Source organism: Caretta caretta, chromosome 1, assembly GCF_965140235.1.
Source record: "Caretta caretta isolate rCarCar2 chromosome 1, rCarCar1.hap1, whole genome shotgun sequence".
Taxonomy (NCBI): domain Eukaryota; kingdom Metazoa; phylum Chordata; order Testudines; family Cheloniidae; genus Caretta; species Caretta caretta.
The window spans coordinates 284244801-284316889 of record NC_134206.1 but is presented as its reverse complement, the minus strand read 5'-3'; the positions used below and the strand labels follow the sequence as shown (position 1 = coordinate 284316889).

The 72089-nt window shown below is 44.0% G+C and overlaps 2 protein-coding genes across 3 annotated transcripts; both read right to left on the bottom strand.

Moving 5' to 3' along the window:
• Positions 1-641: 641 nt before the first annotated feature.
• Positions 642-6195, bottom strand: PHLDA1 (pleckstrin homology like domain family A member 1). Its single transcript, XM_048835729.2, has one exon. The coding sequence runs from the start codon at positions 5645-5647 to the stop codon at positions 5201-5203; it is 447 nt and encodes a 148-aa protein (XP_048691686.1). The 5' UTR covers positions 5648-6195; the 3' UTR covers positions 642-5200.
• Positions 6196-14923: 8728 nt separating this feature from the next.
• On the bottom strand, positions 14924-64694 carry NAP1L1 (nucleosome assembly protein 1 like 1). Of its 2 annotated transcripts, none has more exons than XM_048835723.2 (15): positions 64574-64694; positions 45469-45505; positions 44415-44503; positions 41942-42044; positions 30989-31130; positions 30450-30530; positions 30048-30176; positions 29421-29492; positions 28571-28710; positions 26753-26898; positions 26644-26663; positions 25095-25217; positions 20862-20894; positions 20308-20358; positions 14924-15643 (listed from the first exon to the last, which is right to left on the bottom strand). In XM_048835723.2, the coding sequence occupies exons 2-15, from the start codon at positions 45483-45485 to the stop codon at positions 15608-15610; spliced, it is 1182 nt and encodes a 393-aa protein (XP_048691680.1). In that variant the 5' UTR covers positions 45486-45505; positions 64574-64694; the 3' UTR covers positions 14924-15607. The 2 variants fall into 2 exon arrangements, with proteins under 2 accessions (XP_048691680.1, XP_074980452.1); XM_075124351.1 differs by having other exon boundaries at positions 30048-30173.
• Positions 64695-72089: the final 7395 nt, after the last annotated feature.

Below are 72089 nucleotides of genomic sequence, written 5' to 3'. Positions count from 1 at the left end.
CTTTTCACACATCATTCCTTGCCACATATAAGGAACCAGTGCTGTTGTCGGAGGATACGCCGACTGTTTGAAGTGTCCTTTCTGGGCTACTTAAAGGTTGCTTGAAATTCCATCAGATGCTTTTAGATGCTGATGGAAGAGCAACAAGGCAAATCTCATTCTGTTCTTTAGACTCTTACCCAGCTTCTCTACCTCATACATAGAGATTACCACACTCACTGATAAAGATTACAGTCTGGGGAGGTGTGACAACACAAATCTCAGCCCTCCCCTTTTGCAGCTAGGTACAGTTGCATGTGAGTGGACTCCTGTGCCAGGTGGAGCCCCACTGAATCAAAGAGCAGCCTATCCACACACAAGCTACAAGATGCACAAGCTAACACCTTACAACTGCGCTGTATGTAGAAAAGTAACTGGATGACAATGTTAATTCAATTGGCCATTCTTTTAGGAAAGCTCTATGTAAACAGTTGTTTTGAAGTCATGTTGTCTTTCAAAAAACCCCACAAACCTCTTCTAGAGCCTATTGAAGTCAATGGAAAGACCTTCATTAACTTTAGTGGGCTCTAGATCAGCCCCTTAAACATTTGTAAGCTAAGAAGCTACAGCCCCAAAGGATAGTTCCTTCAACATGGCACCAGTTCATTTCAATAGATACCTCTTTATTTGAAATGGAATGCATTTTGAAAAATATGAAAAATAAATCACATCTCTCAGAAATCATTTATGAGTCGTATTTACACACAAATTTGACAACACCGATATTTCAGCTCACGACAGGATATGCTAGAAAACATTTGGTACATCACTGCAGCTAATGGTCAGAATCCGGCAGTTACAGAACATGAATTTTAAGGAAGAGGAGCTACTTCAGGATGTAACAGAGATCACATTTGGTTGAACTTCTTGCTTCTAAATACTAAGCTATTAAGCTACAGAATGGTCACCACAGCTTGAATTTCCCTGCCGAATTCTGCCCCTCCTTACATGCAGGCATATTCAGTTTGCACCAATGTCTTCTACTAAGACATAAAAAAGGTTGACCTCTTTATTAACCGGCTTTCCACACTGCCGCTAGCTACACTGAGCACCTCTTTTTGTTTTACTGGCACTGTAATTTATTTTCTATTAAATTCATTGGAGTCGTATACCCATTCTATCCTTCTTCCATTAAAGGGAGGGGACTATCATGATTACTTCCCTTGTGAACCTCGTGTAGGATTATACATGTTGTTCTGCCATGGATGGTGCAGGACACACTGGACCTATTTGAGTAGTTACCACTGACAAAGAACATGTGGGTGACAATCAATATTTAACCAAGTAGAGTCAATGAAGACTGTTCAGTAGGAAAAGAACAAAATAAACATGTATCTTTACAAGTCCAGCTGAATTTTTGGTCTGTATTGCTACTATTCTCAAGAAGAGCATAGTAAATTTAATACTTCAGAAAGTTGCCAGATTGAATGCCCCAGAGATTGAAGTCTCATTGACACTAGAATGGCATGAGCAGCATGTGCCAGGCTGCCCTCACACTGCCTCCATCCTGAGCTGAGGGAGCAAACGCCCTCATCCCAGCCAACGACTGGAGCTTCTACTCAGACCACAAGGACAGATGCTAACTCAGAAGTGGATTTTGTGACGTGCTCACCTGTCACAGCAGCACCTGGGCTGACAGCAATGTTTTAAACAACATAACGGGAAATAAGTAACACATCTGGCAATATAAGCAAGCAACAGTTTGTTCATGATAAAGATTATTACATTTAAGATAGATGTTCAAATAATACAGAAAGAGTCTGTCTCAAACCAACATAAACCAAGACTGCAACGTGAAAGAGGACACTTTGATTTCAACCTGGAGGGCAGATGTATCAAAGTGTGAGCTAATGATGCCATCAAACTTGATTTTGAAAATCTTGCCTTTCAGCAGTTTGAGACAGAATCTTAATGTTATTTAAACCTTTAAAAAAAGGTCCTTTTTTTGTTTTTAAAAGCACAAGCACTTTGAGGGAAAATGATAAAATTAAATGATTTAATTAAATGATCTAGCATCAGAAGGAGTCTTGACTTCAGTGGGCTTTGGATCAGGTTTGTGTAGGATAGGAATGACTGCATCTCCCAGGGAAATACCTATCTTGCATCACAGAGACACATTTTGAATAATTCCATTTATTCTTTACCTGGTTAAATGCATGTTTTGATAGGTGAATTTTCTGTGCTATAGGTGTATATCTGAAAGGGTGGGTTAGCTACCTGATAAACTGTAATTAATGGCTCTGAAAAAGAGATCACATTTTTCCACAAATCAATATTTCGGCACTTTTTAAAAGGTAGATGTTTTACACAGTCAAGGGCAATGGTTTTGAAGGAGCCACTACAGTCTATAACAGTCTATTTTGTAAGTCTCCCTTCCAGCACAGTCATCTAGATTTAGCAGAATGAGAATGGCAAATGAACTGAGATGTGAAAACTTGCAGCTGCACTTGCAGGGCATCTTTTCACCTCCTTCCTCCCTGTGTCCCAGACTGAGGGGTCCAGTCCTGCAAGGTGCTGAACATTCTCTGTTTCAATTAGCCTCAAAGGAATGACTTTCTTAGGGCCATTGTAACCTGCCATTCCAATCCAGTCAATATATGTCCCTACAAAGGACCTGAACTCCAATAGCCCCATGGGACTGTTCACATGAGGGTTTGCAGGACTGGGCCTTAATTTTGCTAACACTTGCTTAACTTTATTCACATGCATAGTCCCAATGACATTAATGGGGCTACTTACATGTTTGCAGGATCAGGGCTAAATTATGTTCCATCACCCCGGAAGGGGCTCAGTACCCTAAATGACCTGTAAGATAAAGGGGAGCAGAATGAATTCAGCACCTTGCAGGACTGGACCTCAGTTTGAGATGGGAAGTAATTTAAAAGGTACCCTTCAAATGCAGTGCTTGGTTTAAGATCTCACTGTGTCATTTTCATGTTTTGTTTTATCCAGTTACTAAAAACAATATGAACGGTGTCATTTTTTTAAGGTGAAGCTACAAATCAAAAGCTCTAAACATATTACTTTAAGTCTGTTTACGTTTGTATAGCTTAAAAACGGGCAGAGCAGTTTCCCTACTGAGTTGGTAAAAAGAAATAGTTCCATGGCTGAGGCTCTGTACCTTGACTTAGCGATAACAGGCCGTACCGTACTATCAGATTTTTAAGGACAACTTACTATTTATTTCAAAACAGAGAACTTTAACTACAGCAGTGCAAAATGGGGAATGACCCACCACATTAAGGGCCCAATCCAGCAAAGCACATAAACACGGGCATAACTTGCTTTTCTGGATCAGGGCCTAGTCACCCCATATGCTGAAATCAACAGCAAAACTCTCATTGATTTCAACAGGAGAAGGAAGACACATGTGCCTAGTGCTTTGTTTTCTAACTTCATGGGGTTCATTAACATAATGCAGACAAGGTCCCAACACATCTCTCGACATCCGGTAATATTACACACTAAAATAAACTTGTTTATCTCAGCAATATAACATTTTTCAGTTTAGGAAAATTATGACTGAAATGACTCATTTAAAAACTTGAAGACATGTACAAGATGGGCTTTAAACTGTGGAGTTTTTCAATGCAAGACATTTAAAACCTGTCAGAAAAAGGTCAGGAACATGGCCCTTTCATAAACCTTCTGTACCAAGAGAGCCCTGAACTCAAATGTACAGAAGTTTTAATAAATAGTTCTCAGCTCTCACAACCATTTTCATAACACAAAATAAGCAAGCACATAAAATTGATATAATTTTAATGTGACATGTTCTCATATCACAAATCAAATTGGTCAGAGTTCCCTCTTCAACTGCTATAGGTGATAAATGAAACAAAGGTATTTTATCTAATAATAATGAATCAGATTAGTTTTTCTGTATAACTGAGTTGCATATAAAATGTAATACTCTTCCCCCATATTTATGTTTAAAAAAGAATAATAACCTTAACATCAGGTTCCAACCTTTGGAGAGAAGCATTAAGATCTTTATCCTAATTCTAAACCATGCATTATACTTTTCACCTTAATATAACAACAGTTTCTAAAATAATATTTTGAAATGAAATGAAATGAAAACTATTGTATTCCATGTGAAAAACCCCCTAAAATTCATGGTTATATAAATCATTCTCTTCTCCCACAACCTCCCCCTCTCTCCAAAGGTTGCAAAATATATCCAGGAGCTGAGGTGTGCTTTGAATTTTTATTTGGAATTTGATTTCTGGATAATGGCCTACATTCAGAAACGTCTTGCAAACAAGCCTTTTACAAAATCCCTAATAAATAACCATAAAATACAATACTTTAAAATAAATGTACAGTACATCATGTGTCCAAGAAGCCCCACCATGCCAGATGATCCTTTCCAAGGTTCATAAACAGTAGTCAGAGTCCATATGACTTGAAATGTTTTCCCTGCACCAAGGGAGGGATTGTGCAGAAAACTCGCTGGGTGTTCAGGTTGTTGATCTGACGCTCTCCAGTCTCCCTGCTCCGCGGCTCTCCTTGGTTTGCCAAGCGTTTTGAGCCCCCGAAATGTGTTCACAACAGAAGGGTGCTGCTCGGTCTCACGTCCTGAAGTGGCGCTTGGATTCAACCTGCGATACAACAGCACAGAAGGAAGGGCATCGGAATGAGCTGGCCAAGGGCGTGTGCACAGATAGCCAACCTGCCTGCGCCTGGAACGAGCTCTCCGAATGCCAAACGGTGGGTGCGCGGCCCTGCCACGGCCAACCAGGCACAAACGGAGGGGCAGGAGATGGAAGATCATCGGGGCTCCTGGGGCCTACGAGGGCAGCCCAGGGCTCGGAAACCGTTCACCCGCGGCACAAAAGGCAGCGCTCCCCGGCTGCCTCTGAAACTCCTGGAAGGTGCTGGGAGCAGAGAAACCTCTTCCCCCGCCCCCAGGCAGCCGGAGTCCCCGGCCGGTACGCTGGCGCTGGTTTGATCTGTAAAGGCTCCCCGTGCCCCGAGAGCGCTCGGGAGCCCACCTGCTCCGGCCAAGGGAGGGACCGGGGGGTTCCCGGCTTGGCAGGCAGCCGGCTGTGGCGGCCCGCAGATCCCACGCTCCCCAGCGCTCTGGGGCTGCGGGGGCAGGATCCCTAGGCGCCCGGGGCGGTACCGGGGCTGTGGCGCGGCCGGTCCCTCGGGCGCCCTACGCGGAGTTGGAGGCGCTGCGGAGGCGGTGGCCCGGGTGCTGCTGGGCCAGGTGCTGCTGCTTCTGGCGGGTGGACTTGACGGCCAGGATGGCCTGGCGGTTCTTGTACTGCACCAGCCGCAGCGTGATCTCGGCGTTCCAGCCCTGCTCCTGCGGGCCCCGAAAGTCGATCTCCTTCCCCTCGGCCATGACCACGGTGAAATACACGTACTTGCCCTTCCGCTCCACGCAGTCCACCGTCTTCATGTGGGAGAAGTGCAGCTCCTTGATCTTGGCGGCCGGCGGCTCGGCGGCCGGGGGGCCCGGCTGCGGCTGCTTGGGGGGCACGAGGAGCAGCCCTTCCTCGGTCAGGATGCAGCGCTTCTTCTTCCACAGCTGCAGCAGCCCGTCGCTCCGCTTCTCCAGCACGCCCTCCTTCAGCGCCTTGCAGCCGCTCTCCAGCATCCTCCCGGCATGGGGCGCCGCGCGCCTGCTGGCCGCCGAGCCTCCTCCCGGCGGGGCAGGCAGCAGCCGGTCCCTTTCCTCCCCGCGCCCGAAGCGGATGGCGGCGAGCGGCCAGGCTCCGGCGAAGCCGGGACGATCCTGACCCTCCCGCGGCGTCTAGGGCGGCGAGCGGAGCCGGAGCCGGAGCCGGGGCGGCGCTCGCTCTGGCTGCTCCGCGCGCCTTGCCCAGCCCCGAGTGACACCCGGCGGAGGGGAAGCCCAGCTCCGGCAAACGCCGCGTTCCTTTCTCACGCCCCCGCTGCCCTGGCTTCCCTTCCAAATATGGGGCTGCCTCGCGGCGCGCTTCCTGGCGGGCGCCTCCCTTCGGTGTCACCCTGCTCGCGTTGGCGCTTGCTCGGCCTGGGGTGGGTCGAGCGCCCCGGGAAATCGGCTCACACTTCGCCTTCATCAGCCCCCTGCAGTCGGGGTGATGGGTTTCTCTTCTGCTTACAGTTTGCTACCTACTAAACGGTTTCAGTTATCAGAGCTGCAGCGTCATCAGAGCCACAAACTACCGAGATCTAAGGCTGAAAAGCTCTCTAGAAAAGCTAGGTGGCTTTAGTAATTATTTATTATTATTAAGAGGCAGGTCTCAAACCATTTACAGTCATAAATACTGGAACTAGGGCTGCGGCTTGAAGTGGTTTCCATCATACACAAGGTTTACAGTTGGGTTCAATGGCTCTCAGCGTCCCCACTATATAAATTGGTCCAGCGCCCCCGTTTACAGTGTGAGGGCCCCTGCAAAGCCCCACTACTCACTAATGCCAATGGACATCATTAAAGTAGGTTCCAGTACACAAACCTTTTGGGGCTGGGTCTAATTCACCTTAGAAACCTGATAAGAAAAAAATGTGAAATATGGCCGGCAGCATTTCAAGAGTGTTAATGAACACATTAATTGGCAATCTAACATACACTACAAGAAGACCAAAAACTCCAGTCTGGACACAGACTAAGTGGAAAAGGAGAGAAAGAAACAAACTAGATAAAAAATTGGCTAAGGGCTGGTCTACTCTTAAAAATTAGATTGACCTTGCTGGCTTGTCCCGGGCTGTGAAAAATGCCATGCCCTGAGCACTGCAGTTAGGTCGACCTAATCCTTGGTGTAGATATACATGGCTAGGTCAATGGAAGAATTCTTCTGTTGACCTAGCTACCACTTCTCAGGCAGGTGGACTAACTACGGCACCAGCAAAACCACATCCCATCAGCAGGGGAAGCATCAAGGGACATGACAACGCTGGATGCTTCAAAGCCCGCAGCCCCGGGAGCGCTCCCAGCGTTCCTGGTACTCCGCCTCCAGGAGGGGATTAGCTTAGAGCGCTGCGCTGGGGCACTGTTTACACTGGCGCTTTACAGCGCTGTAACTTGCTGCACTCGGGGGGGGGGGGGTGTTTTTTCACACCCCTGAGCACAGCGAAAGTTGCAGCGCTGTAAAGTGCCAGGATAGCCATAGCCTACACCACAGTACCCTGGAGCAGTGTTGGTGTAGCAGTTCTAGTGTAGACAGCCGCTGTACATTACTTGGACCTACAGTAAAATCGCAAAATTCTGAACAGCTGACGATCCAAATATTTACTTTCAAAGTGGAACAATATGCATGTGCCTAGACTGAGCAATTGGAATTAGACACTACTTTATGAAACAAAACTCCTTTACAGCTGTTTGAATGAATGTTCAAGAAGAACAAGGTGGAGTATGTTGAACTACACTGGATGCCGCAACAGTTCTGCCCTATTGTCTGTCATTCCTGCATAAGTACCCTCCAGCATGAAGGAGTCTGACTTGCTTATCCCTGGCTGCATAACAGCTTCCAGACACTCAAGCACTCTCATCTTGGCAACTTCCAGCCCTAACTTCACCTTGCAGGTTAACAAGAGGTACACACCGGTCCCTTTGAATTGTATCCCTATGATCTACAGCCCCTGATACTGGCTATTCACACAAAATCCAGATCCTTCACACCCCAAGGTGCAGGGTACCCCAGTTGACAAGTTTTACCTTAAACCATCACTCTTGGAAACCACACAGCACTTGTGAGCCCTTATAATAAAACAAAAGTTGGTTCAAGTGAGAATAAAAATTTAACTAGAAAAACAAAAGTGATAGAAACAAGAGGTTACAGCACAACAAAAACCATAAACTGCAAACCTGGAAGACTTATCAATATATGAAGTAAGTTTTCCCTGCAAAGTTCAGTCTGTTGTAGAGCTGGCTGGTTTCACAAGACTCAGGATCCAGTTCATGAAAGCCTCCATGTCCCTTGGGGGATGTCCTCAGTGAATGGATCCAAAATGCTTCTCCCCCTGTGCGTTATACTGAAAACAGCCTCTTGTTTCTATTCAGACAGGGCAAACCTCTTTCTGTTGTAATGTTCCTTTTCCACTTCCAAGTGGTTTCAATTGTTTGTAGTTATATCTGATGGTTTCCCAGTGGTAGGCTTGGGAGGGAGCAAGGCCAAACAACTGAGTTTTGCATTACCTCCCCAGCTAAACAGAGTGGGGTGACAACTCCCCCTGAATGAATGGGTCATCCCCGAGACACAGAACTCTAGTGGCTAATTTTTATTTCAGTCCATAAAGCATGTTTTCAATATAAATACATTATTCCTTAAATATTGCCCATACATACATCTCACAATGATTCGGAGTCTTGACAAGTTACAAGCTTTCTGTAGATAGGTGTTACTCTTTAGGGACAAATATCCTGTAAGATGTGTTTGGTGTAGTACGTCTGTAGGGTCTGAAGTGAGAGCTGTTTGCAAGGAATAGGGGCCAAGGGGCCTCTGTCTCACAAATGTATCCAAAGCTCTACCTGTTCTACTGTAGTTCTAATAAATCCTATGCAAGGTTTGCTAAGTTTCCTAGTAGCAGCCCTGTTAGCTAAATTCTTTGGCTATAGCTGATGTTCAGATGCCTCCTAGCGCCAAACTTTAATATTGCGAGATGGAAGGATTCTGAACCTGATCCTTGAAAATATAAATGATAGCCCTCTCATTCTTCTGGTATTTTCCCCTATTCTTCCCTTGCCCAGAGAGGTTTCTGATAGAAGAGTGCAGTTGTACAGACATTGCACCTGTGTATACAATATTATAAGGCTCCTAACTTTGAAAGCCAAAGACTGATGTGCCTGAAAACCTGTAGAATGTACTTATTGTGTGAAGCTTGAGGGAAATCTGGCAATGTTTTGGGAACTACAGAGAATGGGCTCAAAAAGAGGACAGAAAAAGCAAAGGTACTGTCTGCAATGCTCCCCGTTCCCCTACTGGTTTCCTCCCAAGATTTGTTCTGATGAAGCTTGATGATCTTAACTACAGTACTTTCTGTGGTAGAAAGGGGATGGTGGTAGAATTTATTAATTGATAGCAAGTTTTGAGTTTCATGATAGGCTCTTACTGGAGGGACTTTATTTCTTCAAATGTTCATAAATATCTGTCTGGGGGTATCATAGATTTAGCTTGCATGACACCGTCAGAATCTGAGATTCCATAGAAGGAAAGAAAAAAAAGTAAGTTTCTAGGGCCTGGTCTATGGGGCGGGGCAGGAGGGGGAGCGAGCTAAGTCCGTCTAAGCTACACAACTTCAGCTACGAAAAAAGCGTCGCTGAAGTCAACGTACTTAGAGCTACTTACCGTGGTGTTTTCACTGCGGTAGGTCGACTGCTGACACTCCCCCGTCGACTCCGCCTATGCCTCTTACTCGGGTGGAGTGCCGGAGTCGACGGGAGAGCGCTCAGCGGTCAATTTATTGCGTCTTCACTAGACACAATAAATCAAACTGTGCTGGATCGATTGCTCCGGAGATAAGTGCAGACATGCCCTAGCTCTTTTGGCTGCAGACATAACCCTCCAATTGTACAGTGAGTACAAACTGATGTCATGTTTGCCTGAATCTGCAGACAGCCTGAAACACAAGAGTCAGATGTGAGAACTCCCATGTCCACCATAAACTGCACTGGGGCGTGAACCATAACAGTCAGTAATAACCTTTTCAATATCAACTTTAACTATTCCACTACTGATCAATTAAGCAGATGTAATGGAAAAGACATTGAGAGTGAAGTCTTCAAGAGGGGGGCACAGGGAGTTGTTGGGAGAGGGGAAAAAAGAGAAGAGGGAGAGAAACAGTCAAAGAAAGATGGGAAAGGAAGAGAAACAAGGGCAGAAGTAGCAGTGGCATAACAGGGCTCAGCTTTTCTCACACAGCATGACAAGGTACTAAATAAATAATAAATAAAAGTTACTACTTGAATTCTGGTTTCTTGATCTTCGTACAAAACTCCCATTGATATCAGTCAGGGATCCACTGTGGACTGAGGAGAAGTAAGATTTCCTGTATTTATTGTCCAGGCCACAAACCATAATCAAAGACACCAGAATAAGAGCTGCATTGACAGCAGAGAAGCAAGTGGCATTCACACTCTGGAAGCTTGGAACATTGGACTGTCACTGCTAAGTAGGAAATCACTTTTGAGTTAGAAAATCCACAGTAGGGGACAATGTCTGGGCCAATTGGGTACAATGGAATGATCATGCTTGGTCATAACAAATCTTCCATAAAAACTGGGGTAGAAGTGGGATGGGAGGGAAGGTGTACTTCAGGTGGCCCATCCAGGACAACAGGAGGGCATCACCCTTGGCATCTTGATATTGTGCTGCTCTGGAACACCATATGTTGAACTTCTTGTTCAGTTGAGGGGCAAACTGGTTCTGAGATGGTGTTTCCCTCTAAGACGTTGTTCAGCACTGAATTGTGTAATTTCCACTCATGATTGGTGGCAAAATGTCTGCCAAGGCTGTCTGCCAGCGCATTCTGAGCCCCTGGAAGGTATACTGCAGAAATTGTGATGCGGATATACTAATTACATAATTTGATTGCCTCTATGCACAATGGGAGGGATTTTGCCCCTGTTAGTTTATATAGAAGATGGTCATCATGTTGTCTAACATTATCCAGACATGTCGGGATCATAGGGGTTGGAGGAATACATTGCATGCATGTCTGACTGCTCTTAGTTTTAAGAGAATAATATGCATCTGCGTACCTTGTGTTGTGTGACCACCTTCGGGGGTTCCCCAACTATAAGGAATGTGTCCATGATTATTGTCATGTGATGTCAGGTCTGGGAGGTAAGAAAAATACTCCACTACACATGTTTTGGGTTTGTCCACCAGATGAATGATGCCCTGACATTGACGGCAATTGTCACTACACTGTTCATGCTTTGTCTGTCTGGCATCTATATTGACCAGAGCCAGGCCTCCAGACCACGATGATGGAGCCTAGTGGGCACACTACATAAGTACAGGAGGCAATGTGACCTGGCAAAAAGAGACCTGGATTGTTGTTCAGGGTGTGAAAGTGACTTAGTTTATCAAACTGCTCATGGCATTCAATCTGTGTGCAGGAAGGTAGGCGCTGGCTGTGGCCAAGTCCAGGGTTGCCCCTAAAAAGTCTATAAGTTGCAGAAGAGTCAGAGTAGACTTTCTATGTTTATGCAGCTTCCCAAGGATACCATGAGGTAGAGTAAAGACAAGGTTTCCGACTGAACTTCCAGATGGGATCTGCTCGTTAGAAGCCAGTCCTCTAAAGACAATGTAGCTGTTTCATCTCATCTGTGCCACCACCCCTGAAAAATCTTTGTGAAGACCCGGGAAGCTGTTGCCAGACCGAAGAGGAGTACCCTGAACTGGTTGTATTTCGGTCTTACCAGAAACCTGAGGAACCTCTCATGTGGATATTCACATGAAAGTAAGCATCTTTCATGTTGAGAGCTGTGAACCATGGGTCCTTTTCCAAGGAGGGAATTATTGATGCCAATGTAACCATGTGCAATTTTAATTTGCAATTAAAAATATTTAGTTGACATAGGTTGAGGACAGGCTTCTGTCCTCTCCTTTCCTTGGGAACTATAAAAATTGGGAGTAGAACCCTTTCCCTTGATACTGAGGTACCACTTGCTCTATAGCTTCTCGTTCAAAGACTGGGAGGAGTGGTAGATACGCTGGAGGGGAGGGATAGGATACAGAGGGACCTAGACAAATTGGAGGATTGGGCCAAAAGAAATCTGATGAGGTTCAATAAGGATAAGTGCAGGGTCCTTTTGCTTGCTAGGTCATGATCAGCACTGATGTCTATACTGGGGATGGCATGGTTCTTGGGACCTGCATGAGAAGACTCACCTGACTTGGAAGGAATCCATTCTCCTAGAAGCAGCCTTAGGTCATAGCTATACTACAGTGCTTACAAAGGCGCAGCTGTAGCGCTGCCAGTGAGGTGCTCTAAGCCAACAGGAGAGAGCTCTCCCGTAAACTAAAATTACTCTAGCCTCCGCGAGCAGCAGTACCTATGTCAGTGGGAGAAGCTCTCCCGCCAACACAACGCCGTCCACACTGGCACTTAGGCAGCTCAGGGAGGTGGCTTATTATTCACATTCTTGAGGAATAGAATTTCTACCACTTAAGCTGTAATGTGTACATAGTCGAATGCCATGTCTACGCTACACAATTTTGTTGACAAAAGGCAACTTTTGTTGACAGAACAGTGGAGGTGTGCACACTGCAATACTCCTCTGGCCGATTTAACTCTCCTGCTATGCCAATAGAATAAAACCACCTCAACGAGAGGCACACAGCTTTTGGAGATGAAGTTCGAGAGACACAGTGTCAGCATACACACTGTGCTCGCTTATGTTGCCCTAAGTGGCCTCAAGGAAGGGTCTCAGAAGGCTCATTGTGACCACTCTGGTCACCCGTTGAACTCTGCTGCCCTGCAGCCAGGTACACAGGCATGCACTCCTCCCCCTTTAAAGCCCTGAGAATTTTTGAAATTCCTCTGCCTGTTTGCTTGGCATGGAGAGTTCACATAGCATATTCCCAACTGATAATGCCAGCTCCCCGCAGCAAACGTGCTCCTAGCTGGAGTACATCAGAGTTGTTGGATCTGCTGAGTCTGTGGGGAGAGGAGGCCGTGCAATCATAGCTCAGCTCCAGCCATAAGGACTTTGATATGTACGTGGGCAGATTGCTGAGGAGGGGCACAAAGGGACACACAGCAGTGTTATGCTAAGATCAAAGAGCTGAAGCAGGCATAACAGAAAGCAAGGGAAGCTAATTGTCACTCTGGGGCATTGCCAAAGTTGTGCTGTTCCTATAAAGAGCTGCACACTATTCTCGGCAGCGACTCCAGCAGGCGGGGGGGCGCTAGAGGCTCCAGCCAGCAGCGTGAACCCTGCAGACGAAGTGATGGACGAGGAGGCGGAGTTCGAGGAGCATTTGGGATATACAACAGGATCATCCAGTAGTGTGACAAGCTAGGACCTCTTTTTGACTCCGGAGGGGTCTAGCCAGTCCCAGCATCCAGCTCTGGCATGCCTGATGCAGGAGAGGGGAGTTCTGGTAAGCACTCATTTTGCTTTGATACTGCACAACATCACATGAGGTAGAGCTCTTTTTTAAAAAGAGGGTAGAAGAGGGATAAGGGATAAAAATTAACACTAGCCCTATTCACATTTGCTTTTCATTCCCCTATGTAACTACAGTGGGAACCCTGGCAGAAAATGTTAGGCACACTGGGATGTCCCAGGAATCCTCCATAGAGATCTCTACATAACTTTCCTGGAAGTACTTTGCAATCCTCTGCTGAAGGTCCCTTGGTAAAGCTGCCTTATTCCCCACCCCCCGCTGTGGAAACTTTGCCACACCAATTGGCATTTACATCTACAGGCACCAGAGCAGCACACAGACCCAGTCTGAAGCTGTATACGTGCAGGAGACGCACTCTTGCATCCTTGGTTACCCTCAGGAGTGAGATATCAGCTTTGATCACCCTCACTTGTGGAAAACTGTGCCAGTATTCAGAATAGCGTCCCTAGGTGCTTGTAGTTATCCCCTTCGGAAGCCACTGAACTCTTCGTACCATCTTCCCCCTACCCTCTGGGCCAAACACACCATGCTCAGGGCTCTCGCTATTTGTTTCTTTAGCTTCTGCAGATGTCCCCTGAGGGTCACCTCCTACACAACAGCAGAGCAGCTCTGTCAGATAAGGAGATGAACCAGGAGGCATAAGGAGGAAACGTTTAGGGAAGAGCTGCAATCTGCTGCTCCTGCTAACAAGCAGAGAGACAGAGACAACAACAACAACAAAAAAAACAACTCAGAATGGATAACCAGGAGAGGAGACAGGAGTGGGAGCAGACAATATAGGGGCAGGAGCAGATGATAAAGCTAATGGAGGACCAGAGATGCTGAGGTCCCGGACTGCACTGCAGGTGGAACAAATCGGTGCTTACCTTCCCCTGCAGCCCATACAGAACTGCCTTTCATGCCATCACCAAACTCTTCCCACACATTCCTTGCACGTTCCTGGCCTGTCACACTAACCCTTGCACTCCATCCCTAGGGACATGTTTCATAATGACAGCTGGACATACACGCACTTGTGAGTGCCAAACTGATTTGTGACTGATCGATAGTCTGGAGTTGCCAACTTCCACACAGTGATCATCACTTTTCCAGTGTGAAGGGAGCTCTCATTTTGGTGTCCTTGCACTGCAGGGTAGGGGCAAGGTCTGCACACTGTTCCAGGAAGGTGGCTTTGCACATCCAAAAGTTCCATAGCCACTGCTTGTCATCCCATATCTGAATCATGATGTAATCCCACCACTCAGTGCTTGTTTCCCTGAGCCCAGTAGTGATGGTTTCCCACTTTGGAGAACTGTCTATACTGACTCATTAAAAGGGTTACTATTTCCTCTATCCAGGTGGTATTTAGGGGAATCTATATATTTTTAAGTCTATACAGCAATTTAAAATATAAGCCAGAGTTCATTTGATCAAGTGGTGACCTCTGAAATTCACTAAGGCATTATGAAAAGAGTTTTGTACATCTTTATTCCATGGTTCCAGACTTGCCTATAAATACAGAACTGCAGCAGAAATTGAGTTTGACTAGTCAACATGTCATTTGGGAAAAGTAATATGTAGCTCAAATTCACAAGTGGCAACATGACCTTATTATCCCCATTATATTGACTATGAAAAGCCTAGATAAAACTGTCCAGGAAGGAGAATAGTGCAGTTGAGTTGATGTTTTATGTTGCTGAGTGTTAAACAGTTTGCTTATAAAAAGTTCTCAAAAATGACTGTCTAGTAAAAAAAATAAATAAAAAAATAAAAAATCAACTGCAGCATGTAATATGTCAACAGTTTACATAGCATAATAAAACAAGACTAACTTCTGAAAATACTAGGTTTTATTCACACCCCAGTGGTAAACAATAACCTTAATATGATTACTAGGTTTCTTTTGTAGATCGCTGTCACATAAAATACAAAACCCATAGCAGAAACAAGCAGACAGTTATGAACATTTAATGTGGTCTTGTTGGAAGTTAAATGAATTATACTAATCTTCTGAAGTAGTCAAATCCAAAAATGCATCATCTCCTAGTTAGTACAAGTCACTGCCATTTCTCTAACAAGGTAATGGAAGGCACAGCTAGTGCAAGCAGACAAACCCATTCAAACTACTGGGCTGAAAAGACTTTGGTTGGTTCTTCAGGAGAGGATTTTCTCTAAACAAATATTGGTCTCAGTTAACAGTTCTGATAATCTTCACAGCTGCAGTCTAATAGCTACATGACGAAAGACTTCACAAGAACCAAACTATGTAGCAATGAATTAACATTCATGCTTTAGGGGATTTACTGCATTCTACATATTGGCAGAAAGTTATACTATTAAAATGCTAGGTAGAATGAACCTACATTTTAAACTGGTACTTAGGTGTTTGATTTCATTTTAACAAATTGTTTACTTAATTCTACCAAGAAGATACAAAACATAAGGCTGTAAGTAACTAATAGTTGTGTTTAGGCTATTACAGTGCAGGTAATCCTCAAGGCCACATACACACTGCTTCACTGCTGCTTGCATTCTGCTGGGTTTTGATCCTTCTGTTGAGGAATAAAAGAAAGGTCAGTGTACAGATGTCACATCAAGTTATTTTTCTAAGCCACTTATCAAAGCTGTCAAGCAAGTGTTTTCTAGTTTCAATTACAGCTCTTAAGAATCAAGTTTAGCTATTAAGAATCTTGCATCTTCTCTCCCTTATCCACCCTGTGAATACTATACCACATTGTATTCAAATCTCTGTGCACTAGGCAAGTTAAGGATATCTTTGAATAGCCAAATTCAAGAGGATGCCTCAGTTTTTCCTTTGGGTGGGGGCTGCACTAGCCATTGGCAGCAACACAGAACTTCTGACTACAGTAGGGTCGTATATCCTGAAAAAAAATTGAGGGAAAGAAAATGGGAACAAAACTGGCCTGGCACCGAAATGGAAGAGATGCCCATATACTCCAAGAGTCTTAGCCAAGGAGGACTTTCCTTGACCCCATGAGCACAGACAGCTCAAACATACAGGCTCACTGCACAGGTCATCATGTATCTGTATAATGACATGATGTGAGCAGTAAACTGGTGAGGGTAACACTTAAGTCCCCATCAAGGCTCCCAAGGTATAAAGCCTACAGAAATAACATCTATTCCATGGCGTTTATGGCTTCTATAGCTATATTTCTCAGCACCTGTCATGACATTAGTATATGCAAACTAATTTCTGTCTGCACTGTTGAACAGTAGACCCATTATTTGTGTCATCTGGGCTAACAGGGAAGCCAAATCTTCCTCATAAAAAGGGCAAAAATTCACATTAATACCAGTAGTGGAGAGCTTACTTGCTCTAATGTCATCCCTCAGGAGACAAGTCACACTTTGAAAGCTGGCTCCTGACCTGCATAATTAACAAAAGCATAAAATCCTGAAAATGGATAGTGGTCGCTGAGATGACATGTTGAATACCCTTCGTATGTAAGTGATTTAATGAGCCACCTGAGGGGTGATGGAACTAGATTGTGATGGCATACCTGAATGAGCCAGCAGAACCTGGCCCCTACACATCAAACACAGGCTGATAGCTAATTTGCGAGTGGGAAGTGAGAATTACTAAAGAAAATTACAAACAATATGGTAGGGCGAGTAGCAAAATGTATATTGGATTATATGGCACACTGAGAATCAGCCTTCCTAACACTGACTGTACTTTCATTATAGTAACAGTCTCAACCAAGGACCAGTCTCAGTCAACTGTGGTGATGGAAGAACTAACAGAGGGTGGTTTCATACCCATCCCAGTAAATTTACATGGATATACTAAGTACAGTATCTAGGGCATAAGTTTGCAACCTTTTTTCATTTGTGAACGCTTTTGGAAATTCACCCTGTGGTCCGCAGACCCTGAAGTCTTAGACTGAAAACTGAACAGAATTCAACTATAAATGCTGCACATTTCTGGCATTGCACTGGACGCAGCGTGAGAAAGGGCCCTGAACTGTGGGCTTTTATGGTAATGACAACACTTCTGGGTTTTGACCTGTAAAGTGGGGTATTCACATTCTGTTTTTCTGGTCAATCAAAAGTATACCTTTTCTGGCATCTGAAATTTTATTTTCGCAGTCCCCTTAGACAGTCTGTGGATCCCCAGAGGTCCACAGACTGAAAACCACTGAACTAGTGGAGATTGTAAGTTGCTGCATTGTCTGTCTACCAGCTACTTGACAACGTTTAGAACAGATGCTGGAGACTCCATCTACTTAAACATAAAACGGAAGTAAATGCTTAGAGCATCTTCTTGCAAGTTTATATTAGCCCCACGCTGCTCAGACAGCCAAACATGAGTACACAGATGGATCTGTGAAACCATGACAGAAGCAAATCTGAGATGAACATTTAGTCAACTCAGCAATTGGCTTTGACGACAACATTTAGTGCTACATCGACATGCAGAAGAGTTGGTGAATGATGACATGCAGGATTGTAAGATTGCTCAGTGGGAAGTGGTAAAGCATACATAGTGACTGTTGTGCATTTTGAAGTGAAGCAGAAGCAAAAAACCCTTAGTGACACTCCAGGTGCATGGGAGTAAATAATTGTTTCCTGGCTTCTCACTGTGTGCAGCTGAACAATTCCCATGGTAGTGCACATGGGAATGGCCTGTAGGTGTGTTTTAACATGTACTTGCTCTTCATCTTATCGACTTGATTCCCACTGCCAGGCCATGTACAACCTTCTGTTTTGCTTAGTACAGGTCTCGCTCCCCGCTCCCATTTTTAAGGGCCTACTAGCTTCCCACCTTATCGTCCCACAGCACCTTTTTTTTTAAAAGAATCTGGCTCTAAAGCAGCTATTTCTGGGGAACAGAGGTGCTCAGTCCCACTGCCTAAGAGTGTTACTGCTTTGATGACATCTTTCTCCCCTCATTCCCCCACCACTTGTTAGTCATCCCTGTGGTCCTAAATCATAAGTCCAGACCCTTGCCCTGTTTCTGTTCCATTTCTTGGTGCTGCAGCAATAGCAACTGCCATCTTGCCATGCTCAGTAGGTAGCATAAGAGGGAGAAGATTCAGTCAAGTGTGGTCTGCACAAACATGTGATAACAGATCACTTACATATACAGATAAGGATACTGAGGCTGGACCTGCACAGGACTGTATGCAAGGGGACTTGCGTATCCATTTGAACACTACTCCCTCCATTGTGCCCTGTGCTGGGCTAAGCAACAAAACGGCTGCATCCCTCAGTTGCCTCAAACAGAATTTGAAATATTGCAACCTAGTAACAGCCAATATCTGACCAGCCTACAAGGCCAAAGAGTTAGACAATTAGCATATCCCACAGCAGGTGCATAAGCCCTACGTGTCTCAGCTTGCAAATAATCAATTTGTTGATATTTCTGTCAGGGTAGGTTAAAGCAGTTCAGCAGGAAGGGCACTACGTGCATTACTTTGCTCTCCATAACAACTAATTTTTTGGGTCATGGGCAGTGAAGGGTACAGTGGAATACAGCTGGTTGGATACAACACGGCAAATGCTAAACAGTTTTGTTTGACCTTGCTTGATGTACCATTATTGGTTTGGTCTAAGTCCTGCCAACACTGCTGAGAAGCAATTTTGATGTATCCATATAGCCTGCTGATCTTTCAGTGTGTTCTGGAAAGCCCTCCTTCACGTACGCCCACCGCAGCCAGCACGCTCTGTAAATTCCTCTACAATGTGGGCTGACACTTTAACAACTCAACTTGCCAAGTTGGCTGATAACTCTCTGCACATTGTTAAGAGATTTCTAGCAGACAGGGAGGGAAAGGCAGAGAAAAATTATCTATAGAATTTTTCTGCTTCTGTGTATCTGCAACAAGAGCATCCCTAGTACCTGCCCATCTCCATCACATAGCTTTTGCAGATCAGATTAGATCTTACCATATTGTGGGTGCCTACAATTTTTGGACCAGTGCTATTATAATGGACATTTCCCATTATAATCTAGCATTTTTTATAACAAATTATAATACATTCTCCCCAAAATGATAGTTGCCTTTTATCTGATGAGTAGTCCCCTTTCCTGCAAGATTTCTTCTACAACTAGCCCCAGCAGGCATCATGTAACTGATATAACCAACTACCTAGTGTCACCTGAGTAACAGTGGTGTTTCCAATGTCATGTATATTTCAGTTTGGTTTGGTTCCCACTCACAATTCCTAATGACCTGGCTTGGCTTCCCGATCAGTGCTTGTGGCCCCAGAAGTAGCTGGATAAATGCTACCTACTATGACAACTAGGTTTCAAAAATCCCAATGGCTCATCTAGAATAAAGAGACTAATGTAGAGGATGAATTTTCAGATGTCTGGTAATCCCAAACTAAGCTATGAGAATTTGCATAAATTTGGGAGTATGCAAAACAGAGGATTAACAATCTCTGCTGCACATCCATATTGCCCTCCTTTTAAGTCATCCTGAAGTCTCTGCTCTCTACGTAGTAAACATCTGTATTTTCCCCTGTACATCCTCTTCCCAAAAATGGGGAACGACTGGAATGAGATGGGCTCTTAGCCCAGCAATATATTCCCGACCACAAAGGGGTGCACATCAGCTACACCTACGTTTTCTTTAGAGCATTGTTGTAGGTTCTGCTCAGTACAGGAGGATGATTATCTCCAGGGAAGACAGCCCAAATCCTCTCCTTACTCTTAAGTCTTAAAATACAGCTTCAGCCCCACTCAAGAAATTTCACCCAAGTGAAAGGATATGTTTCTCCTTGATAGTGCAGCAAAATGCAGGCTACACTTTATGTCACAGTTAATAGCAAAAATACATACATCAGTGACAAACTTGCCCAACTACATCAAAGATTTTAACAGCCCTCATTTAAGATCATTTAACTTGTATTTTCTTTATGAAAAACAAAGCTTTTACTTGCTGATAAAAGGTTGCTTAGGTATATTTTTTAACAAACAACTCATTTTGTAATAATACTTCTAATTTCTTTAAAAAAAGATCCCTGGCCACATATTTAAAAGTGTTACTAAAAAACAAAATTAGAGTGACTATGTTGCTCAGCAAATCTTAGAAGGTAAAAAGTGGGGTATTAAAACCATCTCAGAGAGCAGTTGAGTCAAAGCATGTTTGTTACAGGAATTATTAATTGTATATTGCCCATTAAAAAGTGTTGCCTTAAATTAATTGCGTAATTTTAATGAAATACATTCATTGGTACTAGTCACCTTCGGGTCATAATCTGGATCATTTTCTTCATCTGCTTCTTCCTCCCCTTCCTGAAAGATAGAAAGTGTCAAGTAGAAAGTACTCTTGGTTCAGATTAAATACACAGAATGCAGTCAACAGGTTAAATGTTCCTCTGATGTTTGTAATTTTTTTTTTCCATAAGTTTTCATCAGTGCAGAAAAGAAAAGAACTTGAATGAGATCTTGGTGTTTAGCCATACTCCGCTTTTAAGAGTAAATTTCTACATTGCATTTAGGATAAAGCTCTGCTCTTAAATATACTTGTGCTACTAGTACAAATCTAAGGCAGACTAATATCTGGAATATTTACTTTTATCACCATTTCAGGCTTACATTTATAGAACATCTCAACCAATAATGTTTTATACAGATTGGAGAAATACTAAAGAATGTTTGTCATTTATAGTTAACTAAACAAGAAACTTAAGTAACTTGCCAACTGCTCAGCTACCATTCCATCAAAGATGAAAAACTTGCTCCAAAATGAAGTATGTGTGTGTCATTTTACTCATCTAACCCATCTTGTAACTCACCTCATCATCTGCCTCCTCACCTTCTTCATCATACTAAGAGAAAAAAAAAATTATACAATGTTGTAAACGCCATCACCCTAGATGTTAAGCAGTTTTGTGTAAGTTACATGGAAGCCAAAGAATTCTCATGTTAAAATTAAGTGTATATATATTATATATACACTTTTTTTTTCAGAGGGGTAAATTTACATTAATTCAGCTTTGTCAAAAAAAATTCTAGATCTGGGTGACAGTGATCAATATCATTAATACTGAAGACGTTTCATTGAGCAGAAAATTTAAAATAAGCTTTGACAAAGAAAGGTGTTTTCTAGTTTAAGGATAAAACCTACTCATAGTTAAGTGTTAACATTCATTTTGCACGCATATATTTTAAAGGCAGGGTTGAAAGCCATACCTACTACAAATGTCTGACACTTCCCCTAACAAAACCGCATTTTCAGCTGCTTATAACTTTGCAAAAAACAACCGTCTGGGTTGAAATTTTCCATGCAAAGTGTCAGCCTCAGGATAAATTTTTTTACTGAATACAGCTAGATGGAGATACAGTTTTGTCCATGTTAATAAATTAGTGACCTTTTCTTTGAATAGCTCTCAAAGCTTTGGAGCAGGGATTTGAAATTTGGTAGGGGTGTTCCAGGGATGCACCTTTTGGTGTCTCCATGAAAATACATCCAAATTTGACCAAGTAGCAAGTGTGAAAAATTGAAGCTTGCAAACACTCAGTAGAGACTTGCTAGAGTTTAACAAGTAGAATTTCCAAAGATTGTCTTCACTGATCATAGCTCAATCTTCATAGTTTCTAGTGCTGACCAGACGGCACATGTGCCATTCCGAAGAGCAAGTCCCAGATCAGGGCTACAGGACCGAGGCCAAACTTTCCCTGGAAGTGCTGCTCCACACTTGGATTTTTGTGTGTGTAGGAGAGGAGGGTGAGGCCACCTGGAAGTGCTGGAGTGGGTGGGTGTGTGTCTCCCCCTCTCAGGAAATAGTCTAATTTGACTGCAGAGGGCAACAGAAGTTGGACCGAAGGTAGGAGAGAAAAGATAGAGACAATCTGGTGAGATAGGGATTGCAAGCCAGAGTATGGGGAATACAGTTTGGACAAGGGACTAGGGTTTGTGGAGGGAGAACTGGAACACCAAGGAGGCAGGCAGGGATAGGGTCGGGGGAAAGGGGAGAGTCAGCTTACAGGGTGGACTGGGCAAAAGAGATGAAGCAGTGGGTGGATAGGGTACAGGTAGAAGAATTTGAGCCCAGTAGAGCACAATCCCCTTCCAGAGTCAGGAAAGAAACCCAAGGTTGAAGGTCACCATTCTTCCAGTGTCACCAAATATCTGTGAACCCCAATGTCAAAGTGCGTCTCATCCTTATCCAAGTGATGTTCTATACCAGGGGTCGACAAACTATGGCATGTGTGCCAAAGACGGCATGCGAGCTGATTTTTAAATGGCACGCTGCTGCCTGCCGGGTCCTAGCCACTGGCCTCACTCAGCCCGCTGCCGAACCCAGGCCAGCAGTGGGCTGAGCGGGGCCACCAGCCGGGACTGCAGCAGGAAGCAGCGTCGGGGGAGGGTGAAGAAGCTTGGTCCTGGCGGCTGCTGCTGCAGGGCAGGCAAGCTCCCCCCTCCCTCACCTCTTCCCCCAGCATGCTAGGTTCCTGCCCCTCCTCTTCTCCCTCCCTGCTGTCAGCTGATGGCCCTTGCAAGGAGGGGGAGAAGCGGAGCCTCGGGAGGAGGGGGAGAAGAGGTGGGGGCGGGACCTTGGGGAAGAGGTCTGGAATCAGGGCATATCCCCTCCAGCCCCCTGCCGTAAGCTGCTCTGGGCAGGGGCTGGGAGCACCCCCACAACCCTAGCCCACACCCTCAGCCCTCTGCCCTGACCCCTGCACACCCCTCAAACACACCCAGCCCCCTGTCCTGACTCCTCCACCCCCCACACAGCCCTAGCTCTGACTCCAGCACCCCCATACATACCCAGCCCCCCCACGCTCCATGCCCTGAGTCTTGCACCCCCCACATTCCCACCCTGAGCGCAAAATGGGAGCTCCTGCACCACCACCCCCCCCAAACATTCCCACCTGCATCCCTCACACAAAATGGGAGCTGCCCAGGTAAGCACTCCACCCTGAAACCTCCAGCCCCAACCCTGACCATGCCTCCCCCGCCCCATTCTCGCTCCTGGCCAGACCCTACATCCCATCCCCCAGCCTGCGCCTTCACCCCCAGCCCTGTGCTCAATGCACTCCCACCCTCAGCTCAGTGGAGAGAGAGAGAGAGAGAGTGCACGCACTAGAACTAGGGAGAAGGTAGGTACCCACTCTATGTGGGCAGGCCGGGATCCCAGACCGGCAGCGGGCTGAGTGGGGCCGGCAGCTGGAACCCAAAGCAGCAGCGGGCAGAGCTGCTCAGCCCACTGATGGTCTGGGGTCCTGGCCGCCGGCCCCGCTCAGCCCGCTGCCGGCCTAGATGAACGAAACCCCAGGTTGGCAGCGGGCTGAGCGGGGCCGCGGCGTAAGATCAGCATTTTAATTTAATTTTAAATGAAGCTTCTTAAACATTTTGAAAACCTTGTTTATTTTACATATGGCAATAGTTTAGTTATATAAAAGATATAGACTTCTAGAGAAAGACCCTCTAAAGAACTTTAAAATGTATTTCTGGCACGCAAAACCTTAAATTAGAGTGAATAAATGAAGACTCGGCACACCACTTCTGAAAGGCTGCCGACCCCTGGTCTATACAGAGGATGACAACCTACTGCTGCTATCAATTCACTTCCTTAGCACACGTAGCAGTGGATCTAAAGGTTCCAACACTACTGATGATCCATGTCTTAGTATGATGGAATTTACTTTTTTCCAGTTTGCTTTAAAAAGGTTAGGAAGCTCTGCACTAAAAAAACTTGTTAAGAGAACATTAAGATTGCAAAACCAAGAATTTAGGTTAGGAAATGAAAGAATTAAGGTTCCTTGTGCAACCTTAATCTGACACTCTTATATGCAATCATACACTTTTAGGACCTTTGCCTCACTCTGTGAATACAATGAATGATGCTCACTTAATGGGCAGCATTTCAAAATTTGGTTCTCTTCATTGTTCAGTGTGGGCCCCTCATTTACACTATTTAAACCCTGCTTTGAAGACAAAAAATAAATAGTTTCCTCATGGGCTTTTCTACAGTGCTTATCACTATAGTATTCAAGTGCTTCACAAATGTGAATTTATTTTCATAACACCTCTGAGATGTAGTATTATTTATCCCCCCCCCCCATTTTATGGATTGGAAGCCAAGGCACAGAGATTAAGGTTACAAATTCATCCTAATTTTGGGTGCCCAATTTGAGTGATCTAGGACCTGATTTTTCAGAGTACTTAGAATTATACAGCATTTTATATGTACAAAACAGTTCCCACTGACTTCAGCTTCAGCTGGAAGCGCTCAACTCTTCTTCAGATCAGACCCTACAATACCATATTGGGCACCCAGAAAGGGAAGTACACACAATTAGTGACCACACATGAAGCATTTGGTTTAAATAATTTGTTTTGCATCATATAGAAGCTCTACAGCAAGGACAGAATCCAAAAATATCCAGTTCACTCTCACACACACACACACACACACACTACATGGCCCTGTGCTGGAACAGAATACATAAAAACAAAATGGGCCATATTCCAGCACACCAGGGCCATATGCTGTAGTCGATATTTTCTGATCCTACATCCAGCTTAGGTGAGCTCATGCCATTGTGTAAAGGGTCATGCCCTGATGGCACAGAGTCAAGGTCATATCCCTCTATACCTTTAAGGCCTTACACACCCTGTGCAAAACAGTTCAGTCAAAACTTACCCCTAGTGTAGATGCAATTAGGCTGACAGACGAATTCTGTTAACCTAGCCACTGCTTCTCAGAAAGATTATTTACTTCAGTGACTGAGAAACCCCTTCTGTTGCTGTAGCAAGTGTCTACACCGCAAATGCTACAGGAGAGCAACTACAGTTATGCTGGTATAGTACTTGTAGTGTAGACAGAGTGGCCCTCCAAGGCTTTTGTAACATGATGTGTGTGTGGGGGCCCTACTCTGAACAGAGCTGGAAGTACCTAGACAGAGTAGATTCATGCACAAAATCCCACAAACACGACTAAAACTACAGAAATTATACATTAGGAATCTTAAATATTAACAGTATTGTTTGAGCATACTGAACCAGTTTAAAACAGACTTACATCATCATCATCATCTTCAATAGCTTCCCCTGTAAAGTACAATACTGATCGTGGGACTATACGCTCACGTAAAAAGTGGCCAATTTCAAAATCTGCAGCAAGGATTGCTTCAGCGTCATCATCCTGTGTAAGACATTAAAAGAAACAGTCAAGTGGTAAATTAATAACTCATTTGTTTTAGGAGTCTGAACACAAACTAATGTCAGATTGAGGTGACCAGATATTCAAGAGAATTCAGCACAGTGGGATTATGTTCAGGGATTCTGACATTTATTGGATCGTACCTAAGGGACAACTTGCAAACGAGGGCAAATACACAATGTATGCATCTGCCCACATTTTAAAAAAGCAACCCGTGAAAAGTCTGAAATTTTGTGCAAATTAACACAGAAACCTCAATACAGTTCCTTCATTTTTAAGTCAACATTTTTACCCAGACTTGTATTAAAAAGAAAGTTTCCCCATTTCCCCAAAGTTTAGCTTCTCCAGATCATTTTAGTGTTCTTCACGACCTTGCTAAAATTCTGTTAAGCACTAAAACCCCTTGAATATCTTACAAATACATTAATATCCAAATGCTTTAAAGACTCTTTGCTTACTCCGAAGGTATGTCTCTGCCACTTAACTCAACCACAGTGATAGTAATAAATTCACCCATAATTCAGTTAACATGATATTTAAGTTAGATTTACACTGACAACCCAATGAGATGGGTACAACACTTAAGTTTTCACTCCTGTTGTCCATAGATTCAGGTAAACAGAACTCTACTGGTTTACATCTGAAAAACTATCTTCAAACCAAAGGGGCTAGATTTAAAAAAAAAAAAAAAAAAAGTGTTTAAATGAAAAAAGTTAAAAATTTGTATAAGATGCCAAAACACCTAGGGACTGAGTTTATGCTAACCGTGGCATTTCTGGCAGCATATTCAGTGATAAAAAGCAGACCCATTACATAAAAAGCATAATCTACATTCAGTGTTTATGAGAATAGGTTTTCAAGACATTGTCACACAGATAAGGCTTTTTCTGTAAAGCTTCCCACCACTGGTAGGCAAGATGAATAGTAGAGCTGAGAAAGCATTTGTGGGCACCTGAGCTTCACCAGTTTTAGCAGTGGTGGAAAGGGTAAGTGGATAGAGTAGGCACATCTTTTCTGAGGTAACTAGGTAAGTAGGTTAATTAAATCTTTCTCCTTTAGAGACTGTAGTTCAAGTTAGTTTGACACTCACCTTAGGCTGGTATTATTGGTTCCTCACTTTCATGAGTCCCAACTTTATTCAAATTTTAACCTTTACAAGACAACTCCAGTTTATCCTTCACAAGCATCAACAAGCCCAAAATATACTAATTACAACTAAGAATGCTCTTATACAGCCTGAATAGATCTTCCCATAAAGCAAGCCAGAATACGTGCTAAACAGTATTTACTAGAGAAGTGTTCCTTATTACATGAAGAAATAGCTAGAATAGTTTAATATCTTCCCAAGTTATAGCTTAAGTAGCACACATTCTTTCCAAATTTGGTGTATTGAATTTCTTCAACTTACCAGGTCTCCACTTTCAGGAACTGTAAGAAAGAGGGGGGGGGAAAAAAATAAGTAATTTAAAAAAAATACTACATATAATTCATCGCAAATTAATCCAGACAATACTTACCTTCAGGGGGACTAAAGAAATTGAAGAAAGAATCATTAGAGACAGTTTTTGTCACTGTTCTAACTGTCCCACGTCCCTTGTGTTTCTGCTTCTTTTTGATGGTTTTCAAAGTAACATTTTTTCCTTTTTTCCAGTCTATTTGGCACCTGCAAGAAATAAGGAAAATAACTATCAAACTGGGACATACTTACAATTTCACATTGTTTTTACACACTAAAGTTACCCCTAGTCTAAGGATATGGTTAAATATTTAAGTACAGCCAGTTGTCTATTTTAAGGTGATCTTGAAAATTATTATGTATTTGGAGAAAACACTGTGGGCTAGCCATAACGCTCATGGGTACTTCATTTTCAGGTGAATTACTCATTCTACTCCCAAAATTCCTTCCAATCAGGAGCCTTTCTCCCCCCCACCACTTTTCTGGTTGAAAATATTTACATCAGAAATAAAAAAAATAAACTGAGGTTACAGAAAGTTATCCTACAGCACTTATTTCCTGCATGAATAATATTTTGGGCCCCTCACATATTACGTTTCACTTTTAAGCCCTGGCAGGTGGAAGGATAAGAGCATAACTCAGTTTTACTCTACAACAAGACTATCACACACTTTTAATTTGCTCAACAGTGTTCAAGACTATGGAAGACAATGCCTATCCCATGAACTTTGTCAACACTGACCAGGTGCCACTTTCCTTCCATGAATCATTGACATGTTGCATGGACAAAGTACTTTTTCAGGAACGATTTGAATAGGGGGTAGTAATTTAGTTGGCACCAACGATGGTGTGAGGGCTTTTCAATTATAAAGGCCACAAAAAAGGTTGAGACATGAGAAAGACAACCAAATATGTTAATACCACCAGGTTGGGGTGGAGGAGAAACAGGAGGAAAATTAGAAGAAGGAAATATAGCTGTGACAGAAGCGTGCCAAGTCTGAAATGGATAAGAATTGTTACTTGCTAATAAAATGACTGCCGGCAAAGCTGCACACTCACTTAGATGTGGGCTCATGGTACTTTGTAGACAGTTCCAATGATTACTATGTACACAACCTGCCAAGGACAGACAAGGGACGAACCCCACGCAAGTTCATTTACTTAGTTTCTTTCACTAAGACCCAAAAACTCAGGCAAACAACAAAAATTAAGTCAGTAAATGTTCATTCTTGAAGCACTGATTGCATGGATCTCCATATTTGATGAACATTGCAAGTGATCCTAAACCCAGAAGTTATACGTTTGAGGTGTCTCAATTTAACACTTATTATAGGACTGTCCTCCTGAACTGTGTATTTGCTCTAGAAGATCAATTCAAGGAACGATGCTATATAAAATTTAGAAAGAATAATGGTTCAATCCATTTGAGAGATAAGACATTCAGAGTGTCAACATATTAACTCTATTCATGGGTATAGGGACCAGCTTTTTGCTATTTACACAATTGCAGAGATGTTTGAGGCTGTGATTGTACTAAAGAACTGTCTGGGGCTTCATGTACCCCTCATTTATGCCCCTATTGTTCCCCCCACAAAAGTCAACAAGGTTCTGACCATTGTTGCCTAGTACATGGTCTGAAATTTTAGAGCTGATTGGATGCAGCGTTCAAAAGTTATCCCATTTCATGCATAGCCAAACAGAAATCCCAGCAAGCTGAATGTAAGGCCATTGCTTGAAAGTAAGACTAATACTTAATCCTGCCTTGAATGCAGGGGACTGGACTAGATGACCTCTCGAGGTCCCTTCCAGTTCTATGATTTTATGATTGCAAGCTCAGCCAAATATTAAGAGGAGCCATGAAAAGGTGGTTAACACTTACCCTGTACAACCCATAATTTCTGGTCCATCAAAGGAGAAGGGATCAGAATCATCTGGCTCTGATCTCATTCTGTATGACTTTGTCAACACTTCATTTGTGAAGAAGTCATTTGATTCAAAGTGAAATTCTAACGTGAAACTCTAAAAACAATTACCAAAAGACAGTGTTATTAGCAACTGAGCAACATTTCCTCATCTTTAATTTCAAAAATCATAATGATTAACTCCTAATATCCAAGAATCAGATATCCCAAATCAGTGTACACCCCTTTTCCAGTAATAAAGTGGCTTACTTAATGTCAATTTTGCCCAATATACGAGACTGAAAATTCTAAAACAATTTCTATCCCCAAATTACAATAATTTAAAAAGTTTTCTTAATTTCATACTGGCATCTAGGATTATGATTTTCATCTTCTGCCTCATACCTTTTGAAGTGAGATAAACAGTGATTTGTGTGTTATAATGTAGAACTAAACCTCTGGACTACTGCTACTACATAATTTCTTGCAAGCAACATAGGTAATCAGTTCAAGGACAATTATCAGCAACTACATTTTTGAAATTGTGTCCAAATCTGAAAAACTCCTAGCTGCAAATACTGATTATAGCTAGATTTTGTATCTAATTGATTAAACTGTCATAATACAAGAGATGTGTGGTCATTTTATATATGACTGTATTAACAGTACGCTAGTGCCATTTCTCACGAAGAACAGACTAAAAATTCTTCAGAATCCAAAAGGCACCATCAAATATTTGACAGGCACAGACCACCACTATGTCCCCAGTGTCAATTTTAATCTTATCATGCACAAATAAATACAGTTTGTCTATGATGTTAAGCTTACCATAGGCTGACCAGCTTCTGAGAACTTCACTTTAATATCTTTTAAGTGTTTCAGGATAGGTTCATCATGTTCCTTTAAATAAAAATGATTTTAAATCAATGCATAGCATTTTTCATACAAACAGCATTTGAGTTAAGCTAGTTACAAAATAAAAAAAGCATTGGGGTGAAAGGGGCACAGGTATATTTAATATTTGTTTTACAGTAGATAAGAACCTGCGATAGGCATTTGAAAATATTGTATACAATTATTTGACCAGCAGAGGGCAATAGTAAAGTAATAAATAGGCACAGTAAATCATTTAAATTATATAAGCATCCTCAATCTTATTCAATCATGAAAGGCAGTTTCTCATCATTTGATATGCAATTCATCACTGAATATGTGAAGACTTGTGTAAGGAATGTAACTGGCAACTAAACAATAAGATGTGTCAGGCTGAACAGGCATGGGAGCATGATACATCATTCCATTGACAAAGCACTTTGAAATGGGATACAAGCCATTTGATCCTACCAGAAGAATACCAAAACACCCAAATCATATCACTATTTCCACAATTTCTAGGAGCAGACCAGTACAAATTTTAAGACTTATGATTACATTTAACTTTAGGTCACCACCTACCTGAACCATATCACTAAGCAAGTCCACGTTCTTAAATACTGTCAGCCAAAACTCAGGAATTCCTTTAGGGTCTTCTTTTTCTTCATCTTTTTTCTCCTCTTCAAGCTTGGCCTTCTCTTTCATTTCCTCCTTGATAAAATAAAAATGTTAAACTTTCTAAAATTTAATAAGAGTTATCACCAGTACCAGATACTCCGGTAAAGCACATGATTTTATGATAAAGTCAGTGCGCCCGTAACTAGAAGTCAAGCTTTGCAGCTACTTTACAGAGCCACAAAAAGCTATTATGGGAATTTCACTGCTGGCATTTTAAATTTTGCTACAGTATTGGGTCTTGCTTAGTGTGTTAAAGCTTGAAATATGCCATCAATTGTTCTCTTCAGATACAGTGGAGATACTCACTGAAATTTCTTCTTCAGCATCTGCTTTCCATTCACATTCTTCTTCTGTAGGTTCATAAATCGCATTGATGATTTCACTTCGCTGGAAAATAAAATCATGAAGTCTTTCAGATTTACTGTATAATTTTATAATAATGAATCTGAACTAAGTAATGCCCATAATAAACCACTGCTCCCAGTAAATTGTATGTTTTTGCAATTAGTACTGTAATCCAAGCTCTCCCTTTGGGGAATGCATTCCATTTGCTTCTTGACCTCATCTGACACTCAACAGTAACATTACACTTTACTCCTATCCCCATCCAAAATAACCACCCAGGCCTTGAGACCCTTAATCACACTAGTTACTCTCATGGGTGGTCCTATTGGAATCAATTCACTCAAGAGACTGAGGGGTTCACATCTGGCCCCACATGGAACTGTAACACCATATAGCTACAGATATGCACCACTGATGTTTATTCCCATTGTAATCCTTTCTTTTGGGATTTTAGTTAACTAGAGCTTACAAATAAAGTCATATTAGCACAGAGTTGTTACCTTATCAAACAAAGGTTGATAGAGAGCAGCATACTTTCTTTCCAGCTCATGAACTTCCTCGTAGAACTTTGCTTCTATCTGTGCACACTTAACTTGAAGGTTCTTGAGAGCATTCACCCGTCTCTTAACTACCTTAGGCAAGCTGAAAGTTTCAGTTATACAGTATTATGATTACTATTAACAGAAGTGTTCCATAAAACACACTGACCCCCTTCTCAATCTTCTCAACCCCCTTCACTCCCTGCCCATCCCATAGCCACCTTCCATAGTACAGATTGGTTTTGTTTTATGCTATGTTACAATACTTTTCATACTTAAGCTTTGGACAGAAGAACAGCTGAACACATGACTCACTAAATCATGCTGATTCAGGGTTAATGCAACTCTTAAACTAACCTGAGGCTTCATTAAGGCTGAGGTATCATTAAAGTATTCCAAAGAACTGAGACAAACATTAAGTTTAATTACATAAGGTTTTGCCTAAAGATTCAAAGCAATAATGCAGGGGTCGGCAACCAATGGCATGCCAGCTCATACCCCGGGCCGCTCTTATCCGCCTCCCCACCCCGGGAGCAGGATGAAGAAGCTTGGTTCTGCCGGCTGCTGCTGCAGGGCAGGCAAGCTCCCCCCTCCCCCTGCTGTGCTGCATGCCTGCCCCTCCTCCTCTCCCTCCCTGCCACCTATCGATCAGCTGATGGCCCTTGCGAGGGAGGGGCAGAAGAGGTGGGGATGGGGTCTTGGGGAAGGGGGTGGAATCAGGGCATATCCCCTCCAACCCCCTGCTATGAGCCGCTCTGGGCAGGGGGCTGAGAGCACCATCATGATCCCAGCCCACACCCCCAGCCCTCTGCCCTGACCCCTGCACTCCCCTCACATACACCCAGCCCTCTGCCCTGACCCCTGCACCCCCCCATGACCCCAGCCCTGACCCCAGCACCCCCACACACATACCCCCCATACCTCGTCCCCTGACTCTTGCACCCCTTCCACTGTGAGCACCAAATAGGAGCTCCTGCACCCTCCCCCCCCACATTCCTACCTGCACCCCTCGCACCAAATGGGAGCTGCCCAGGTAAGCACTCCACACCCAAAGCTCCTGCCACAAAGTTGAGCCCCTCCCTCATTTAGCTCTTGGCCAGACCCTACACCCCAAGCCCCAGCCTGCTCCTTCACCCCCAGCCCTGTGTTCAGTGCACTCCCACCCTCAGTTCAGTGCAGACAGAGAGGAAGAGAACGGGCTAGAGCCAGGGAGAAGGTAGGTACCCACTCTATGTGGGCAGGGCCGGGATCCCAGACTGAGTGGGGCCGGCAGGAGCCGGCGGATGGAACCCCAGACCAGCAGCGGGCTGAGTGGCAGTGGGCTGAGCTGCTCAGCCCCTTGCCGGTCTGGAGTACCGGCTGCCGGCCCCGCTCAGCCTGCTGCCAGCCTAGGTGAACGGAACCCCAGGCTGGCAGCAGGCTGAGCGGGCCGGCGATGTAAGATCAGCATTTTAATTTAATTTTAAATGAAACTTCTTACACATTTTGAAAACCTTGTTTACTTTACATACGACAATAGTTTAGTTATATAATATATAGACTTATAGAGAAAGACCTAAAAAATGTTAACATGTATTATTGGCATGCGAAACCTCAAACTGAAGTGAATAAATGAAGACTCGGCACACCACTTCTGAAAGGTTGCCAACCCCTACAATAATGTTAGGCTGCTCTCTAAATAGTAGAGTATTCACTGAATTTAAAGTGATTTATCAAATGATTTTCAGGATAGTGTTTTTTCCCCCCTGCAAAGATGGGCCAACGCATCAAGATGACAAGCTTTTTTTCTTATTTCACTGGAGAAAATCAAGTAACATCAGGATTTACATCTGTATATGAGCCAGTTGAGAGTCAAGAGGCTGGTGCAACATTTCAGAACATATTATATAATATTCCCATGAATTAAAAAGATTTTTCCTAGACAGACCAATGTATTAAGTAAACATGTTGGAAAAGTGTTGAAGTGACCCTGATTATAAAATATACTAATCAGTTGCATCTCCTTAAGCTATTAGCTTTACTTGTAATCAACTGGATGCTCTCCTTACATCTGGGCTCCAATGATGATGCAACATTAAAAGATTAAGGCCCAGAGGCTCAGCTATAGCTGAGGTGGATAAAGTGCAGCTTGTGGGGGAGGTGGGTTGCAAAGCTGGCCTCCGAGTTTCTCCCATCCTGGACTGGCTGTGCACTGGCCCAGTCACCCAGCATTAGGCTACAGCAAGCTCTCTAAATTACACTGGCTAACCGCAATTGGCGGCCTAGGGGCTGGCCAGCAGAATGTACGGTAGGCCTAGCTTTGCCCTCTAAACCGACATAAGAGTGCAGGGTGTCAGAGCCTATATACCACAGGATCCTATTATGGTGCAGTGATCTTCCTGGGGCCACTTGGCTTCATGCCTATGAACCAATGGCAGTGGAGCACAAATTGGCCATGCCACAACCGAGGATCTGAACTCAAGTATTTTATGTAAACTTTATGAAAAAAATGTACATTACTTGAATCGGAGAATGATGGGGTATATTCTTAAGGAAGGTGCTCAATTTGTAAGAATTATACACAGTGATATTTACATGTCTAAGAGTACAAAATTAAATTTTGCCATGTACTCTGTATGGCTATCCAAACTGGGTTAAGGTCTGAGCTAATTAATCTGTGGGAAAGAGCAGTGGTTCTCACCAGCGGGGCCACAGAGCCCCGTGGCTGAAACCCGCTGCCCTGAGGCCCAGCACTGAAGCTGGAAGCGGCGCAGTGCTAAAGGCAGTAGCCACCCCATCCCCTCAAAGTGGCAAGGGCCTGAAGGCGGCAAACCTCCCTCCACAAACTGGGAGCAGTGGCAGGCTAAAACCGGGATCCCCAGTGCCCACCCCCAAAGCTAGGAGCTGCACTAGGAGTCCCCCCTGCCTATACACAGCCCCATGTTATCCCCTCCCTGCACCCTGAGCGGTTTTCAAACTTTTTGAACTGAGTTTCCCCTTTGAGTTATATTTTTGCGTGCTCCCACAGCCCAGACAGGCTGGGTGGCCTCTTGAGTGAGTGAGAGGGTGGAGGTGGCACTCCGTCCCTGAACCCTGCTGTGTGGAGCTGGCTCAAGCCTTGGCAGCTCTTGCTCCCCCAAAATAGAAGTAAAACTATGCCTATGCCCAAGGACCTACGCTGGCCCAGAACTTCCCACACCCCCGCACTGCGCCTTGGCGTTTTTATAGCATGTTGAGCGGAGCCTCAGCAAGAAAAAGGCTGAGAACCCCCAGGGGGGTAAAAAAAAAAAAAAAAAAGGGAGTATTAATTACTCAACACAGGACAAACAAAAAGCAAAAAGTTAAAACCCTTCCATTGCCTTCCTATCACTGACAAAATAGGAATTTCATGCTTGGATATTTAAAAAATATTTTATGAACTTTCACAAAGAGAAAATTTGGAAGACTGTCTACGCAAAAGGAGGGTGTACATAAAATTATTTTACAACAAGATTGAGTGTATTAGCATTTGCCTACTTTATTAAGGAGGTGGGCCACATTGATCAGAACAGACTATAGCAAGATTGCTTTTATTCTTTTCACCTTCAGCTTTAAGAAGGGAGAGATAACTCAAGGCTCTGTTAAGCACTGGATATGACTAAATTAAGTAATTTGACAACTTAAGTATCTAACACTGCTCTACTCATACTGTATTATTTACAGGTTCTTAGACTCTTGCAACGCTAGCTTACTTTTAAAATGCAAAATCGCCACCCTTCCTCGCGATCATTCTTAGGGTTAACAGGAACGTACCAGCCATGACTAGTAAGATGTCAATTAACATCAAACAAGTGAGTTTTCCATAAGTCACCAATAATTTAGCATCAGCTTTTGCTGAAGTAGAGATCCGCAATATGTAATACCAAACAAACTTATTCATGAAAGTTCAGAAAGTTTTTAATCCACCCAATGTGACATTTACATTCAGTTATATTACTTTCATGCTCTCTAAAAGAAATGTTCCAAAATTTCAGGTCAAATTTATCATTAATGCTCCACTGCAATTTTAACTTGAAGGAATGGTACGGTGAAAAATCAAAAGGTTAGTTGTATAAAGATGTTAATAGAAAAATATTAGAAAGACTTGTTGAGACAGCATATGATAAGCACTCATTTGAGGTCACTAGAGTAACATTTTGCAAGAGTCTAAGGACACTGGACAGGTCCTAGCAACTGTACATATAAGCATCAAGAAACAAATAGATACACATCTGTTTCTCTGTATCAGAGGCTGTCAGGCTAATATTGGACACCGAATGCAAGTTCAAGCCAGAGTAATTTAATGCAGGTTAACCTATTTTATGGGAGCATCTGGGTTCCTTAGTATAAATCATACTGGATATAAAAACAAAATGCAGAACTGCTAGTGCAACTCATTTCAAACTTCAATTGAGATTTATAGATCCATTATCTTTACATGCCTTGTCTTTTCACACAGGAAGTGTCACCTATAAGCAGTTTTATAAAAGGTAGAATATTATGCAATAGCTCCAAAGAAAGACAACAGGTCCAAAGGAATCAAAGCTGAAGGAACAAACAGATACAAGATGATACCCAGTTAGCATTTGGTCCTCTGAATGCAAGCCAATTTAATGAATGTATGGTCAAATGACAAGCAGGGCGAGTCTCCTCAGGAGGTTTGTCTGACCTACACAAAAACTTCAGATCAGCTTGTAGAGTCAAGCTTCATTAGAATTAGTATAAACATGGACAGAGGAGCAACTGACTGGTTGCAACCGAACTAGTACTACCTAGACTTGGCCAAATAGAATGCTTTTCCATCAGAAAATGCCAATTTGTCAAAATCCAAACATTCCACAGGAATGTATTGATTTCAACTGAATTCCAACAGAACTTCCAATGGAAGTTTGCTTGGTTTCCTGCCAGCTTGCTTAGCTCCTCAGCAGCCTAGACTTCCAGCAGGCTGCCTCTGAGTTGGGGCTCCCAGAAGCCCAGAGATGCCTATAGTCTCAAACATTCTGAAAAGGTTGAAACAAAATGTTTCCACTTTTTCAAAACAGAATTTTGAAATTCTTGTTCTTTGCAGAAAGTTTCAAAATTGTTCTTCCCAGTTTTGAATGGAGGGGATTTTTGAAGTTCCCCGTGGACAAGGTATTCCCATTTCAGGCAAGGTCTTATAAAAAAGAATTTAGACGAATTTGTAGCCCGCTTACAAAAAATAACCATTTGGAGTGTCCACGGCACCCACCAGCCCTTTAGAGGAAATCAAATTTAAACATTTGAAAAAGACTTTGCAAGCCTCACCTGCTTATCCTCATTCCTGATAGATTATACTGAGCATACATGGACAGAGGAGTTAACAGGATGTTAGCCTTAAGTTCACCACCAGCTGGACACCACAAGGGGATAAACAGTAGTCGTTTAAACAAGACCCACCAACCAGTGGCAACTTGAGACTCACCTTGGGCAGACATCTGGAAAAGTTTGGGAGGAATACTGCTAAAATCTGTCAGTCAGGATTTTGGAGGGTTACATTTTTGGGGTGGGAGAGGGAGAATAATCAAAGTATTTCTGGAAAAATTTTTTAGACCTGAATGCTTGAAGGGGGGGACATTTTAGGGGACAGAGTTAGGGGTTGCACTGGATAATAGGGATGGGTGGTGCAAGGGAGGTGAGAAGGCTTGGGGGGACTAAGACACTGGGAAGAGGACATGGGGGTAAGTGGCAGGGGCACCTGTCAGCACCACATTCTCCCCTTCTGTATGTCAGGATTGGGGGTCAGATCCTCTCCCTGCCCCCTCCCCCCCATATGTGAGCTAGGATCTAGGGGTCAGTTCCCCCCAGTAGTGTCTAAGCCCCACACTCTGCCTCCATGTGTGTCAGAATCTGGGAGGCTGCTCATCTATGGCGCTCTAACCCCCTCCAACATCCCATGTGAGCCAGTTTCTGGGAGGGTGGTCCAAACCCCTTCCTCTACTCCTGTGAGGACCAGTATCTGTAGGGGTCTTCCCTCTTGCCTCCCATGTAAACCAGGTTTCAGGGCTTGCCCTTTATGGGGAAGTCTGAACCCTTCTCCGTTACACCCCTGTGAGCAAGAATCTGGAAAAACCCTGCTCCTCTGGGTGAAGAGCTTAGAACAGGCATGCTCGGAGCATGCAAAGAACATACTGCTGAGACTGGAGTGAAGAGCTGAGAACTGGTCTGTTTGACACACATCAGAAACTCTCCTGCACCGGGGAGAGTGGAGGAAGGGAACACCTAATGACATGACTGGAGCAGTGGCTCAGGCTATGTCTACACTATGTCTCACAGCAGCACAGCTATACCGCTGCAGCTCCACTGCTGTAAGGTCTCCTGCGTAGGTGCTCTATGCTGGTGGGAGAGAGCTTTCCCACCAGCATAATTAAACCATACCCAACGATCAGCAGTAGCTATGTTGGCAGAAGACGCTCTGCCCCCGACATAGCACTGTCCACACTGGCACTTTTGTCAGTGAACTTTATGTTGGTCAGGGGTGTGTTTTCTCACACCCCGATCAACAAGTTTTGCCAACAAAAACACTAGTGTAGACAAAGCCTCAGAGTTATTGTTTCAATCTGTACTCCTCTCCACTGGGTATTCTTTCATCTGAGAACATCTCATTGCGATGAATCACTTCACATGTCACGGAGCCTGTAACTTTGAAGTCTGAGATCCACCCAGGGCAGAAGTGTAAGATTTAACTGTAAACATTTTGGAGGGGGAGAGGGGAAAAAAGGAAGGAAGAAGGAGGAGAGGATTTGCCCTCCCCCCCCCCCCCCCTTTTTAAAATTTATTGTGGAGAAATGCAATCTGAGTACAGCAGAATATTCAGAAGGTACTAAAACTATTTTTGAGAATGAGATAAATTAGACAAGTAAATGATCATTGGAAGGGATGGGGTGATTAGTGCGGTAACAGGGGGTTGGGTCTGCAGCAAGGGATTATGGGGAAGGGGCTAAGTAGGAATGGAAGATAGGAGGCTGGAGAATATGAAGGGTAGCAAAGAGAGTTGGGGGTTCAGAGTTGGGGGGGCCTGTCAGCACTGAACTCTCCCTTGTGTGTGCATGCTGGGATCTAGGAAGCCTTAACATCTCTGCAAGGACCCGAGATCCTCTGCCCACTATGTATTCTAGGATATGGGAGATCCTGCTCCTCTTGCAGTGTCTGAGCCCCTCTCCCTGCCCTTCCTTGTGAGATGGGATTTGGTGGGGGGGCAAAGAGAAGAGAAGAGGGGGAAATGAAGGCAATGCAAATTTAAATATCTGAAATCCATAAAATAACTAGTTAAGGTATGTATCAGCCCTGTGTGAGGTGGGAGGAGTAGGGGACAGTTGGCCAGAGTGTTTGGGAGAAGGGCAGACCGAGCAGACCTGGGACATGCCTGGGGAAGTCTGACAGAAGCAGGGAGAGGAGTGCCAAAGGAGGTGGGTAGTGGGAGTGAGGGGCCAAGTTCAGTATGCCGCTCAGGCTACCTAATAACCACAGCAGCATATGGCCCTCCAGTAAGCTTTTGCCGTGATGTATACGCAGTGGCATAGGTCTGGAGACAGCAAGGAGTAACTTCTTACAAGTTAATGGCTTCTACAGTGCCAGCTAATAGCATAATGGGATGGGAAGGAGAGGGGGAGCTGGAAACAAGGAGGGTGTAGAGAAGAATACAGACACACCAATCTTTTCAACGCTTTGAGGTCTGGTCTACACTAATTCATACCCTATAGCAACATAGTTATACCATCGAAAGCCACTGCATAGACAGCACTGTTATCGGGAGCTCCCACTGACATAATCCACCTCCGAGAGGTGGTAGCTAACTACATAGAGCACATGCGCGCTCTCTCTCTCTCTGTCATCAGCTTATACTCCTGGGGGAATTCTATGTCACTGCACGTGCACAGAATTCATGGCCCCTGCAGACTGCTTCCCTGCAGAAAAATGACAGAGAAGCAAAGGGAAGCTGCAAAAGAAGTCACGCACCACTCCCTAGCAGCGCCTGTACATTGTTTCAGGCACCTGAAGCAGCCGACAGAGAGGTAAATCATGGTGGAGCTGGGGACACCCTAGCCAGTGGCTCCAACCCTGAGCTGGGATTAGCTGAGAGTCCCATCAGGGCTGGAGGCCGGAGAGGACAGGACATACCCTTCCCCTCCAAGGAGTGGCTGGGGCTATGTCAGACCTCCCACAGCTGCAGGAAGCTCAGTATCCTCCCCATCTTCCTAGCCCCATCAGTCCTCAGCTGTAGTGGGAGGGGTCACTGTAAGGGGAGCTGCTCCCCCATCCACCCAACACCTGTGTATCCATACCTCCTATACCCAGAGACCCCTGCCAAGCCTCACCCGGTACATCCAGAACCCCACCCCACTGAACATCAACCCCTGCTTCTTGACTCCCACCCTTGCACCCAGAGGCCACCCCCCCCACTGAGCTCCCCGCATTCAAACCCCCATCTTGATGCCCCCCCGCACCACTGAGCCCCCACATCCAGACCCCCATGCCACTGACCCCCAACTACCTGCACCCAGACCTTCCCCCATGAAGCCCCACTCCCCCAGCACCCAGACCCCCCTGCTGAGACCCCCACACCCAGACCCCTCTGCTGAGCCCCAACCACCTTCACCTGGACCTCCCCAACAAGCCTCTGTACATCCAGATCTGCCCCACACTGAGCTGCCTGTACCCAGATTGTCCCACACAGAATCCTCTCAGCCCATACCTGAATCCCCCCCACACTGAGCCCCTCCACCCTTGAATCCTGCCTGCCCGAGCCTGCCTGCCCCACACCTCGTGCACCTGGCGCAGATGGACAGGGTCCCAGGGTGTTTCTGGGGCAGGCCCAGGCCTTGGGCTGTGCCAGGGTCAGGTGCAGCCTCACTACTGAGTCTGTGTCCTAGGGATGCGAGGTGTGGGGGCTGCAGGGTGATCTCCCCCCTTTCTGCAGCCAGTGGCCTGTGCTCCTCACTGCCATGCTGGAGCTCCTGCATTTATTTATTGACAAATAAAACTTGCAGAATTTTAAAATATTGTGTCAGAATTTAATTTTTTAGCACAGAATGCCCTCACGAGTACTTGGAGCATTTTAATTAAAGTGCTACATCAACTGTATGCTGATGTAGCATTATAATTGTAGATTTGCCCTAAATTACTGTAACAACCAAGTAATAAGACTGTCAAGGTTTTGGGACATAGACCATGGATGAGATTTCTCACACTAGCCCTGTCCGCAACTACGCATTGCAAACATTTCAATGCACAACTATTATCCCCACAAAATATCCTGGAGCGGGGAGGAACACTGAGGAAATCACATCATAACCATTTGGCCTAGTGAAAATATTGACTGGGACTAGTCCTAGCTTTGTCACTGGCCTACTCGGTGACTGTGGGCAAGTCATTTCACCTCTGTGTCTCAGTTTCCCATCTGTAAAAAATGGAGATACTGATGTAAGTTCTTTGAGATCTACTGATGAAAAGCACTATATAAAGCTAGGCCTTTGATTATTACATAGCTACAGTACCTTATCAACTGCAAACCTAGGTAAAACTACAACTACCCAAAGGGCCACTAACAAACATTTTTTGGTTTAAAAAAAAACTAGGATATTAAGTGGCAAAAAAAAAAAAAAAAATCATGAACCCAGAGTTAAGGTTGCCTGGTGGTAGCTCAGGCCCTTCTAGAAGAAGTTCAGAAAAACTCAACTTCTGAAAAACAAGAAATACAGAGTTAAGGTAAACAATGCAACTTTAACTGTGCCCATATCAGAAACACTCCTGCACTGGGTACGGAGTGGGTGGGAGGGAAGGGACCACCTACTGACATGACTGGAACAATGCCCCATAATGCCCATAACACACACATACCTGCACTCTGCCTTGTCACTGTAATGAATAGATGTTACTTGCCCTTGCCCTACACTCAAACTCAGACTACTCCCCAGACAGAATACCATGCTTTAACAACCACTTCATATCCTTCCACAACCCATTGACACCTGCACATACCACCCAAACCCCATCGTTATATCCACCAGCTCCTCTCATATCCCATCTGATGGCAACACCCATGGCAAGAAGACCCTAGAGCTCTGCTACTGACACAACCAACCAAATTCTGTACTAAAGTGATGCAGAGTACAACCTCAAGGTACATGTGTATCTTTCCTTTGACAATATACATGGGGGAGCGGGGGATGGACACAGATCCAGTTCTCCTCATATCACAACTTATTCTTCCACCCTTCAATATAGCTATACTTAACAGTGAATTTAGATGTAGTCCATGCAGATAATTCCCAGGGGACTATTGTCAGCTCCAGGTGGCAGAGTTAAGGCTGTGCAAGCATTTACCTTAACTCTTATTTCCTGGCTTTCTGAAATTTATTTTGCTGAACTTGACATTCTGGAAGTGCATGAGCTATCAGCTGGGCAACCTTAACTCTGCATTAATGAAGTTTTATGCCATTTAATCATTCTAAAAGTTTTTTCTGATCATATTGTAACAAAGATATCAAGAAACAACGCAGCAACCATATTACAGGAACAGATCCATGCTTTTCAAAAAAAATAGCTCTAATTATTTCAGTAATAAATGCTACAAGACTGCAAGCAACCTCAAACAATTAAACTTAAACTTAAGTTAAGCTTAAATGTACCTCTGCAAGTCACTTTAACAGGTCAGCTCTACTTTAAGCTCTTTACCAAGCTTCCCACCTTCCCTTCCTCAAATTAAAAATACATAAAAGAACTCAGTTCCTGCTCTCTTCTAAAGGTCAGGTTCTCAGATATATTTGGCCCTGGCAGGTAATTTAGGACGTATTAATTATTTGTCTCAAAGCGAAGAGACTGAGTGTTGTGAACACTTCCACAGAGAACAAGATTATAAAAACAGACACTTAACTACTGAATGAGAACAAGTTGTACCTTTCTATATATCCTGTAGATGTTCCTACCAGACCATCAAGTCTTTCCTGAAGGGCTGCAAGAATCTGAGGATTTTGCATCATCTGCACAGTCAGCTGCCGAGCTAAGTAAAACCAAGAAGAGGAGAGGTTTTGCAAATGCATTATGCTAAATCTTGTAGCCAACCTGGAAATAAACTTATTTTAGTATCTTATTAAAAATGTTAGTGAAGATCCATCTTATGCTGATCATTTTGAAAGACAGCTGAGCATTTGGAAAATCTAAAAGTTGACCATTTTAGAAAAAGGAAGACAAAGCTCTGAGATTCTTATTTTATGAAAAGTTGACCCAGTCATTAGAAGTTCTTGCTGAAAACACAGGTTTACAAGGGGTCACCAAAAATGTTTGTCTTTAAAAAAGCATTTTTTGTCTAACATTTCAAATGAAATGATAAAAAGAAATGCAAGATACTGAGATTTGTACTTTTTGCTTTGGGCAGAGGCAGGGACTGTGCAATAAGTCAATATTCTTCCAAAAAAACAACAGTTTCTGTACAACTATCAAAACTCTAATTGGATTCAGTTAACTGCCCTACAAGTCTCTAATTTAGAGAAGATTTCACTGAAAAATACTAGTGAAAATAAGGCATAAGTGACTTAGTAAGCAGAAAAATTTAATGTGCAGTTGGAACAAGCGGTCATACCAGACCAGACCAGCGATTCATCTAATCGCATATTTTATAGCTTAAAAAATAAAATAAAAGTAACTTCGCCAGTGGAGACCCTTCTTCCTAACCTCCATCATACCTTGAATCAGGGAAGTTTATATCCTATACAATTTGTCTTGTCAAATGTAATTGTAAGTGTTCTCATTATCCATATTAATATTCATCTTTTAACTCTTACCAAGCTCTTGGCCTCAATGTCCTGTGGCAATGAATTCCACATATTTATTATTCCAAAATGCGCAAGATTTCCCTTTTACCTACCTACACCCCTCCTATTTTTGTGCTCTAAATTAAACAAAGTCTCAATCTTTTTAATCTCCCCCAGAAGTGAACACAATACTTCAGATGAGGTCGTACGATCTTTGCATGAAATTGCAAATTATTTTCTGTCCAATACTTAATGCATTCTAAAATTGTTCACTGTTTTGACTGCATTTATATATTGAGCAGAGATTTTCAGAGAGCTATGCACAACAGCAGTTCAGTCCCTTTCTTGAGTGATTGCAATTTAGATGCCAGTAACATGCAGAAGTAGTTCAAGTTACTTCTCCAAAGGGGATTACCCTGCATTTGTCAACGACTGGTTTGCCATTGAACTGTTCATTCAGACAACTTTCTTAGATCTTTCTAGTTCTTCCATCTTCTCTAGACTTAAAATATATGTAATTGAAACATATGCAATTTTATCACATTAATATATTAAACACCAGTTCTAGTACAGTATTTTAGGGCACTCAACTGACAGTCTTTTACCATGTTGAAAAGTGACCATTTATTCCTACTCTTAAAACTTTTTAATCCCTGAGAGAACTTCCAACTCTCATCCAAGACTACTTGGTTTCCTTAATAGTATTCAGTGAAAAACTTTCCAACAGGCTCTTGAAATTCCAAATAAATTATATCAAACAGGTCTCTTTTACACTCACTATTTTGTTTACATGGAAAGTCCAATAGGATGAGAAAAGCATAATTTTATTCTATTGTAGTTCTGCTGGCCAGTCCTTAGGATATATTCATCTGGGTATTTTAGAACTTCAACTATTTCAGCCAAGTTTGCCAAGTACTGAACTTCCCTGCAACATATGCTACCCCAGTCTTCAGCTATAATAGCTGATTTTTACTTTGAATTGTGTTTCATGCAAATGTGCTACTAACTAGATCATAGAATCATAGAATATCAGAGTTGGAAGGGATCTCAGGAGGTCACCTAGTCCAAACCCCTGCTCACAGCAGGACCAGTCCCCAATGTTTGCCCCAGATCCCTAAATGGCCCCCTCAAGGATTGAACTCACAACCCTGGGTTTAGCAGGCCAATGCTCAAACCACTGAGCTATCCCTCCCTCCCAATATAGATATAAATGGGTATGCTGGGTTTCTAATTTTTTTTTTTGGACCAATTTTAGGTATTTGTGGGTTTCTAATAATAGTGACTGAATCGTTTTGAAGCTGAATGGTTGTCTATGAAATTAAGATAAGTGAGCAGTAAAGTTCATTTGAAAGTACTGACAGAAGCACTGACTGGTCAATGACTGGTTCACAGGGGTAATGTTTCGTGAACTGCTGCTGTTCATGATTAAAAAAGAATAAGCAGACAAGCATGAAGTGAATGATCATTAAAAATCCCTTTGAATGAGCAATACTCTTCGGGTTTCAGAATTTAAAAAGCATTAAAAAAAAATCATGTTTTATCATCATTTGCATTCAGTTTAAATTGAGACGTGAAATCCCTTTAGCATTTCTTTCGATTTAAATATGTTACAGTGTTACCTTTACTGTTCGCATCCTCGCCAGTTTCTTCTTCTTCCACCTCTTCAACATCTTCCATATCCTGTTGGTCAAGTTCAGCCTGTTCTTTGCTAGTAGAAACATTCAATTCAAGAGTTGAGGGTTTGTTTTGTTTTTTTCTTTTAAGCTAAAGGACTTATTTACCAATACAACTTGTCCTGAAAAAACTGCAGTTACAGATACTGTATTAGTTCCCAGTGTGACAACTAAACTGATGTATTCTGTTTTGTGGTTAAGTATTTGATTTTTTTTTTTAAACGTTTGTAACTTCTTTCCACTGGTAAATTTGACCAAAATAGTAAAATTCAAATTAGAAACTTTCCACAACAACAATTTCACTTTTACTATCCTAATGAACAAATAATAAATTTAGTGGTTTGCATACAAGACTAGGAATCAAGAATCAGAGTTCTAATCCTATCCTGGGGAGAAATGCCCTCTGAACTTGGTCAAATCATTTAAACCTCTACCTCTGTCCCAGCATTTCTCCCTCTGTAAAACGAGACTAACGCCACAGCACTATTAAATCACTGAAACTGTTTTGTACCCAACGACATAAGTTTCACCCGTATCCTGTTTAAAGTAAGATTTTGCAACACTTTAAATCTACAATATCACTTTTGTAGTATGTTTAGTAACTGACAATATGTTTGGAGGAAGCAGACTGACAGAGCCCTACATTTTGGCTTAGAACCACTGACAAAAAGAGACAGGGAAAAGAAATGTAATGTTTAACATGACAGTGGAACAGGTGATGCTGCTAGTTTTAGTAATTTAGTACATTAGTTGAATTTTATTTTGTAGTTAACTAGAACATTGTTAGTTTACATTTTGCTTAATAGCTACTGCAGTTAAAATCCTAAGTGAGCACATAATAAAACGAACATGAATCCGTTTGCATATTTGCTCATTTTACACCAATCTAATATATACACCTTAAAGAGAAAAAGTTACTTAGAGATCACAGCAAGTACAGGATTAATAAATACACGGTGAGAGTTTTAGTCAAAGTCAATGTCCAAAAGAGTACACTTACTTGTCAATGTCTGCCATGTTCTCAGACCTCAGACAGCCTTAAAAAACCCCAAAAACGTTAGTGTTAGATTTTATGTACAGAGACTATGTACACCAAATACATATATTAAAAATGAAGTTTAGGAACTGCATAAGACATACTATCATAGTTTTCAAAGCTTATCAGTAGTTTACAAAATAGTTACTATGCTGACGTCACAGAAGTACCCATTTGTTAGGAGTGCACATTGCACGGATTCACAATAGACTGGCAGGGACTTCAAGTTACCAACTCCAGCTCCCTGTACTATGACAGGCCTTGTCTACACTAAGGCCTTTTCTACACTACGAAATTAGGTTGATTTTATAGAAATTGATTTTTAGAAACCGATTTTATACAGTTGATTGCGTATGTCCACACTAAGCGCATTAAGTCGGTGGAGTGCGTCCTCACTACTGTGGCTAGCATCAATTTACAGAGCGGTGCATTGTGGGTAGCTATCCCTCAGTTCCCGCAGTCTTTGCTGCCCATTGGAATTATGGGTTAAGCTCCCAATGCCTAATAGGGCAAAAACATTGTCGCAGGTGGTTTTGGGTACATGCCGAATCCCTCCCTCCCTCCTTCCGTGAAAGCAAAGGCAGACAATTGTTTCATGCCTTTTTTCCTGGGTTACCGGTGCAGACACCATACGACACACAGCAAGCATGGAGCCCACTCAGCTCACCGTCACCGTACGTCTCCTGGGTCCCGCTGGCAGATGCGGTACTGCATTGCTACACAGCAGCAGCTCCTTGCCTTCACGGCAGATGGTGCAGTAGGACTGATAGCCATCGTACACCTCCTGGGTGCTCCTGGCAGACCTCGGTGAGGTCAACCAGGGGCCCCTGGACAAACATGGCTATCCTCCTCTTAGAGCACTGAATGGGAGTCAGAAACTCCAGGTCATTCTCTTCTTTAAGTTTTGTCTCATGGAGATTCAATGCTGCTTGGAATATCATGCAAGCTGGAGGCTTCTGCCTCAGGCTGCTCTCCCAGCCGGCAGCACTGCACGGTTGCACCTACCCCAGCCTACCCCTTGCTCACATTGCTCATGAAGCCTGGGCAGTAGTAAGGAGCAGTCCAACTATATGCTGAGCAAGTGCAGAATGGTGGTAGAATGTGCCTTTGGACATTTAAAAGCTCGCTAGCACTGTTCGCCGACTAGGTCAGACCTCAGCACAACCAACATTCCCACTGTTATTGCTACTTCCTGTGTGCTCCATAATATCTGTGAGAGTAAGGGGGAGACATTTATGGCAGGGTGGGAAGTTGAGGCAAATCGCCTGGCGTCCGATTTTGAGCAGCCAGACACCAGGGCGATTAGAAGAGCACAGCTAGGCACGCTGCCATCAGAGAGGCTTTGAAAACTAGTTTCATGACTGGCCAGGCTACAGTGTGACAGTTGTGTGTGTTTCTCCTTGCTGCAAACTTGCCCCCTTTGTTTATTTTAATTTCCCGTAAACCAACCGCCATCCCCCTTCGAAATAAAGTAACTACTGTCTTGAAACCAGGCATTTTTATTTTTTTTAAAATTAATAGAGATAACGGACAAGGTAGCCCGGGTGGGGTGGGGGAGGAGGGAAGGACAAGGCCACATTGCTTATTGTAGCCACACTAAAAATCAAAGCTGTTTGAATGACAGCCTTCTGTTGCTTGGGCCATCCTCTGGAGTGGAGTGGCTGGGTGCCTGGAGCCTTCCCCCCTCCCCCGGCGTTCTTGGGCATCTGGGTGAGGTGGATTTGGAACATGGGGTGGAGGGTAGGCAGTTATACAGTGGATGCAGCGGGGGTCTGTGCTCGTTAGCTTTCCCGCAGCTCCAACAGACACTTCATCGTGTCAGTTTCCTCCCCCATTAGCCTCAGCATCGCGTCCTGCCTCCGCTCTTCGCACTCACTAATTCTTTCCTGGTCTCTGCCACTGAATGCCTCCATGCATTAAGCTGTACCCTATTAGTGCGGGAGGACTGTATCAGCTCAGAAAACATGTAACTGCGAGTACATTTTTTCCCGCCTTCTAATCTGCGATAACATCAGGGACAGAGATGATAGGGGGAGTGTAGAAACATTCTATGCTCTACGATTCTGGGGGGGACTGTATGGTCATCTGTGCTGCTGAGCTCGCTACACTGAACAAACAGGAAATGAAATTCAAAAACTTGTGGGGCTTTTCCTGTCTACCTGGCTAGTGGATCGGAGTTCAAAGTGCTGTCCAAGGCAGTCACAATGGAGCACTCTGGGATAGCTCCTGGAGGCCAATCCTGTCGATTTGCACCCGCACTACCCCAAATTCGACCCAGCAAGGTCGATTTTAGCACTACTCCCCTCGTCGGGGAGGGGTACAGAAGTCAATTTTAAGAGCTCTTTAGGTCAATGGAACAGGGTTGGTTGAGTGGACCCGGTCATTTTTAAATTGACCTAACACAGCTAAATTCAACCTAGCCCAAAGTGTAGACCAGGCCTAAGCCAAGATCACCCTTGACAGGTGTTTGTCCAACCTGTTCTTAACCTCCAGTGATGGGGATTTCCCTGCCTCCCTTGGAAGACTATTTTAGTCTTTCATTACCTTTTAGACAGTTTTTCCTAATATTAACCTAAATCTTCCTTGCTGCAGATTAAACCCATTGCTACTTTACATACTTTTAGTGGATATGGAGAATAACTGATCACCATCCTCTTTATAACAGCTCTACATATTTGAATACTACGATCAGGTCTCCCTTAAGTCTTGTTTTTTCAGAACTAGCCACGTCTCTTTAAAAAAAAAAAAAAAAAAAAGCAGCTTTTCCATGTGTCGGGTTGTCTCAACTTTTCATAATTTTTGTTGCTCTCATCTGGACTCTCTCCAGTTTGTCCATATCTCTCCGAATGTGTGGCACCCATAACTGGACACAGTAATCCAAGCTAAGGCCTCACCAGTGCCAAGAACAGGACAGTTACCTCCCATGTCTTACCTATGACACTTCTGTTAATATACCTTAGAATGACAGTCTTTTTTGCAGCTGTATCAATTGTTGACAAACTCAATTTGTGACCCACTATGATCCCCGATCCTTTTCGGCAGTACTACCACCAAGCCAGTTATTCCGCATTTTATAGTTGTGCATTGGATTTTTAAATTTTCAAGCGATCACTCTGCACTTGCCTTTACTGAATTTCATCTTGCTAAATTCAGACCAACGCAGCAATTTGTCAAGGTCATTTTGAATTCTAATCCTCTCCTCCGAAGTGCTTGCTGTAACCCCTCCCAACGTAGTGTTCTCAGCAAATTTTATATGCATGCTTGCCACTTCAAGTCGTCAATATTTTCATTAAATTCCACCAGACCCTGCAGGACCCCACTAGATACAACCTCCCAGTTCAACAGTAAACCATTAATAACTACTCTGAGTACAGTCTTTCAACCAGTTGTGCACCCACCTTATACTAATTTAATCTAGACCACCATTTCCCTAGCTTGTTTTTGAAAATGTCACGTGGGACTGTCAAATGCCTCACTTTACCCAAAAACAAAAACAAAACAAAACAAAAAAACCACACCCAAGACATCACATTAGGCCAGTAACCCTGTCAAATAAGGAAATTGGGTTGGTATGGTTTGTTCTTGACAACTTCCATGCTGGCTATTCCTTATAACCCTATTATTCTCCAGGCACTTACAAATTGATTAATATTTGTTACAGGTTATCTAAGTTAAATTGACTGGTCTATAACTCCCCAGGTCCTCTTTATTCACCTTTATAAAAGACAGATACTATGTTTTTCCTTCTCCAGTCTTCCAGAACCTCAACCATCCTGCAGAAGTTCTCAAAGATAATTGCTAACAGTTCTGAGACTGCTTCAGCTAAGTCCTTGAGCATTCTAGGGTGAATTATATCAGATCCTGCCAACTTGAACACATCTAACTCATCTAAATATTCTTCAATCTGTTCTCTCCCTATTTTGGTTTGCATTCCTTTCCCCTGGCGGTTAACTACCTCATCAGCATTAACCTTTTTAGTGTAGACTAAAGCAAATTAAGCATAACACCTCAGCCTTCTTGATGCCAGCAGTTATTAGATCTCCTTTCCCACTAAGTAGGAGACCTTCACTTTTCTTCATCTTTCTCTTGCTAATGTAAAGAATCTCTTATTGCCTTCTATGTCCCTTGCTAGGTGTAATTAACCTTCTGCCTGGGCCTTTCTAATTTTGTCCCTACATGCTTGGGTTATTCTTTTATACGCCTTGTAAGAATGTTTTTGTATATGAAAGATTATAAATGGTCTTGTGCTTTAGAATAAGTTATACTTTATGCCTTTACACTTGGTTAACCATGTATTCGATATGGAGTCTAAAATTCAAAATGGCGTGCCTGCCAAACAGCTCGACTCCATCTTTGTTTAACTTCTTGTTGAAGTTTTCGCACCCTTTCGGAACTCTAGCAGGAAAGGCAGCCAACAATCAGCACAGAACTGGTTCAAACAGGTTCCAGCAGGGAAACTGCCAGTTTTACCTCAGAACTTTGGCACACTTGTGCCTATATAAACTCTGAGCACCCGCTGCCTAGTTGCTGTCCATCCTAGCAGCAGCCACGGTACCGTTGTATTTGCATGGCTACGTGGACAAGAAGATCAAAAGACCAGCATCTGAAGACATCAGCATTAAGAACTGTGACTGTGCTTACCAATCTCTGAACTCCACATCATTTTCAGAGAAAGGTACAGAGGTCCTGTTGATCATTCACCCTTGGGTGATGGCAGAACCAGGCCTCTCTTAAGAAGCAGTCAAGACCCAAGGTCCATCAGTTGCCTGTGACAATAGTGTCGTACCATCTACTGCCTATCAACACCTAGAAATGGTGCAGTATCTGGAGTATTTTTGTTTTAGGTTTATTTGTTTATTGCCAAGGTGTCTGTTTGGTTGGACCTGGATTTTAAATCCAAATGGTCAAACCACATCTCACTATTTCTGTTTTAAATAAAAGCTATCATCTGTTTACTTTATTCTTCTCTCTTCTTTATTCATTTGCATCACGGGATAGGGAGGTACACTATCTTTCCCTTCTAACCCCCAGATGATAGATACTGGATAAGGTCCAAAATACTGCTAACTGGCTGCAAGGTATAGCTGGCCTACACTATCCTCACCAACATAGTTAACATTGCATTAGTCACTAAACTATGTTTCCACTCTTTGTATGATTCCTTTTTAATTTTCAGCAGGATGGATAAAAATCAAGGAATTTTTTTTTTTTAAATTAATCTGTTTTTGATTTAAATCAGATTTTTTGGTAGTTTTTTTATCAAAAAGCATTTTATCTATAGTTTTAATTAAGATACAGCTTTGAGCTATAATGTCTGATCATGGAATAGGGATGATAAATTCTAATTCTATAGTATGAAACAATATATTCATGTAATGTTTAAGAGAAGCTTTGTAAATGAGTTCCAATAGTTCATGGATTAGGGACCCAATTTTATGGGGTTCCAGGGGCTTCGGTATAGATTTAGGTTAATCTTTTTATCTACCCAATGGGACTCAGTGCTCAGTCTAGAAGATACCATTAGAGATCCTTAGTTTTGCAATTCTCCAACTGTGGATTTGCGTCTCCAGAGATAACAGCAAAAATGTTTTTAAATAAACATACAGAGAGGTGAGAAACAACAGACCTCAACCCTACTGTCCCTCTGCAAATTTGTGTACAGAGTCAATCCCTGACCTCTCTCTAAAAGTGCAAAGTTTCAAAAAGTTCAATGAATAGAAGATTGTTGGGGGTGGAAATAGATCTGGACAAGGAGAAGAAGTCTGGAGATAAATCTGAGAAGGGAGGGACAGGCAGTAGAAACAAAAGTGAAACTGTTTGAGCAGCACATTCCAGAAGTCTTAAGGTCTTTCTGAATGTAGCGTAGCCTTCATTGGATTTGAGATCTACCATACCATTTTATCACTAGAAGGGAAAACCTATAATGGCAGCAGGCCTTAAAAGAGACCCAGTCTGGGAATATTTTAATGAAGTTCCTCTACCTGTGGGTAAGATAGGCATGCATGCAAAATACGAACAGCATAACAAAGAAATGCAAGGCATAGTTGCTTGAATGAAACATCATGAGAAGTGTTCCTTCTATGGCGGAAGCTGCATTGAAGATGATGAAAGGAACATGTCTGAACATGCAGGTTGGTAAATGTTTTTATTTCATACTTCTTTCTTAAGGACTGCCTGTCTTTCTTCTGGACTATTTTTGAATTCTCATGTTTGAGCAAAAAATATAGTTGTTACTCTATGGTACTATCATTTTAGATGCAGTTGTGATTAAAAAAAAATAAATAGCTGAAATAGGCCAATTATCCTTTTACAATTTCACCTTTAAAGTAATACTGAGTGTCAGTGAATGCAACGAGTAATACTAAATGAGCAGTATGGTAATAATAATTAAATAACTGCATTGACTTATTTTGTGTAAGAGAATCCATCCTCAACATACAGGATTCTGAATACCATCCACCTGTTTGGTAGGCAGAGAATGGGGGGGGGGGGGGGGGCACGCATGGTGGGCTCCACGAGCTGCCCTTTTAACTGTAAATGAGACATGTGGCTTGCAATCCATGGTTTGGCCACCCCCATTCTATTCCCTACAGCAAGGTCAAAGATTTTAGTTTAAAAACAACAAAAACTTTTGTTACGATGATGAAATGGGCCGCCATGACTGTTCCAGTAAGACAAGGACAATATGTTCACTTTTAGGACAGGCATAAGAATCTAGTCAACTTGAGTTTACACTAATTTAGCCAACTACAAATATGAAAATTACGTGAACAAAGTTTTGGCCAAGTCATTAAACTCTAATATTAAAGTAGTCAGTAAAAAGACAACACTTTGTCCAAATGGTAGAGTTGAGGTTCATCGGAACCCCATATATTTCATCAAGTGTCCTACAACTTCCCACTGAATTGCATCCAATGAATGTGACCTCTGAAATATGTTCATTTTGAAATTAAAGCCAATTTAGAGGTTAGAAACGTATATTCTGTAACAGTAAATCTATGTTAAAAAACTAGGAACTCACTTTACTCTATGACTGATTGTGACCTCAGTTTCTCTTCAGCAATGGAAACTAACCTGCTGCAAGGTTACCATTCACTCAAGAATCAACATCTATCAAAACACACATGCGCACACTTCATTGTGTGTGGGAATAAAAAATGATATGCAAAACTAAAAAAAAAGGTTTATCTGGGTGGAAATAGAAGGGTACAAGTGTAAAGGTCCTGGAAAGACATTCTCCATAGGAGCAATTTACTTATGGGCAGTAGAAGGGTCATGGAGAAGAAACAAGAGCTGACAGATGAGGTAGAGGTAGGATAGATTACGGAACTGAATTAGGAAAGCCAACTCTGACATCAGGGGTGTTATTAATACTCAAAAGTTCATGAGGTATGCTGCTGCTTTGCTTTGGAGATAAGTAGTCACAGTTGCCCCTAACCTGACTTCACATGCAAGCAAGGCGGCTCAGTGGCCCCTTCCTCCAGTTGTGCAACTGCTGTTGCTTCAGAGTAACAGTTTTCTGCACTGAAGTGTATTTTGCCTGCAAACACATTCAATCCATAAATTCACAAGTCTGATTGGTTTTATTTTAAAGGAATCTAAAAATCAAGAAGATTTTAGAAAGAGGATATGATCTCAACATCAAATTTAATGAAACAATTGAGACAGTTTTCAATTACACTTGAAACACTGGTAAGTTTTGGTTTTGGTACTTTAATAGTGGCCGAAAAACATTTTTAACCAAAAACGGTATTGAAGTCATTAACATACATTTGACTAAATTAGTAGATTAAAATGTGAGTTCATGCTAAATGAGCACGATGCTAGAAATATTAAAGACTCACAGCAAAGAAAAATATGTTACATAACCAAAGTATGGAAGTGCCAAATGCAGCTCCATAGTTAAGGCTGAATTCTGTTTTGCATTTAAAGCATAGATTCACTCTGTATTATAAAAACATGGGATTATCCTCCAGAAGTTTATAGTTCTTATGCTTTGAGTACAGAAGGATGTGTTAGTTCTCAGCAAATTCAATTAATTAGTTTGAGTAAAAAACCTAAAAGTTGTGTCTCATTAAATAATATCTGCATCAGTCTTTTTCCTGAATCATCTTAAAAGGAGTACAGGCTTTATATTTTCCATATTATTAAAATCAGTGAAATCTTATGTATATAGTCTACAAACATAACTCATCAGATATAATCAAAATTATTAATTTTTTGTGTCTAATTGTTCTATTATATACACTTACAAAAAGAGTTAGGTCAGTAGCTCAGGTAATTAAAATAGGTCCACTGAGATCAGAGGACAGAACCAAACACCATCCTCTACAGCTAATCTGCATGTAACAACTCTATTTGTTGTAATGAGTTAGCAGTAAGACTGGAGATATGTCAAGAGTTTCAATGGCAGGTCAGAGATCAGTTGAGCTCCTTAAAGTCCATGGCCGTGTGCTAGCTTTGGACATCAGCATCTTAGCCCTGGTCTACACTACGGGTTTAGGTCGGATTTAGCCCTGCACCTGTACACACTACAAAGCCATTTTTTGCGACTTTAAGGGCTCTTAAACCCCGTTTCTGTACTCCCCCCCCCCCCCCCACGAGTAGATTAGAGCTGAAATCGAGCTTGCTGGGTCCAATTTGAGGTAGTGTGGACGCAATTCGACGGTACTGACCTCCGGGAGCTATCCCAGAGTGCTCCACTGTGACTGCTCTGGACAGCACTCTCAAATCATATGTACTGGCCAGATAGACAGGAAAAGCCCCGCAAACTTTTGAATTTCATTTCCTGTTTAGCCCGCTTGGTGAGCTGATCAGCACAGGCGACCATGCAGTCCCAGAATCGCAAAAGAGCTCCAGCATGGACCAAACGGGAGGTACTGGAGACGAATCCGTGTTATCAGAACTCCGTTCGAAAAGACAAAATGCCAAAATATTTGAAAAAAATCTCCAAGGGCATGAAGGACAGAGGCTGTAACAGGGACCTGCAGAAGGACAGCGTGAAACTTAAGGTGCTCAGGCAAGCCTACCAAAGAACCAGAGAGGCAAACAGCTGCTCTGGGTCAGAGCCCCAGACATGCTGCTTCTATGATGAGCTGCATGCAATTCTAGGGGGTGCCCCTACAACTACCCCAGCCCTGTGCGTGGACTCCGTCAATGGACTCTCCAAAACAGGGATGGAGATTTTGGGGACGGGGAAGATGAGGAGGCGGAGGAGGAGGAGGTTGAACACAGCAAGCAAGTGGAGAAACCGTTTTCCCCGACAGCCAGGAACTGTTTCTCACCCCGGAGACAATACCCTCCCAACCCACCGAAGGCAGGCTCCCGGACCTAGAAGGCGAAGAAGGGACCTCTGGTGAGTGTACCTTTGTAAATATAATACACGGTTTAAAAGCAAGCGCATTTAATGATTAATTTGCCCTGAAGATTTGGGATGCATTCACGGCCAGTACAGCTACTGGAAAAGTCTGTTAATGTGTATGGGGATGGAGCGGAAATCCTCCAGAGACATCTCAATGAAGCTCTCCTGGATGTACTCCCAAAGCCTTTGCAAAAGGTTTCTGGGGAGGGCAGCCTTATTCTGTCCTCCATGATAGGACACTTTACCACGGCAGGCCAGCAGCACGTAGTGTGGAATATTGCATAAGAAAACATGGCAGCGTATGGTCCTGCTGTTTGCTGGCACTCAAGCAACATCTGTTCTTTACCTTTCTGTGTTATCCTCAGGAGAGGGATATTTTGGTCACCTGGTTGAAATAGGGGAATTTCATTCAGGGGACATTCAGAGGTGGCCGTGCCTGCTGGGCTGTTTCCCTGTGGCTGAACAGAAGTCATCCCCGCTGTTAGCCACGCTATGTGGGGAGGGGTGAAGCGATCATCCCAGAGAATTGGGTGTGGGGGGGAAGGGAGGCTTAGTTTGATTTGTACTGCACGTTAACCCGAAAACTGTAGACCCTCCTTTTAAATGGCCAACCCATTTTAAAGGGCCAACCCAACGGTGCTTGGTATGCGAATGAGGGTGCTGCTGTTTGAAACCATTTCCACACGTTAGGAAGGTTAAAGAAGCCAAAAGACTGTGGCTTACCAGGTCTGCCTGCAAGCCGAATTCTGCTGCCCGCTGGCCCTACGTGCGTGATCTCTCACACCATACCGGCAGGCCCTCGATATAAGAGGCAAAATGCAACCTTGTAAAGAAAGCACACGTGCTATGTAATGTTAACAGCTTGGTTCACTGTGAAAGAGTTTACCCATTGCTCTCTAAAATGTCTCTTTTTAAAGACTAATCTCCTCCTGGTTGAGGTGCAGAAAAGGCAGCAGGAACACAGCCTGCCGCTGAAGCACCTGTGTAACCAACTGCCCTCCTCTTCAAATTCCATAGCCTCCTCACCCAGACTCCCAAGAAAGCGGTGGGGGGACCTTTGGGCATCCAACCACTCCACCTCAGAGGACTGCCCAAACAGAAAGCTGGCATTCAATAAGGTTTGAAGTGCAGTGTGACCATGTCCTTTCGTCCTCCCTTCCTCCCCCACTCCACCTGGTGTTTCCCTCCTCCCCCACCCCTCCCGGGCTACCTTGGCAGTTATCCCCCCATTTGTGTGTCGAATTAATAAAGAATGCATGAATGTGAAACAACAATGACTTTATTGCCTCTGCAAGCGGTGATCAAAGGGGGGGGGAGGGGAGGGCGGCTGGCTTACAGGGAAGTAGAGTGAACCAAGGGGGAGGGTTTTCATCAAGAAACAAACAGAACTTTCACACCATAGCCGGGCCAGTCATGAAACTGGTTTTCAAAGCCTCTCTGATGCACAGCGCACCCTGCTGTGCTCTTCTAACTGCCCTGGTGTCGGGCTGCGCATAATCAGCAGCCAGGCAATTTGCCTCAACCTCCCACCCCGCCATAAACGTCTCCCCCTTACTCTCACAGATATTGTGGAGAGCACAGCAAGCAGTAATAACAATGGGAATATTGGTTTTGCTGAGGTCTAACCGAGTAAGTTAACTGCGCCAGCGCGCTTTTAAACGTCCAAAGGCACATTCTACCACCATTCTGCACTTGCTCAGCCTATAGTTGAACAGCTCCTGACTACTGTCCAGGGTGCCTGTGTATGGCTTCATGAGCCAAGGCATTAAGGGGTAGGCTGGGTCCCCGAGGAGAACTATAGGCATTTCAGCATCCCCAACAGTTATTTTCTGGTCTGGGAAGTAAGTCCCTTGCTGCAGCCGTTCTCACAGACCAGAGTTCCTAAAGATGCAAGCGTCACGTACCTTTCCCGGCAATCCCTCGTTGATGTTGGTGAAACATCCCTTGTGATCCACCAGTGCTTGCAGCACCATTGAGAAGTACCCCTTTTGGTTTATGTACTGGCTGCCTTGGTGGTCAGGTCCCAAGGTAGGGATATGCGTTCCGACTATTGCCCCACCACAGTTAGGGAATCCCATTGCAGCAAAGCCATCCACTATGACCTGCACATTTCCCAGAGTCACTACCCTTGATAGCAGCAGCTCAGTGATCGCGTTGGCTACTTGCATCACAGCAGCCCCAACAGTAGATTTGCCCACTCCAAACTGATTCCCGATTGACTGGTAGCTGTCTGGCGTTGCAAGCTTCCAGAGGGCTATTGCCACTTGCTTGTGAACTGTGAGGGCAGCTCTCATCTTGGTATTCATGTGCTTCAGGGCAGGGGAAAGCAAGTCGCAATGTTCCATGAAAGTGCCCTTACGCATGCAAACGTTTCGGAGCCACTGGGAATCATCCCAGACCTGCAACACTATGCTGTCCCACCAGTCTGTGCTTGTTTCCCACACCTAGAATCGGCGTTCCACAGCATAAGCCTGCCCCAGTAACACCAGGGTGGCCAAATTTCCGGAGCCCGTACTTTGAGAGACGTCTGTATCCATGTCCTCATCACTCTCCTTACTGCGCTGCTGTCGCCTACTCGCCTGTTTTTGCAGGTTCTCATTCTGCATATACTGCACGTGGTGTTTAGAGCTGTCTCAACTGCCACAGTGATCTGCGCGGGCTCCATGCTTGCCGTGATATGGCACAAGCAGGAGAACAGAGTGGGAGCGGAACCGGCTGGTGGATGACGATTGTTGGCCGTTGCCTTCATGGAGCGAGAGGAGGGGAAAGCAAGGGGCAGGCTGGCAACAGACGGTGCTGCTGGCTGGGAGAGCAGCCTGAGGCAGAATGGCCCCCTCAAGGATTGAACTCACAACCCTGGGTTTAGCAGGCCAATGCTCAAACCACTGAGTTATCCCGCTGCCAAATAGTAATAAGCTTTAAAAATATAAAGCTGCAAAACACTGGGTAGCTAATGGGTTTTAGCAACTATGGTTATGAATGAGGTTACAGAGGATTCAAAACCCCATTATGGCTGGCTCCTCAGATATTTTTGCTCACATCCCCATGCACCAGTGCTTAAGGATTTTGTTTGTGAATTAGGGCTTTTTATTGCCATTTGTTAGATCAGTGAGTGGGAAATGTTATTTGGGGCATGAAAACAGAAGCTAATAGAAGCAACATAGGGTGGGAGAGGGAAAATCTGTAAAAGTGTTGGAATCTTTCCCAAGTCTTCAATTATATGCCACACTTAGTTTGTTATACTAGAACGGTTTTTCATAGCGGAAGGTTGTGTGCCATAATCACCTCAGAATCTCTTAAAATTTTAAGCAAATGAGCCATACTCTGTAATAAAGCTGGAACATGGCCATCATTAGTAGATTAGTGGTGTGCTTTTTACTCTGCCATGGACCTCGTCACTTGACATTTACAATTAATATGTGCATGCTTTTGTTGTGGTTTATTGCTATAGTGGCTTTTCCAGGCTGCAGTAACTGTAACTTACAAAAGTTCAAGACTGCTGCTGGCTACCCTCTCTGATTCTACAAACAGTGAATTGGTTGCTGAAAAAAGGAAAGGTTTCTTTTTAAAAATCAGGTTTAAAAGACTAGTTTCCATGGGAACAGGAATGAACTGCAGCCAGCAGTAGAGGAGTTAGCTACTCAGTGGCTTCAGGCTTGGAGCTGTCGAGTTTTCTGCCTTTCTGCCTAGGTTTCAAAAGACTTCTTCGAAGAACTTAATTTTGAAGCACTTTTCAACATTTTAAGAGACTTTTAAAAAGCTTTATTCAGGTACAGCTGTTAAAAATATGCTTACTATAAGAGAGCGGAAGAAAATCCACCTTCATGTTGCACAATGCTCCAAAGCAGTGGTGGGCCGCATCTGGCCCGTCAGGGTAATCCACTGGCAGGCCGCAAGATTGGTCGATGTAAATGACCTTCCGCAGGCACTGCTGCCTGCAGCTCCCAGTGGTTGCGGTTTGCCATTCCTGGCCGACGGGAGCTGTGGGAAACGGCGGCCAGCCCATGCTGCTTCCCGCAGCTCCCATTGGCCGGGAACAGCAAACCGCGTCCATGCCTGCGGACAGTCGATGTAAACAAACTGTCTCATGGCCCACCAGCGGATTACCCTGATAGGCCACATGCAGGCCATACCCCTGCTCCATAGGCTTGCAGATATGAGATATCTGTGTAATTGTCAACCTTTGTCACATTTGATTGTAAGTGACCTCAACAGCCAGCTGACATTATCCTTTCCTTCAGCTGGTTTTGAAATGGGTATGAACTGATCTTGTCAGATAAACTATTAAACTGACCCCAGCTGCCCTAAATTGTTTTGCCAAATTGCTCCACTGTGCGTATCCCTTTCTGGCATCTCTGCCAACTCCCAGATAACTCCTCTGCAGAATTGGGCATGGAGAATAAACAATACATTGAAGTCTTTGGATGAATATTTGATAGTTTGGGTTATTTTTTCCAATACATGATGTAACTAGCCCTCACAACATCCCTTCATGATCAGCATTATTGCCTTTTTATTGATGGTGAAATGGAGAAACTGAGGCAGTCTGTTAAAACTGGAATTAGCGTTTAAATCCCTGATTCTTAGTTCTAGTTTTAGACCACTAGATTATACGATACTTCTCTATTAATATAGAATTAAAGCTTGTTCAGTATAGCGAGTATTGAGAGCATGTGGCCTGTATTCTAGGTCCCTACATTCTAATTACCCCACTTTTAGAACCAGTTCAGAGAGTCTGAATCAGTAATAGAATAAAGGGGTAGAATTAATTGTCTGTCATAGTTTTAAACTAATTCTGTAGTACATTTCCTTACTCACTTGACCAGAGTCTGGGATCCTATTCTATCTTCCCAGCAAGGGTAAATTACAAGCACTCAGGGCAGGTCTACACTTAAAATGCTGCATCACCATAGCTGCAGCACATAAGTGAAAACATTCCTGTGCTGACAGGAGAGCACCTATCATCAGCATAGTTTATCCACCTCTGCAGGAAGTGGTAGCTATGTCTGTGGGAGAAAGTCGCCTCCCGACATAGTGTTGTCTACACAGGACTATGTCGTATAACTACGTTGCTCAACGGTGTGGATTGTTCACACCCCTGAGTGACGTAGTTACACTGATGTAAAGTATCATACAGACCTAGCCTCAGAATGCTACAAACTAGCAGAGGGGTTGTTGAGCGCTTGTTGACGGAATTGTTTATTATCTGATGGAAACTTGCAAGAGAAGCTTTTTTTATGTAGAAAAAAATCAAACCCTTTTGTTAGAACCAGCCCAGGAGTTGCCCAGAAGACTTCTGTACAAGCCCATGTAGATATTTGTCCTTTATTAATCTGAGCAGTTCTTGTTTATCCTTGATAGTAGGAGCGAAATTGAAGCTCCATGAGTTCTTAAATGGTAGTTTGCTTGTAGATAATTTGAGAGTTGAAGTCTAAGGAAAGTTACTGCTGTCTTAGGGTATGTCTTCACTTGCAACATTAAAGTGCTGCCGCATGGTGTAGTCGCAGCACCAGCATTAGGAGAGAGCTCTGAAGTTCCCACTTTTAATGTGATACCTGCTGGGTGAATGGGCAACACAATGGCAGGTGAAATTCAAATGTTCTGAACTGTTCACACACTTGAACGAGCTCTAAATAGCGCTGGCCAGGAAAAAAAAAATTTGTCGAGAAAAATTCACATCTGAAAGATTTCCTTCTTTTTTTGTGGGGGGAGAGAGGTGGTGTGTCCTGAACTGGGACAAACCACCAAAAACATGAAAAAGTTCACAGGAAGGGTTTAAGAAAAAAAATATGGCTTGAGAGAACCAAAACAGAATTTTTCAGCTTCCTGGTGCCCCCTAGAATGCTTGGGCAATTCTAATAAATGATGCTGCTGCAAAGTTTCTAGTCTATCATAAAATTCAGGAATATTTCTGCAAATTTAAGGTCCAGCCTGCTGGGGAATACATGAGGCCTAAGCTGTACAATTACATGCCTCCTCTGCACTGAATTTTATTGCATCTACAAAATCTGCTAAACGCATAAGAAATCTTCAACAGGCTGCCCACATTGTGTTTTTAAATCCAATTAAGTCAATCAGGAGCTAAAATGGAGACGTCTTCAAGCACCTTCTGTAAAATCTTCCATACATATGTTGATTGGATTACATGTAAAAAAGCATTTGTATATAAAAGCTAAAACCTAGATGTGGTTTAGGTGGAAATGAGTGTTAGTTCATTAACCTTATGCTTCTGCAGGCCAGGGTCAGTTAGTGGCATTAACAATTTATTTTTAGTTAACTAACTTTAGTTATACACAACTTTTGAGTGCAAAGAATCCCAAAGCAATTTGCAAACAAACTGATCTACATGTACTAACAGCTGTTGTAAGATACTGCAGAGCAAATCTACAGTTTAGGACAGATGGAATGTAGTTAGAATGCAGTTACCCAAACTAGGAAGTGACCAGACAACAAGTTCAACATCCTACTCTCGAAAGTCATGGGCTCTAACCACAAGCAATTAGGAACCAGCTTTCACACTTCATCTGGTGGCACCTTCTTAAACCCTAGTGACAGGCTGAAGTATTGGTTCAATATTAATTTAGAGTCAAGTATGCCACCCATTTTGTGGATTAATCGGATTTTGTACATGCTCACAGAATAATGGATGACAATATTTAAAATACAACAAATGTTACCACTTTCTGCAGCATCCAGCTGTTTCTTAAGTTCCCCATACAAGTATTGACCAGGCCTAAACCAGTTTAGTTTGAAATAGAACATGTGCACAGCCCAAAGCCGTATGACTGCAGACCACAAAATCAGTTGGTGTTCAAACACTGTACCAGTAGAGACACCTAAATGTTTTGAAACATCTGCTGGACCTTAATTGACATTCCCTGAGCGATGAACCATACATGGAAGCCGTGTCTTGCATCCCTTGGGATAATGCCAAAAAAAAAAAAAAAAAAAACCAACACACTCAACCGCTCCAAAAATTGTTTTTATTACTTTAACAGCTACACCTCTACCCCAATATAACACGGTCGTCGGGAACCAAAAAATCTTACCGCGTTATAAGTGAAACCACGCTAGATCGGGGTAGAGGGATTAGAGTGTACAAAGAAATAATGTGCTTTGAAATTTTACTAGGAAAGATATTTTTATCCCTTTAGGATAAAAATGTTTGTAAGCTTGCAAACTAAATCATTTTTGTTAATGGGGCAGAGGGTTTCGGGCGGGGCGCAGGAGGGACGGAGGAGCTGAGCGAAGCGGTGGCAGCAAAACCACCCAGCCTGGCAGAGCACGCAGCACCCTCTGGCCGGTGCGCAGGAGGGAGGCAGGAGCTGAGCGAAGCGGCGGCAAAACCGCCCAGCCCGGTGGAGCACACAGCACCCCCAGCCAGGGCGCGGAGCCGGGGCTACAACACGGACCCACTCCCTCCGGCCGCAGGCACTCGGGCTGGGGCATGAACTTCCAGCCATGAGCCACTCCCTGGGTTGCCGCAGACTGGCCGAGCCCCGCCGCAGCCCCATCTGAACCAACCCATTCCCCTTCCCCCCATGGCCCCATTATCCAACCCCTCGGTCCCGGCCTGGCACCCTTAACATGCCCCTCACAGCAGCATGTGGGAGCCAGACACACTGATGCGCTAGTCTGCCGAAGCACGCAGCCCCGCCCCCCAGAACCCTGCTTTACCTCGTTATATCCAAATTTGCATTATATCAGGGTAGAGGTGTACTTAGTTTCTGACATTTCTCTGATAATGAATACGTTTATTTCATGTGGTTACTTTGTATTTTGAAAGTTCAGATAATGGACAACTTTTTACCATGTCACTGACTTGCAGAAATTCAATTTAATAGAATATGGTGACATTCTCAGGAATGCAGTCTCCGCCTAGAATAACCAAGTCTCATATCAAGAAAGAAGTGCTGCAGGGAAGCTTTGCAACATACCTGTACAATGCCTAGCTCCGCTGAATGTCATCAGTTCACATAAGAGAACATCTTCACAAGTTTGTGTGAATGACAGATTAAAACAATAAATTTTCTAAATTTATAATTTACAAGTCTATAATTTCATTTTAAGTTCAGTAGAATTCTGATAAGAGCTTGAAAAGTTTACCAGACACAAAATACACACACAGGGCAAGGCCCTGGTAAGAAACCTAGCATCCAAAGCTGCTAAGAATAGTGCTTCCATACACTTTCCAGAACCTCTAAACTGCTCTCAAGGGAAGAATCTTCACTTCTCTCTCCCTCCGGAGCTTCATGCCTGATGTGAGGAGGAGCAGAATTCTCTGGTACCCTTCCGCCACTACTCCAGTCTCCTGGTCTTTTGATTCCTCTTCCCCTGTGAGTATCTCAGTGTCTACCTCTGCTGCTGCTGGTGGTAACTTTTCCCAAGGAACTACAGCATGCTGTACAAAAGTCTTCCACCAAGTTCCAAACAGCAGCAAGGAATCTAACAAATCTTATGAACTGCACTTTGCTACTGCTGCAGAGGCACTGAATGTCTGGCTACAGACTAAGGAAAACATCAGCATATTGATTACCCTCTGTTCACTTTTGGAGAGTTATTTTATCAACCAAATAGAGACGGAATTTTTTTTTTATTAAGCTGAATTTCTATAGAAATTCCTGTTGTAAGTGCATTCCCTGGCTTCTTGGAGTAAGTGGATTTTTTGAAGTCTAAATTCTGATATCACCAGTAATATTATGCAACCGGTAACAGTATAAAAACAACCCATCAACACTGCTTGAAACTTGCTCCAGGGGGTGGAGATTACTAATACGTCAAGTTTCCTTTCTGACAAGGGAAGCTACCTCTCATCATCACTTACAGCCACTAATGGTACTTTAAACGCGACCTTTACATGGAATTGTGAGTAAGCGCCAAGAACGAAGCCCAGAGCGGACTAGCAGGCTGCGCTCAACTCACTAGATACCATGCATCGGGGGAGGCTAGGAACTGAGCGGACAGAGCTCTTCGACAAGGCAGGGAGCGCAAGCGATCCACCGCCAGGCTCTAAATCGCTGGGTCCCCCTGTCAGTAACAAGTTGCGCAGCACATTAGCTTCGACGCTCCCCGGGGAGAGAGCAAGGAGCCATAGCTAGCACCAGGCGGCCTTCACTACCCTCCCCAGAGGCATCGCCTGCCCCACGCCAACAACCTCCCCCCGCCACAGACACACACCCCACACACAGCCGCCCCCCCCCCGGCCAATCCACCTCAGCACAGCCTCCCCTGCTCACCCCGACTCTCCCCCCCACCCCACACACGCACATCAGCATCGGGCGGGGCAGCGCCCCGGGGAAGGTCGGAGGCAGCCCCGTCCCCACGTGCTACTTACTACCAGGCAGACCGACCTCTCCCCACCCCGCGCCAGGCCCAGGGCAGCGCGGCCTAGTGCGACCCCAGCGGCCATGGCGGCCCCGGAGCAGGCGACCAACCGGCGCTGCTCCCCGGGGCGAAGCAGAAAGGCCCCGCGGGAGGGGAGGGCCCCCGCGCCGCGCAGACACCGGGACAACCGACTCCGTCCGGCCCGGCCCAGTCCCAGCCGCATCCGGTCCCGGCCCACCCCTGCCCGGCGACCCCGGAACAGGGGCCCGGCCCGGCCAGGCTGAGGGGCGCCTCCCCCGAGAGCTGAGCGGACCCCCACCCGCCCAGAGCCGGGCGCCGTGATTCCGCAACGGCCCCCGCCAGCCGCTCCCCCCTCCTCAGTACCTGCGCCGAACCGGGGCTCGCAGTGACTCAGGAGCGAGGAGGAGGTGCCGCGCGACTGGCGGTAAAAAGACCCGAGCTCCCGCCGCTCGCGCTCATATAGAAATAACGTCACCACGTAACCCCCCCCTCCCCTCCCCGCGCGCCCCTGTCCCCAGGCAACGCGCGCGCGCCGGGGTGAGCGCCTAGGCGGGAGCTGTCCGGCATCAGCCCCGCCCCCCATGGGCCGGACAACAAGGCGCGCGGGTCTTCTCCTGGCCAGCCACAGCAGCACACACACTGCATGCATCCGATGAGTGTGTTCATGTCACACGCACTCATCGGATGCATGCAGTGTGTGTGCTGGTGTGGCTGGCCAGGAGAAGAGACATCCCCCAGGCCCCGTCTGAGATCTTACACACACACGGCATGCATCCGATGAAGTGAGCTGTAGCTCACGAAAGCTTACGCTCAAATACATTTGTTAGTCTCTAAGGTGCCACAAGTCCTCCTTTTCTTTTTGCGGATACAGACTAACAGGGCTGCTACTCTGAAACCTACCGAATACAGTCCCAAGGGCCACGTGTGATCCCTCACACACACTGTGAACACTCACAGCCATCATCAGCTCCTAACTGTGATCTCACAAACCCAGCATGAACACACACAGCTACCCCACCAAACCCCAAGTGTGATCATACATGTGTGCACACCTCCTACAGCCAAAGCCCGAGTGTAAAACACACACATCCCCCGCAGGCTGAAACATGACACCTGCACTCCCCAGGCCAAAACACAACATACACACACCCCAGGGCCTGAAGGGTGACACACACAAACACATCCAAACCTCTCCCCCTTATGGCAAAACGTAACACTTGCACCCTAAGCTCTCAGGCAGGGACTCGTCTCTTCTCCTGGCCAGCCACACCAGGTCCACTTCACCAGACTACTAGAACTGACAGACCCATACCAAATTAGGCTAGTTGTTGTTATGGATGCTTAAATGAGTTTCAGTGCCATGGTACTCCATGGAAATCTTTAAATAAATTGTATTGCTCTTCCTGCATGCACTGTTCATGCAGGCTGTTCATTTAAGCCACCATAGCAGCACTCTGTACCAAAACAGACCAAACTCACCTGCAACAAAGTATGGAAATCATATTCACATAGGCTACGCTCCCAGAAAAACAACTCAGGGATACTATTTATTTTACTTAATATTTATGCAATGCTATAATTTTGCAAGGCATTTTACAGAAATAAAAAATGTCCATGCCCTAAAAATTTTGCAATCCAAATGAGGTTATTTAACAGTGGAAATGATAATAACAGAGAAGGACAGAGGAAGGAGCAGGAGGGATCGTGTACCAACTGAGATACAATCTGTATTATGTATGAATTTTGAAAAAACAGATGAAATGTGAGAATCAGGCCAGGTCTACACTTTAAAATTTAGGTCGACATAGCTACATGTAAAAAAGTTCACGCCCTTGATTGACATAGTTAAGCCAACCTAACGCCCGATGTAGTTGCCACTTGTTCAACGGAAGAATTTTTTCATTGACTAGCTACCGCCTCTTGAAGAGGTGGATTAACTACAGCAATGGAAAAACCCCTTCCTACTCTATGTCACTACAATGATATAGCTGCAGTGCTCCCACTGTGTCGCCATAGCATAGCTATACTTTTAATTGAAACAAGTAATTTAATCAATATTTATTCTGCAACATCAATTATATTTTATTGTAAACATGTTAATTTTATTCAAGCAGCTAAAATGGCACCGCAGCTATGTAATCTGCAGACATACTGGCTTATGTTACCTTGCTCTGGTGATTTTCTAACATTCAAACAGCCAGTTCATTTCTTCCTCATGAAACTTTCCATCCCACAACTGGTCCAAGCGTCTGTGAAGCTTGCAGTAGCAGATGATCTACTAATTACAGGATCTCCTCAGTGGCCGGGGAGAAATCCTTGTTCACATTAATTAGGTAGCACTAGGAACCCTGCTACCAACTAAATATTTGGAATGCAATCCTCAAGTGCACTTAAGTTTGCCAATTTTGGTTGGATGTATTCTTGGAAGTTTCACCACACAAAATAAATTTTAATTAAAGATTAATCTTTAATTCTTGGAGAATCCAGGACAATCCTGGACGGTTGGCAACCCTAAATGCACTGGAGCAGCCCTGGGAATACGTGGGAAGCAAAGGTGGCTCCTATAAGTCACCTTTCTGCTCGCACTCCAAATCTATGGCCAGCCAGGTGCAGGTCTGACCCTTAGAATGATTTAGAGCAGCCTCACGGATGCTTGGAAGAGATGCTAGACCAGCCAAGAATTCCTCTATGGCAGCAGAATCTTCAGCTGTCAGTATAAGCCGTTTTTGTGCAGCCAGGGAAGTGCAAAGTTGCCTTAATATGGGTCTGAATATGGCCATCTGGTGGTTGCACAGTTTCAGTCCTAGGGTCTGATTATGTGAGGAGCTGAGCACCTCTTAAAACTTTTGTATATAGACAAGCCCTTAGTGCTACCTTCTCATATGGACACCCTTAAATTAGTGCATTATTCTTGTTTAATTTAAGTTGATTCTTTCCCTCAATCTAAACCATTTTAGTTAAATTGGTGCAATTTTTGGATGTGTACAAGGCCCAAGTTACAAATTCACTAATGCAGCTAAGAGATGACTCACCTCTGAACCAGCTATTACTAAAGAGGCTAAGAGATGAGTCGCACTGTGAACCAACTGTGAAATAACACCAAAAAGCTTAAGACTCACCAGATGTCACAAAGGGATGCATTTTCCTTAGTTCTCTTTCAAATGGCCATGAACTGCAGGGCTGCAGCACCACCTGTACCTCTATCTAATGAAAACAATACATCCAGAGACAATAGACTCATAGACTTTAAGGCCAGCAGGGACCATCATGATCACTAGTCTTACCTTTTGCACATCGCAGGCCACAGAACGTCACCCACCTATTCCTGTAAAAGACCCATAACCTCTGACTCAGTTACTAATATCCTCAAATCCTGATTTAAACAGAGAATCCACCATTTGCTCTAGTTTAAACTAGCAAGTGACCAGTACCCCATGTTGCAGAGAAAGGCAGAAAACTCCTAGGGTCTCTGCCAATCTTACCCAGGGGAAAATTCCTTCCTGACCCCAGATATGGCGGTCAGTTGGACTCTGAGCATTTCAGCAAGACCCACCAGGCAGACACCTGGAAAAGAGTTCTCTGTAGTAAGTCAGAGCCCCCCCATCTAGTGTCCCATCACGAGCTGTTGGAGATATTTGCTACTAGCACTCGCAGATGGACTATATGCCATTGTAGGCAGTCTCATTATACCATTGACTCTAGTAACATATCAGGCTCAGTCTTGAAGCCAGTCAGTTTTTTTCCCCCCACTGCTCCCCTTGGTAGGCTGTTCCAGAACTTCTCTCCTCTGATGGTTAGAAACATAGAGGGCGAATTATATGGGCCCGTGGTGCCCATGCTCCACCAATATTTAGGAACGTGGGCCCGGCTCCACCAATGTTTGGGCTTACCACGCTTTGGGGGGTCCCACGCTTCAGGGGGATGCGAGGTCCAGGGCAGCCTGGGGAATTAGTGTCTTTTTAGCAACAATGGAAGAAAACCAACTCAGAAAAAACCCATAGTGTATAAACATTTCTCCACAACAGAAGTGCAGTTGAACTGTCACATGGCAGAGCTAGCAAAGCATGCAAATTCCTATGTAGATTTGAATGAAGTTCCCTCCTAACTTTCTGTTTTGCATTTGTTTCTGCTTCTGTGAAATGAGAGCAAATTTCCCCACAAGGAGCATATTTTCAAGCAGTGGAAACAGCAAATTAAAGAAATCTACTGTATGGAACTTTTGAAATACAGTAATAGGCGACAAAAGAAAATGACATGGTATGGACACAATGAAATGCTAGGGTGTGATTATACACCCGTTGACATAATAGACTTTCAACATCTTTCATTTCTCAATATTTTTAACTCTCCAGGGATAAACTGTGATTCTTGTCTTACATTAGGGTTGCTCATGGAGATAGAAAACAGAAACCAAAAAGTAATACAATAGAAATTGGCATAAGACATAGACCTGAATAAATCTCAGGATGTGGAGAAGATAGAGCTTTAATGTGAAGTTGGTAAACTCAAGAAAAAGAAAACAACAGAAATAAGTTGAAATATGAGAAGAAATTTTAAGATCTGATGTCCACTGCTGTAGTGATAATTTCAGAAGTGAAAAATATTAGATATAACACTATTATGTGATATGCACTATTATGTGACCCGAGGTGCCTAGGGTAGCCCACACTGAAAATGTCAAAGGACAGGCAGCGAAAAGAGAGCAGATTCTCCCAAAACTGGTAGTTAACACTTAAGTTTAGGGTTTGTCTACCCTGGCAGAGTTACAGCACCGGCAATTACAGCGCTGCTCAGAGAGTATTAAAGGGAAACGGCTGTTGTGTGTTCACACTGTCAGCTGCCTGCACAATAGCCTGTTCACATTTGCGGCACTTGCAATGGTATTTGGAGCAGTGGATTCTGGGCAGCTATCCCACAAAGCATCGCTTCCTCTTCTGCCACTAAGAGTTGTGGGACAGCAGAGGGCGTCGCGGGGCATCCTGGGTCCTGTTCCAGTGCCCCATGATGGATTGCTGCGCATCCCAGCAATCCGTGTGCCTCCCGTCCGCATTTGGCGCCATTGTTCAACGGTTTGCGTACTGCATGCTCTGCCTCTTCGGTCTGCAGGAATGGATGTGGGATCACATCATCATGCACGTCTGGGATGATGAGCAGTGGCTGCAGAAGTTTAGGATAAGGAAAGCCACATGCATGGGACTGTGTGATGAGCTCGCCCCAGCCCTGCAGCACAAGGACACAAGAATGAGAGCTGCCCTGCCTTTGGAGAAGCACGTGGCGATTGCACCGTGGAAGCTGGCTACTCCAGACCACTACCTATCAGTAGCTAACCAGTTCAGAGTCAGAAAGTTGACTGTTGGACTCGTGTTGACAGAAGTCTGCAGGGCCACTAATCGCATCCTACTCTGAAAGACCATGACTCCGGGCAACATGCATGACATTGTGGATGGCTTTGCACAAATGGGCTTCCCTAACTGCGCAGGGGTGATAGATGGCACGCATATTCCAATTCTGGCACCAGACCACCTAGCCACCAAGTACATTAATCGGAAGGGGTATTTCTCAATGGTTCTCCAGGTACTTGTGGATCACTGTGGACATTTGTCAGGGTTCTCTCCCCACTCTGAACTCTAGGGTACAGATGTGAGGACCCACATGAAAGACCCCCTAAGCTTATTTCTAGCAGCTTAGGTTAATAACTTCCCCAAGGCACAAATCCTTCCTTGTCCTTGGATGGGTACTGCTGCCACCACCAAATGAGTTAGACAAAGATTCAGGAAAAGGACCACTTGGAGTTCCTGTTTCCCTAAAATATCCCCCCAAGTCCCTACACCCCCTTTCCTGGGGAGGCTTGAGAATAATATACCAACCAAATAGGTAAACTAGATTCTTAAAAAACATACTTTATTATAAGAAGAGAAAAAAAAGTAAAAGAAGCACCTCTGTAAAATCAGGATGGAAGATAACTTTACAGGATAATCAGATTCAAATCACAGAGGATTCCCCTCTAGGCAAAACTTTAAAGTTACAAAAAACAGGGATAAACCTCCCTCTTAGCACAGGGAAAATTCACAAACTAAAACAAAAGATAATCTAACACCTTTCCTTGCTTTACTTACAATTTTTGTAATCCTAGATCTTATTTCAGGCAGGGTTTTAAGAGATGGTTTTTCCTGCCCATGGTCCCTCTCTGGCTCCGAGAGAACCCACACAAAGAGACAAAGCAAAAACCTCCCCCCACCAATTTGAAAGTATCTTCTTTTCTTATAGGTCCTTTTGGTCAGGTGCCAACCAGGTTATTTGAGCTTCTTAACCCTTTACAGGTAAAGGAGGGATTTTATGCTACACTTAGCTGTATGTTTATGACAGCGTTTCATAGACATTAATGCAGGTTGGTCCGGAAAGGTGCATGATGCACACATCTTTTGGAACACTGGCCTGTTCAGGAAGCTGCAAGCAGGGACTTTTTTCCCAGACCAGAAGATCACTGTAGGGGAAGTCAAAATGCCCATTGTGACCCTGGGAGACCCTGCCTACCGGTTAATGCCATGGCTTATGAAGCCATACATGGGGCACCCTGACAGCAGCAAGGAGCAGTTCAACAACAGGTTGAGCAAGTGCAGAATGACTGCTGAGTGTGCTTTCGGCTGTTTAAAGGCTCGCTGGCGCTGCCTTTATGGGAAGCTGGACATGGCCAATGACAATATTCCTATGCTTATATCCACCTGCTATATGCTCCATAATATTTGTGAAGGGAAGGGTGAAAGCTTCACTCAGGGCTGGACTGCTGAGGCTCAGTGCCTGGAGGCTAAATTTGAACAGCCAGAGACCAGGGCTATTAGAGGGGCCATAAGGATCCGGGATGCCTTGAGGCAGCAATTTGAAGCTGAAAGCCACTAATATTTGTTGCTATGCTCGGGAGTGCAGTGCTTGTAATGCTAGGAGGTAATTGTGATTGGTGCAGATGATGCAATATGAAGGTTTAAGAGAATTGTCTGTTGCTTTGCAGGGCTCTGTTTGTTTTCAATTAATAGAATAAAGATTGCTTTCAAACCAACACAATTATTTTATTAAAAAACGACAACCGGAGGAGAGAGTCAAACAAAAAACCACATCAGCCCCGAGGGGGATGGGGAAAGGGAAGGTCCCAGGAGGAGGTGGGGTCCCGGGACAGTTAAAGATTTGTGTATGTTCAGGGATCATATCCAACCTTCTCCTTTGGAGTACAGTGCAGCGGGTACTGTACTTCAGCAGGGCCAAATTGCAGAGGGATAGGTGTTGAGTGCAGTGGGTACTGGGAGTCCACAGTGCTGGACTGTGATGGTGGAGGAGTGGAATGTCGCGGGTACAGACTGGAGCCAGGAGATCTCTGAGACAGATTTCTGTGAAGATTATCAGTGTCCCAGTGAAGTGAGGGAGTCAATCAACAGCCTGTTCCGCCACTCAGAGTAGGCATGTGGTGGTACGCACATCATACAGACACAAGGCTGCTTTCTGAAATCCTCCTGCCCCCAACAACTCACTTCAGCGATTTCCAAAATCAAATCCACTTACCAGGGGCCTCCTCTCCTATTTGCGCTTTGCCAGGTCCAACAGCTGTGACTGGCTAGCCTCCTCCGGGGTAGAAAAGAGCTCCTGGCTGCATGCATCTCTGACTTCTGAGTCGTCCGCTGCCTCTGGGTCCCTTTACTGTGCAGAAATTTGCCAGTGTAGACAGGGCCTTCAATTCACCAATCAATCACAAACTGTCCTCTTGATCCCCCACACTGATTATCAAGAAGCTAAAACAAAGAAATCACACAGACTCCTCTATTGCATTCCAGTTCTCTGGCTCCCAATCAGCGCATCCAGTAAGGTGAGGAGTTATTTAAAACTCTGTTCG

What these genes read in the sequence shown, in the direction of transcription:
- PHLDA1 (XM_048835729.2), bottom strand. Translation starts at nt 5,647, where the DNA reads ATGCTGGAGAGCGGCTGCAAGGCGCTGAAGGAGGGCGTGCTGGAGAAG.
- NAP1L1 (XM_048835723.2), bottom strand. An exon ending in TTTCTTTAGTCCCCCTGAAG is followed by an intron (nt 26,664 to 26,752) that starts GTAAGTATTGTC and finishes TCTTTCTTACAG; the next exon opens with TTCCTGAAAGTGGAGACCTG. An exon ending in TTGAAGATGATGATGATGAT is followed by an intron (nt 20,895 to 25,094) that starts GTAAGTCTGTTT and finishes TTTTTCTCTTAG; the next exon opens with TATGATGAAGAAGGTGAGGA.